Here is a 72,089-nt window from a genome sequence, read left to right on the forward strand (position 1 = left end):
AACAAATGTCTGACAACTGGGAAGTTAGGTTTGGCAAGATGACAAAAATCGCCGAGAGGTTTGAAAAATTGGAAGAACTAGAGAAGGCGAACAAAAACTTAACTGATGAAATAGAAGACCTAAAAAGACAGTTAAGAAAAGTAAAGGTGGAGAATGAGGAATTGAAGAGGAATAGTAAAGAAAACAGAGAGGCCATAACTAAAGAAGCTAAGAATTGGAAAGCAACCCAAGAAGACAATAAAGTTTCATTCACTGACATAGTCAAACAGCAATTGAAAGAACATACTGAAGACTCGGTTATTAAAGTGATGAGACAAAAGGAGAATATAGTAAGAGATTTAGCAGACAAGAAGAAATGTATAATTATATTAGGAATGGAAGAAAAACACAACCCAGATAGAACCACAAGAATCAAAGAGGAAAATGAAAAAGTAAGCCAATTACTAGAATCAGTTCAGGTAGATGAACCAGAAATTATGAAGCAAATCGAAGAGAAATTTAGACTCGGAAAGTATAGCACAGATAAGACCAGACCAATTAAGATTAAATTCAAGTCACAAACGACGGCAGAGAATATCTTATCCAAAACAGGGAAACTAGCAACAAGTGAACAATATAAAAAGGTATGAATAAAAAGGGAAATGAATAAAGAGGAAAGAGAGGAAGAAAAACAGAAAAGACTTGAAGCTAAGGGAAAAAACGAGAAAAGAACGGAGTCAGAAAAAGAGAGATTCTATTGGAGAGTAGTGAATATGAAACTAAAGAAAGTCGACATACAAGAGAAAAACAAAAGGGAAACAGAGAACACAATGGAAGTGGCAGAAAACTAAGAGTGTCTTACACAAATATAGATGGATTAATAACAGGATTGAATGAGCTGAATGATTATTTGAAGGAAAAAGAACCAGACATAATGGGAATTGTAGAAACAAAATTAAAAGGTCCACTACCACCCAACAGTGTAGGACATGATGCATATAAATATTGGATTAGAAACAGAGTGAAAAAGGAAGGGGGTGGAGTTATGTTCCTGACTAAGAAGGATATAAACGTGAAGTGTGTCACATATGGAAAGAATACAGTAGAGATGATAATGATGGAAGTAGAAGACAGAGATAAGAAGAGCAGAAAGTTTGTGATAAATTATGTGCCCCCGAAAACAGCCTCATGGGAAGAGAGTGAACATAAAAGTATGTTAGAGGACACAAAGATAGCATTAAACAAGATAATGGAAGAGGGAGGAAGAATAGTTATGATGGGCGACTTTAATTGCAAAGAAATCTGCTGGGAAGAAATGACAGTAAAGGGTGGAGACGGCTCATGGGGAAACGCTCTACTTGAGATGGTTACTGACCATACAATGACACAATGGATACAGGAGAACACTAGGTATAGAAATGAAGAAGAGCCATCGAGACTAGACCTAATAATTACATCCGAACCTAGAATAGTGGACAAAATTGAATATAAAACACCAATAAGTAAAAGTGACCACATATTGATTGAACTGGAACTTAATGAAGAAAAATATATCAAAAGAAATGAACAATATAGAAAAGGAAGAATGATGTATGAAAAAACAAACTTTGATAAAATAAGAGAATTCTTTCAACAAGAAAACTGGTAAGAAATATACAAAGAAGAAACAACAGTAGAAGAAAAATGGAATATTTTGACAAAAAATTACAAAAAAGGAGTGGAAAAGTATGTCCCAAGACAAAAACAAGAAAAAGAATATGTAAAATGCTGGTACAACAAAAGTTGTAGGGAGTTAAAAGACAAAAGAGACAAAGCCTGGACCAGATGGAAAAAAGACAGAAGACCTGAAAAATGGAAAATATATACCTGTTATAGAAATGAATATGTACAAACGTGCAGAGAGGAAAAGAGAAAATATGAAAAAGATGTCATAGAAAAGTGTAAAGATCAACCAAAACTATTCTACAGATTTGTAAACAATAAACTGAAAAACAAACAAGACTTGGAGAAATTAAGACAAGAGGGAGTTGAATACACTGAGGAAATGGAAATGGCGGAAATTATGAACAAACATTTTAAATCAGTGTTTACAAGGGAGAACATACAACCTGAAGAGAACGAATGGAAAGAGAAAGTCCCCCCTATGGAAGAAATAGAAGTAACAAAGAATGAAATATTAACACACTTGAGTAATCTTGATGTCAGAAAATCGCATGGACCAGATGAAATAGCAAACTGGATACTGAAAGAATGCAGGAATGAACTGGCAGACAAAATACATAGCATACTAAACAGTTCCTTGAAAGAAGGAAAAGTTCCAGAAGATTGGAAAAAAGCAAATATAGTACCTATATATAAAGGAGGAAATAAAGAACCTACCAACTATAGACCAGTCTCTCTAACAAGTACAATAGCAAAAATTTGTGAAAGAATGATCAAAAGTAGATGGGTAAAATATTTAGAAAAAAAAAACAAAGTGTTAAATCCAAGGCAATTTGGATTCAGACAAGGACGATCATGCGTCACCAATTTAATATGTTTCTATTCAAGGCTAATAGATATAATACAAGAAAGAGATGGATGTGCGGACTGTGCATTTCTAGACCTAAAGAAAGCTTTTGACAAAGTACCACATAAGAAGTTGCTAAAGAAATTAGAAACTGAAGGAGGAATACAGGGCAAACTACTAAATTGGATGGAAGACTTTTTGCAAGAAAGAAAAATGAGAGTAGTGATAAGAGACCAGCACTCAAAATGGGATGAAGTAATAAGCGGTGTTCCGCAGGGAACAGTTCTGGCCCCAATAATGTTTGCTATATATATTAATGATATGGATGAAGGAATTGAAAGCTATATGAGCTTCTTTGCAGATGATGCAAAACTACTGAAAAGAGTGAAAACTGAAGAAGATTGTGAATCACTACAGAGAGATCTAAATAAACTACAGGAATGGAGTAGGAAGTGGGAGATGGAGTTCAATACAAAAAAGTGTAGTATAATGGAATTTGGAAAAAGCAAAAACAGAATAACAGGAGCATATAAATTGGGAGAAGAAGGAATAAAAAAGTAGAAAATGAGAAGGACCTGGGAGTCATTGTTATGAATAATATGTCACCTGAGAAACATATAAATAAGATTTTTGGAGAAACTTATAATTTAATAACAATCAAAGTTGCATTTACATACCTGGATGAAGAAATGGTGAAGAAAATCCTAATCACCCTGATAAGACCAAGATTGGAATATGCAGCAACGATATGGTCACCAAGTACAAAAAAATGTATAAAAAAAAACTTGAAAGAATACAAAGAGCAATTACAAAATTGGCACCAACACTCTCAAAACTATCATATGAAGAGAGACTAGAAAAACTTGAACTACAGACACTAGAGCAAAGAAGAGAGAGAGGAGATTTGATAGCTATTTACAGAATCATGAAAGGCATAGAAATTACTGATAGAGAGAATCTGATAAAATGGGATGACAGAAATACAAGAGGACACGGAAAGAAAATAAAAAAAGACAGCTATAGAAGAGATTTGAAAAAGAACAGCTTTCCTCACAGAGTAATAGACAGTTGGAACAAGTTAGATGAGAAAGTGGTGTGTGCAAAAACAATACATGAATTTAAAAATAGTTTAGATAAAATGAGATATGAAGACGGGACCCCACGAGCATAGCTCCCCTTCCCGTAAAATACAACTAGGTAAATACAACTAGGTAAATACATATATATATGTTGTATAGACACGGTAAAGGAAACATGGACTGGAGGTGAAGCTTTATTCCTGACGTTTCGTCTAACGACTTTCTCAAAGGAATGAGCATACTAGAAACATACAGAGATTATAAACCCGCCTTATGGCTCAAGGGGGTGTGCGAACGTATAGCGCTGCGTCCTGATTGGCCCGCTGAGACAGCCAATCACGAAGCGCTATATTCGCTGAAGATTTGGCCCAGGTGAAGCTCCCAGCCTTATTGTTGATATTCGGACGAGTGGTGATGTACGCAGCTTCTATAGATTTTCTGATCTTCTTATCCATACCTTCGTGTAGAATCTCGGCTCGGTTCCATTGTGGGAGGTGCCCAGAATCGTCAACATGCACCACCATTGCGTTGGTGAGTCTATGGTGACGGAGGTCGGCCTTATGCTCCCTGATTCTAGTGTTAAGGCCCCTCTTAGTCTCTCCGTAGTATGCTTTATCGCATGATGTGCATGGGATCTTATATACGACGCACATCCCACAATGGAACCGAGCCGAGATTCTACACGAAGGTATGGATAAGAAGATCAGAAAATCTATAGAAGCTGCGTACATCACCACTCGTCCGAATATCAACAATAAGGCTGGGAGCTTCACCTGGGCCAAATCTTCAGCGAATATAGCGCTTCGTGATTGGCTGTCTCAGCGGGCCAATCAGGACGCAGCGCTATACGTTCGCACACCCCCTTGAGCCATAAGGCGGGTTTATAATCTCTGTATGTTTCTAGTATGCTCATTCCTTTGAGAAAGTCGTTAGACGAAACGTCAGGAATAAAGCTTCACCTCCAGTCCATGTTTCCTTTACCGTGTCTATACAACTTGTTCACATGGATTTTCATATATATATATATATATATATATATATATATATATATATATATATATATATGTGTGTGTGTGTGTATGTGTGTATGTGTGTGTGTATATATACATATATACATATATATATATATGTATATATACATATATGTATATATACACTGAGTTAAACACCACAGCATTGTCACAATTGTTTATCTTTTTCTTAATATTTTCAATCCTTCTCACTATAGTTCTGACTTTGGGAGGATGATCGAAAATCAATTGTCCAAAGTTCTCCATTTTAGTAACAGATGACGTTTCGACTTCAAAGAGTCATTATCAGAATAATTACATTTATCACAACACAATTACACAGAACACAACAATTACATTTTTCCGAACTGAACAGTGCGACGTCTTTCCATATGCATAGAAAGACTTACAGTGGAGAGTGGCTTGATGACCTAGATGATCTGACCCGACTTGATCGCCTATGGAGAGGGGGAGGGGGAGAGGGAGGGGGAGGAGTAGGGGGGTTCGGGGCGGTAGGCGATGCGAGAGGGACGGACATACTTCCACCATTGGTGGGATTATTTCTCACATGTCTCGATGAGCTATTGAACAAGGGAATGGCAGTAATCATATTGGATTGTATATTAATGCTAGGAGCCCATTCCCTGATATACATAGCCTCTAGCATCCTTAATTCTCTTACATCATTACATTGAGTAACTACTTCAGTGTTGTTAACAATGGTTGCTCTATCAAGGGAAGACTGATGTTCGTACTGAACATGATTTTTGATGGCACCCTGTTGGAGGTGGAATGTTAGGCGACGGCTGAGACTACAGGTCGTAAACCCAATGTATGCACATTTATGGAACGCGCAGTTTCGACTGCAAAACTGGAAACTGCGCGTTCCATAAATGTGCATACATTGGGTTTACGACCTCTAGTCTCAGCCGTCGCCCCTACTCCTCCCCCTCCCTCTCCCCCTCCCCCTCTCCATAGGCGATCAAGTCGGGTCAGATCATCTAGGTCATCAAGCCACTCTCCACTGTAAGTCTTTCTATGCATATGGAAAGACGTCGCACTGTTCAGTTCGGAAAAATGTAATTGTTGTGTTCTGTGTAATTGTGTTGTGATAAATGTAATTATTCTGATAATGACTCTTTGAAGTCGAAACGTCATCTGTTATTAAAATGGAGAACTTTGGACAATTGATTTTCGGTCATCCTCCCAAAGTCAGAACTATAGTGAGAAGGATTGAAAATATTAGGAAAAAGATAAACAATTGTGACAATGCTGTGGTGTTTAACTCAGTGTGTATCAAAGAGAACCTGCGCCCTAAGTATACGATATGTATATATATATATATATATATATATATATATATATATATAATATATGTATATATATGTATATATAATATATATATGCATTTATATATATATATATATATATATATATGTTTATATATTTATATATATATATAAATATATAGGAAAGGGGAAGGATGTTTTTTGGGCTTTCATGGATCTGGAAAAGGCTTATGATAGGGTAGACAGAAAGGCACTGTGGGAGGTTATGCAGATTTATGGGATAGGAGGAAAGCTTTTGGGAGCTGTCAAGAGTTTTTATGAGAGTAGTAGAGCATGTGTTAGGATTAGAAATGGAGAGAGTGAGGGGTTTGAAGTAAAGGTGGGACTTCGTCAAGGATGCGTTATGTCGCCCTGGCTGTTCAACTTATACATGGATGGGGTGGTGCGAGAGGTGAATGCTAGGGTAGTGAGTCAGGGATTGGAGATGGTTAAAGAAAATGGAGAAAAGTGGGAGGTGAGCCAGCTGTTGTTTGCGGACGACACTGCGCTTGTGGCAGGGTCAGAGGAGGGATTGAGGAAGCTGGTGGCAGAGTTTGGGAGAGTATGTGATAGAAGAAAGCTAAAGATAAATGTGGGTAAAAGTAAGGTGATGAGATGTACAAGGGGTGAAAGTGGCAGCAGACTGGAAGTGAACATTAAGGGAGAGCGACTGGAGGAAGTGGATAGTTTTAGATACTTGGGTGCAAGTGTAGCAGGAAAAGGTGGAGTGAAGGTGGAGGTAGAATGTAGATTGAGAGAAGCGAGTAAATGCCTTGGTGGTTTAAAGAGTGTAATGAGAAATAGACATTTGGGAATGGATGCGAAGAGGAGACTGTATGAAGGAGTGATTGTGCCAACAGCACTGTATGGGGCAGAAACGTGGAACATAAGAGAAGAAGAGAGAAGGAGTTTGAATGTGTTTGAGATGAGGTGTCTGAGAAGTATGGTGGGGGTTACTAGGCTAGATAGTGTGAGAAATGAGGAGGTGAGGAGGAGAACAGGGGTGAAAAAGGATTTGGGAGATAGGGTTGATGAAAGAATATTAGGATGGTTTGGACACATGGAAAGAATGGGTGAAGAAAGACTAGTAAAAGAGGTATGGAAGGCAGATGTGGAGGGAGTGAACATGAGGGGACGTCCTAGGATGAGGTGGATGGATGGGGTGAAGGGGGCTTTTGGGGAAGAGGGGAATGTCTGTTGAGGAAGGAAGGGAGAGGACGGAAGACAGAGGTGAGTGGAGAATGGTTGTATATGGATGATGTTGTGACTGCATGAGGAGGAATGGGCGGGGAAGTGGGGGGTGGGGTAGTATGTGTGAGTAAATTTTGACGCAGCCCGAAGGGATTTCTCCCCGTCCTCGCCTTATATGCAAAGGGGGACGGAGAGGGGGGGTCGCCGATTAAATGAAGCGGCCTCGCTGTGGATGTACTGTGTCTTGCGACACTGCTTCTGACCCAGGGCGGTGGGCAGGGTGCAGGGATGACCCGTCATCCAGGAGGTGCTCAGATGAGAGGAAGGGTGGGAGGGGTGTGGAGTGTATTTAGGGATGAAATGGGTGGGAGTGTTTTTATGCCTTTCCCTTTTTGGCTACCTCCCTTGGAAGGGGGAAAAAGCCTTGGTATATGTATGTATGTATATATATATATATATATATATATATATATATATATATATACATATATGCATATATACATATATATATATATATACATATATATATATAATACATATATACTCGTACACATACGAGCATATACATATATGCATATATATATATATATATATACATATATGCATATATATATATATTTATATATATATATGTATATATATATTTATTTATTTATATATAATATATAGTACATATATATATATATATATATATATATATATATATATATATATATATATTTATATTTATATATATACATACATATATACATATATATATATATATATATATATATATATATATATATATATATATATATATATATATATATATATATATATATATATATATATATATATATATATATATATATATACATAAATACATACATATATATATATATATATATATATATACACACATACATATTATATATATATATATATATATATATATATATATATATATATATATATATATATATATACATACATATATATATATATATATATATATATCTATAATATATAGGAATATATATATATATATATATAGATATATATATACGTACATATGTATTTATATGTTTGTATTTATTTTTATTAAAATACTAGTGCATTTATTTAACAATATGACAACGTAAATGCAAAATTTTAGTCTAAAAGTGATCAAAATACCGTATCCGTATTTGTGTTTTCTGACTTCGTTTAACATTTTAAAGGCAGTACCATTTGTCAACATGGCTCAGGGAAGTAGAGGGGTGGCTAGAGTGCTTTCCAAATTGAAATCTTCAGTTGAAGAAGGAAAGTATTATGAAGCACATCAGATGTACAGAACGTTATACTTCAGGTGAGAAATAGAATTCGGTTTATAATGATATCATTCAGAGTGATTTCCTGGGCCCAGCTGAAAAGGAGTAATGTTTACCAAGCATTCATATTTCCTGGTTTTCTAGGAATAAATGTGGGATTAAGAAAAACTGTCTTATGCTTAGTACACATAATATAGAAACGAGGCCCAAAGGAATATAACATGCATGAAGTGGCTAGTAATTGTTAGCAAGTTGAAGAGCTATACAGAAAAGTTACTGCTAGCAGATAACCTCCATTCTCACTATTATTGGTTAACTAATATTCTTAGGAGATAAAGAAAAATGTACACAGTCACAAACATGAACACTTTTCATGTATGGAGTCGTCTGATGTAACTGACTTGGTGAATATGCCCTAAGGTGGTTTATGCAGTGGTCAGTGGAGCACCAAGTGTCAACAAACCGATTACTCATCACTGAATTAAGGTCTTAGGTGTGGAGCCTGCAGCTGAGGCTCTTAGGTTAGACTGCCAACCATATGAGTACAATATATGTACACAGATTTCTGACCTAAATGAACCCAGCCTAATGTTACCTCTTAAAGGGTAACCTTCAAGCTACTCAATAATTTTACATCTCTATCCTCCAAAATATAATATTGGTGATCATTCTTGCTGTGTTTCCATCATGGTCTGAAGAAGTAAATATTTTCAAAGGAATTTTTTTTTCATTAACAATTCATTGGGAGGAAAATATAACAGCATTGTGTGATATTTGAGTTGATAAAACTGTAATAGTATGATCTGTCATTTATAGGATAGAGGCTATGACTAAGCTAACCTTAACTAGTCTAATCTAACTTAGCCTTAGTAAACCATACATAACCTAGAACATAAAAGAGAAAGATGATTAATCATTAATGTGAACATCCTTAATTCCCCATTCTCCCTGAAGAATTAGAACAGATGGCAATAAGTGCTGTCATTGTGGATGTAACAATTATATGATTTTTTTCATAAAATTTTATTATCAATATATGTATTTTTATTTCTTGAATAAAACTCGTTCAATTAGAAGAAATATACTTCAGATAAAAAAAGGGTGAAATTGATTGCGTTTTGAAAATGAATGGCTAGTGACATATTGATTTTATTAGCTTTGAAAAAAATGCAAATATTATTCCTTCCTAATAATTTGTTATTGAAAATGATTATTGTAGAAAATAATATTTCTTAATAGAAAAAAGACCCTATTAATACTGTAATAATTGACATAAGCTATGAAAAAGGAATTTCAGGCAGTTTTTTTTTTTTATAAATTTGTATCATGTGCCAAGTCCAGCATCAAAACAACCACAATGCTTCCTAGTTTCAGTGATATCAGAAGATATCTTTTCATAAACAAACAATTACAATGGGAAAAGAGGAGAAAGATGCGAAAGTCATGATAAAGGATAATCAGCCATCTGACAAAGATACAGGCAAGATTGTGGGGGAGATCTATGGATTGCTGAAGGGGTTAAGGTAGGGGACCTTGGGGAGGGACAGTGATAGCCCCCCCTCCCCCCCCATGGTCGAATTGGGTTGGAATGGAAAGTATGCCCCTCCCCTTTTTTTTTTTTTTTTTTTTTCTTCTTCTTTTTTTTTCTTTATCCAGTCAGTAGGCATGTAACAAAGCAGTGCATTACTCTGGGTCTGTGGTGCCAAGGGAGTAGGAGCAAGAATGAAGCTCTGCTTCATTTGTTGGCTTTATTCTGGTTAGGGCGAGTGTCGGCCTAAGCCGGGTTAGGCGGTCATGCTCCAAGAAAATTTGACTGCTTGGGCCTTGAGACAAACACTGCTGGGTACAAGTACAGAGGGGGACTAGGGTAGGTAACAAGACCTGGTTGTTTATATACACAGCCGATGTACTCAAAAGTAGCACTGGAGACAGCTTCACACAAACATGGCTTGGCAGGGCTAACATTGTGCTTTCATATGGACACAAATACCTGTAGTACAGGCACAGTAAGGACTTAACCTACACATTAGCAATATGAGGCAGAAGGCCAGCAATTCCTGCACAACATATAAATTCCTTGTCCACCCACACACTGCCACGGTGATACTATAAACAAAAATATTGTGTAGGTGCTCATGTGGGGGAGTTAGGGACACCACTGGCACTGAAAATCTCCCCAGATGGGAATGCCCCAATGACCATTAGGTTGTATTTAAAACACCCTTAACTTGTTGGACAAAATGTCCAGATTTGGTCTTTAAAATGCAAACTGATCATTTTTGAGTGGGAGATGACCAAAAGCTAAGAATTTATAATTGGCCCACTGGATTCCACTGAAGCTAGGACAGTAAAGTATAAAAAGCCCTGAAGTAGCTGGTAATTATGCACAGAACCCCCCTCTCCTGTCCTTTGAATTTGGTAAAAATAATTGCAAGTAATCTCCCTGTGCTACAAAAGTCACTGTTTCAAGCTATTCCAATTATCTACAGACCTCCCACAAGACCTATACTCTATATGTACAATACATCAGGGCCCCGACATGGATAAGTGACACCCCCCCCCCCCACCCACACACACCACCACTACCACCACCTTCCATATCTGATGGTCACTAGCATGACTCACATGTAACATTCATCCACAAAACAACGTTTATACACTCATCTTTCATACACACAACTCATGATAAATAAATCATGCATTAAAAGTACATTAGGGGGAATTTGCTTGACCTTCGTTTCACCAAAAGTGCCCCTCCCCCCCTGCCCTTGCCCTTGTTGGGCCTTGCAATACATACATATACCAAGGGCTTTTTCCCCTTTACTAAGGATGTAGTGAAAGCCAAATGGCATAATTCCATTGGATATGTGCAATACCCCTCATTAAAATATGACAAGTGCTATGGTAATTGTAGAGTTAAAACACCAGAATCCATCCCATCATATAATGTTATTTCTGAGTGAGTGGCAATCCTTGTACTGTTTTAGAAGAAGATTTAAGAGACTATATTTTGCAGTGTTTTCAAAGGTTAGTAACATAAATATTGATTTTTTATATGATATTCTTTGTTTTTCAATTTTCAGAATACTAAATTATACAAAATCAACATAGAGTACATCTTGATAATTCATTTTGCTTGGTGATGATTCTGTAATTCAACCTACCCTGTAGCCAGGACCTTCTTCCAAACTTAACCAGAAGACCCTAACCAAAGGCTGCAGCACCAGGGTCCCTACCTAGTCTTCTTCCCAAACTCCCATCAGGGGCTTTATGTCCTCAAGTCCTCTACCTGCTCTAACTAGAAGACACTAGCTAGGGCTCTCGCAGAGTCCAGCCAGAGGATCCTATTTGGGACCCCTGCATAGTCAACCTAGTAGAGCCTAGATGAATTAGGGGTATTCCCCTTGACTCCTTTCCCCCCATTGCTTAGTCTAACCATTGGACTCCAGGTCTATGCTCCTAAGCCCCCACTTTCCCAAGCCTGTCAGCCAGGCCCTAGTCAGGACCATGAATACTCTCACTAAAGCCAAAGCAGTAGCTTATCAGCTGTCATATCCTGCATATGCATGCGTAATCTTTGCCATGCACATACTGGTCTGAGAAGTGAACTGGTCTATGTGGTAAACTGGCCTGGGTGGGAGATCAGAGTGCTTTCATTATTTTTGTGTTAACTGCCATCATTATTATCACTAGAGCTTAGTGAATTACATTTATGATAACCATTTTGCTTTGAATTATTATTTGTATTTTATTTTATTTTTTGTATTATTATTATTTATTATTACTATCATTATGTATAGATGATGCTGTGATGCATGAGGGGGAATGGGTGGGGGATGGGGGTGAGGAAGTATGTATGAGAAAAAGAAAATTGACACAGCCCAAAGGGATTTCTCCCCGTCTTCTCCTTTTCTGCATGGGGGGGACGAAGAGGGGGGGTCGCCGAATTTATGAAGTGGCCTTGCTGTGGATGTGCTGTGTCTTGCGACACTGCTTCTGACCCAGGGCAGTGGACAGGATGCAGGGATGACCTGTCATCCAGGAGGTGCCAAGATAAGAGGGAGGGTGGAGGGGAGTGGAATATATAGGAAATGGAATGGGTGGGAGTGGTTTCTATGCCTTTTTCTTTTTGGCTACCCCCCATGTAGGGGGAAAAAGCCTTTGGTATATGTATGTACTATCATTATTATTATTTTCCTCTAATACTGGAGTAATGTGTGATGAAGTGATAATTTGGTATCATCAGGATAACTTAGAGTTGAGGGAATCACAAGCTACCTCCAAAATGGATTTATAATCATGTCAAATTATATTTGTATAATCAAATTACATGTTCCTCATAATTTTTTTTTTTTTTTTTTTTTTCAATTCAGATTGACATGTGGTGGATGTTGGCATTGTATGCCAGCACAAGAGCCCTTTATCATTTCATGTGTTATGTTTCTCTTTGGTGTATATGTCAGTAAATAAGACCATTATATTTAGCTAATTGTAATGCATAGGACAGCAACTACACTTGTATTTTCCCCCATCTTCATGTTGCATTATGTTTGTTTTGTGGAAACGGACTATGGTAAATATTTTTATGAGTATGCTGTATTGATTAGATGCGTGTATTTCATTAGTTTGTAGTGCTTTAATTTTGTTCTATCATGGAGAATTATTGGTTATTATATAGTAGCTCCTCAGTGGTAAACACTCTTAGGGTAGTGCAAATATGCGCTAATAGTGCCCATTATAGATAACTTTGTTGTTACTTTCCAACAGATATTGTAGCCAAGAAAAATATATTGAAGTCCTGGACCTCCTGTATGATGGGGCATCATTGCTACTAGCACATGACCAAGTAAGTTGAAAATTTAAGTAAAGAGTGTATGGAAATGAACATTAGCAAAGGATGAGAAGTCAGGATGGAGGGTAGTGACTAGTGGAGTCCCACAAGGGTCAGATGTAGTATCTGTAATGACCTTGACACAGTAAGAGATCTAATTTCTGGATCACAGGAGACAAAGTGGTGCAGAATTTTTTTTTTTTTTCTGGTCACATGATGAAATTAAAATGTATGGAAATGTAAGAAAAATATTTGCTTAGGACCTCATAGGAATCTTGGAGGTCCTGTTCACAAGCATGATTTGTTGTCAACAAAATAACAAAATAGATTTAATTTGCTTCAAAAAATTATAGAGAAGACCCATCTTGTTTCTCCACATTTAATTTGGAAAATGATTGTGTGTCCCAAAGAGTGTGATTTTTCTGAGGTCTTACTTGTCTCTATCTCTTTTTTCTCTTGCATTTCTTGGGACTACAACATATAAAATATAGAGTGATCCAGGAACACTAGTTGTCACCTCTATAAGAAGACTTAAAAATGGCATGTTTGTGAATATAGGGAGCAACAGATGGTTGCATTGTATGTGGTATGGCAGAACATGAAACTGTAGCTAGGCACTCAGCGCAGGAGGTTAAATTTATATCAACCCAAGTTTTTTCATATTTTTTGTAGAATAAGGTGTTCATTGTCATACGTGTGGTGATTCCATCTGGGACAGTTTGTTTCTGTGGTCATGTATATTCAAGGAAAGACTGTGTGTGTGAAATATATGACTTAATTGTTGCTGAGGATATGGGGATGAAATGGCTGGGAGTGGATTTATGCCTTTGACTTCGGCTACCTCCCTTGTAAAGAAAAAAAAACAACAACATTGGTGTGTATATGAAAATTGTCTTTATAATAAAGAATGATGTAATAAGTAATATTTTTTTTATTTCAGCAAAATTGTGGTGCTGATCTTGCCCTTCTTATGCTTGAGGTTTTGGAAAAGAGTAAAGCAGACCGCACGGAACACCATATTGGACGGATAGCAAAGTAATGTTTATACATGCACCAATATTTTTTTATAGTACTTATCAGTTGTGAATGTTACTACAAGTATAAGTTATGTGGATGAAAATATTACCACTTTTTTTTTCCACAGGCTATTTAGCTTGCTAAATGGGAATATACCAGAGCGTCATCAGTACCTTGTTCGTTCAGTTAAATGGTCCTCAACAGATGAAAATAAACAAGGACATCCACTTTTGCACCAGCTGCTTGCACAGTCATTATGGAAAGGTGAGCCAATTGACTTGTTATATCAGCCAGTTATACTGGTTTTATTTTTATTTTTCTCTAACCTAATCCTGTAATCTGGAATGAAACCATTTATTCCATTTTCAGTTTATTCAATTGTGTAGGCTTGGATGAAAAAGTGAGGTGATGATAGGTTTGATATTTCAGCAATGGATTTAGATATCACATTGGAAATGTACAACAGAGGTAATGAAGGGGTGAGGAGGAGAGGTTGAGTAGAAAGGGAGCTGACAGATATGTCTGATGAAAGATTAATTATTGGGATGGTTTGGACATGTGGAAAAAATGAGTGAAGAAAGATTAGCAAAAAAATGTGTAGAAAGCAGAGGTGGATGGAGTTAACTTAAGGGGACAATGATGAGGATAAGATGGATGGATGGGGTGAAAGGGGGACTTTGAGCAGGAAGGGAATGTCTGTTGAACAAGGAAGGGAGAAGGTAGGGGATAGGGGTGAGTAGAAGATGGTTGTGTGTGGGTGATATTTTGATGCAGCCTGAAGAGACTTCTCCCCTTCTGTTTTATGCATGAGGGGACGGGGAGGGGGGTCATTGTATAAGTGAAGCTGCTCTGCTGAGGATGTGCTATGTCTTGCTACATTGCTTCTAACCCAAGCAGTGGACAAAAGACAGGAATGACCCATCATCTTCTACTAATCTTTCTCCACTCATTCTTTCTCTTATGTGTGCAACAGAAATGTGGAGGGATGTTTAGAATCTTTATTGTGACATTAAGCATACAGGAGTGAACCAAAATATGTGGGCTATATGCTCCCAGTAAGACAGATGGCTATAGACTGACTTGGGGGCAACATTGTACTCCCTGTGTAGAAGGAAGAGGATGCCACCTCTTATTACACATGTATCAATGAGGGCCTTGTGCCTGTAACTAAGAGTCCTTGTGCTGGAAAGTGTCTGGGGGTCGGGCACTCCACAACACTGCGATGCAAACCTACGGTGCCCTGCTCGTGTCAAATGCCAGGGCCCTTAGAACACTATACCACACTTTCCATATGTCCAAACCATCCCAATACTTTCATCAACCCTATCACCCAATTCCCTTTCCTTACATATACCAAAGGCTTTTGTCCCCCTTATTAGGGAGTTAGCCAAAAAACAAAGGCATAAAAACCACTCCCACCCATTCCAACCCTATCCCACTCCACTCCCCTCCACCCTCTTCTGTCCCTCTTATTTTGGCACCTCCTGGATGACGGGTCATCCCTGCATCTTGCCTACTGCCCTGGGTCAGAAGCAGTGTCGCAAGACACAGCAGATCCACAGCAAGGCCATTTCATTAAATCAGTGACCCCCCCTCTCTGTCCCCTCATGCAGAAAAGGAGAAGACGAGGAGAAATCCCTTCTGGCTGCATCAAATTTACTCACACATACTCCCTCACCCCCCATCCCCCATCCATTCCACCTCATACATCACAGTATCATCCATATACAACCATTCTCCATTCACCCCTGCCTTCTGTCCTCTCCCCCCATCCTTCCTCAACAGACATTCCCCTCTTCCCCAAAGCCCCTTTTACCCCATCCATCCATCTCATTCTAGGTTGCCCCCTCATGTTTACTCCCTCCACAGAAAAAACGTAATATTGCATGTTGGGAAAAATGATTGTGGTACTCCCCAAGGTAGGCGTAGCTCCTCTTGGGGATCGGTGCCACCTGCGTAGAGCCGGTGGCCAGGGGTAGTTGCTGCCGTTTGGCCCCCAACTCTTGGGGTTGGGGGGTGGTCCCACGACGTAGACGCTGCAGCTCCAGGACCAAAGACCTTTATCACGCACAGATACTCTCTTCTCTTCCTCCACAACCACCAAATACCAGCCTCCGGAAACATATTCATAATCATATCACTCACCGCTCCATTAACACACTGAAAGACAACACACTGCTGCATGCCAGACCCCCTGATATCCACCCTTCTGAATCCTCTCCCACGAAAGGACAGAGTCCACTTGGCCAGACTGCGGTGCGGTCACCACCCAGCACTTCTAAGCTACCAGAAGAGGCTGGATGACCGCGTTGTGAACAGCTGCCCAGGATGTAACACTTCACCCCATACCATACAACACATAATGGAAGACTGCATTATACACAATCATGCACGCAAACAACACAACATACACTCTATAAAGGATTTGTGGGAAAACCCAGTTTCGGCTATGGCATTCCTTGGGGAGACGGGACTGCTCGGACAGACAGTCTAGGGAACGACAACAACAACAACAACAACTCCCTCCACATCTGCCTTCCACACCTCTTTTATTATTCTTTTATCACTCATTTTTTCCATGTGTCCAAACCATCCCAATACTCTTTTATCCACCCTATCTCTCAACTCCCTTTCCACCCCTGTTCTCCTCCTCACCTCCTCATTTCTCACTCTATCCAGCCTAGTAACCACTATCATACTTCTTAGACACTTCATCTCAAACACATTCAAACTCCTTCTCTCTTCCTCTCTTATATTCCATGTTTCTGCCCCATACAGTGCTGTTGGTACAATCACCCCTTCATACAATCTCCTCTTAGCATCCATTCCCAAATGTCTATTTTTCATTACATTTTTTAATCCACCTAGGCATTTACTCGCTTCTCTCAATCTACAGTCTACCTCCACCTCCACTCCTCCCTTTCCTGCCACATTTGCACCCAAGTATCTAAAACTATCCACATCCTCCAGTATCTCTCCCTTAACCCCTTCCATACGGTGCCGCACACGTAGGCGTCATGGGGAGCGAGTGTATTCACGAGGCTGCCATATCGGCGTCTTGATTATATTTATTGTAGTCGCCCCTCCATAATGACATTCTTTCTAATTCTTTTGTAATCGCATTTTCTATGGTTATCAAAATTCACGGGTGAAGAGAGAACGATCGATATAAGCGGTGACTATATTTTATGATGCGAGTATTATTATGACACGTCGTACGGCTGGCATTGGCTGCTGCCACCGAGATCTAAGTCCATGACGCCTACGTGTGCGGCACCGTATGGAAGGGGTTAACACTCACTTCCAGTCTGCTGCCACTTTCACCCCTTGTATATCTCATCACCTTATTTTTACCCATATTTATCTTCAACTTTCTTCTTTCACACACTTTCCCAAACTCTGTCACTAACTTCCTCAATCCCTCCTCTGATCCTGCTATAAGCGCAGTGTTGTCTGCAAACAACAGCTGGCTTATTTCCCACTTTTCTCTATTTCCTTTAACCATCTCCAAGTCCTGACCCACTACCCTTGCATTTACCTCTCGCTTCACCCCATCCATGTAGGTCGCATCCGACCTATATATGGACCAAAAGGTCTCCTGTCTGCATGCTCCGCCTTTATAATCCTTTGTAAATTGAACAGCCAGGGTGACATAACACATCCCTGACGAAGTCCCACCTTTACCTCAAACCACTCTTTCCATTTCTAATCCTGACACATGTTCTATTACTCTTGTAAAAACTCCTATCCCGTATATCTGCAATATCTCCCACAGTGCCTTCCTGTCTACCCTGTCATAAGCCTTTTCCAAATACATAAAAGCCCAAAAAACATCCTTACCTTTTCCTATAGCTTTCTCACATATCTGTCCTACCACAAAAATCTGATCTACACAACCTCTACCTGTCTTAAACCCACACTGTTCCTCACCGATTACTCCCTCTGTTCCTCTCCTAATCCTCTCAATCAAAACCCTCCCATAAGCCTTCCCAACTATATTTAATAAGCTAATCCCAGAAGATTTGAGACGATTCCCGAGATTAAGGTAAATGCGACGAAGGAGCTGAAGGACATTACAAAAGAAGCATACCAGGACTGTTTCAACAAGTGGAAAGACTGTTGGGATAAGTGCATGCGTTGGGGAGGAGAGTACTTTGAAGGGGACCCAGATCTGTAACTTCTAAATAAAGTATGTTTTGCTTTATGATGTCAGTCCGCATATTTTTTTAACAGACCTCGTATTATTACACACAAATACTTTCTTCTCTTCCTCCAAAACCACCAAATTCCAGCCTCCGGAAACATATTCATAATCACATCACTCACTGCTCCATTAACACACTAAAAGACAACACATTGCTGCATGCCAGACCCCCTGATATTCATCCCTCTGAATCCTCTCTCCCACGAAGGATAGAGTCCACCTGGCCAGACTGTGATACGACCACCACCCAGCTCTTCTAAGCTATCAAAAGAGACTGAATGACTGCATTGTGGACAATATGCCCAGGATGTAACACTTCACCCCATACTATTCAACACATCATGGAAGACTGCATTATACACAATCACCCACACAAACAACACAACGTACACTCCGTAAAGGATTTGTGGGGAAACCCCATTTTGGCCGTGGCATTCCTTAGGCAGATGGAACTGCTCGGACAGACAGTCTAGGGAACAAGAACAACAACTTCCTTTCCACCCCTGTTCTCCTCCTCACCTTGTTTCTCACTCTATTCAGCCTAGTAACCCCTATCATACTTCTCAGACACCTCATCTCAAACACATTCAAACTCCTCTCTTCCTCTATTATGTTCCATGTTTCTGCCCCATACAGTGCTGTCGGTACAATTACTCCCAAATGTCAATTTCTCATTACACTTTTTAATCCCCCCAAGGCATTTACTTGCTTCTGTCAATCTACATTCTACCTCCACTCCTCCCTTTCCCTTCACACACCCAAGTATCTAAAACTATTCCCTTCCAGTCTCTCTCTCCCTTCGTACTCACTTCCAGTCTACTGCCACTTTTTATCCTTGTACATCTCATCACCTTACTTTTACCCACATTTATCTATAACTTCCTTCTTTTGCACACCTTCCCAAACTCTGTCACTAACTTCCTCAATCCCTCCTCTGATCCTGCTACAAGTGCAGTGTCGTCAGCAAACAATGACTGGCTTATCTCCCACTTTTCTCCATTTTCTTTATATATATATATATAATATATATATTTTTTTTTTCACTTTTTTACCAGAGAAAAACTATTCATCAGCTCGTTACCATTTTCTTCGGTCTGAAGATGGGTGTGGATGTGGTCACATGCTTGTAGAGCTTCACCTTCTTAGAGGATATTCATCAGAAGTGGATCTCTTTCTTGCGCAAGCTGTTTTGCAGTAAGATGAATTTTATTTGTAGTCTGATTTTATTGACTTGTTTTTGTCAAATGTTCTTTAAAAAGAATTTGCTTTATGTTGTCTTTTGAACTGGTCTTTGTAGATGTTCATAAAAATTAGTTGAGGTGTATATTGAATTTACGTAGATAACTACTTCCTCTACAAGGGGAAGGAGACCCTTGGTATTTAGATAGATAGGCATAGATAATATGAAAAGTATGTTTCTTTTTATTCAAGGTACCTGTGTTTGCAAAAGAAAGTTGCAGCTTCAGATGTCTTTGAAACGTATACAAAGAAGCACCCAAATATCACAAAGCAGAGTGGTCCACCTTTCTTACTTCCTCTGCTTAATTTCCTTTGGTTATTATTAACTGCTATAGAAAGGTGACTAGTTTTTTTTTATTCAAGTTTGTTGTATAAGAACTATGCTTTTATCTGTTCTATATATATATATATATATATATATATATATATATAAATTTACAAGAAAAAATATACTTAATTAATTTTGCATTGCCCAATATTTTGAATTATTTATTTATATATATATATTTTTTTTACAGTGGAAAGGGAACCTTCTTCACTATTCTGTGTGAACATTACCAACCAAGTTTGAAACGAGACCCAGCATATAGAGAATATTTGGATAGAATAGGTCAACTTTTCTTTGATCTGCCACCACCAAGACCACAGCAACAACCAGGAGGTTTCTTTGGTCAGTCTTGATGTTTTGAATTTCTTGTATACTAGTAAAAAAGTTGCAGATGATATTTATATGACAGTTAAAGTTATTTGATACCAGTATACTACTTAAAACCCCTAAAGAGAATTAGAGGCTGCACAAATACAAGACCTACAGACCATCTATACTATGAAACAAAAGTCCTCAAAGTGAAGGATCACCTTGTCATGAGAGGTACACAAACACTTGCCACAGCCTCCACAAGCACAGTACACCCACTACACTACATAGCAGAACACCCACACACACACACACCAAGAAACATCAAAACAACACCCAAATACCGATATCACACACAAATACTCTCTTCTCTTCCTCTATAAACCACCAAACATCACATTCCAGAAACATATCCATAATCATATCACTCACTGCTCCATCAACAAACTGAAAGACAACACATTGCTGCATGCCAGAACCCCAGATATCCATCACTCTGAATCCCCCACCCCCCATAAGGACAGAGTCCACCTGGCCAGACTGTGATACAGCCACCATTCAGGCCTTCTAAGCTACTTGAAGAGGCTGGATTACCACATTGCAGCTAACTGTCCAGGATGCAACATTTCACCTCATACTATACAAGACAGCATTGTACACAATCATGCATGCCAACAACACAATATACACTCTATAAAGGATTTGTGGGGAAATCCCATTTCAACCATGGCATTCCTTAGTGAAATGAGACTGCTCAACCAGACAGTCTAGTGAACAACAACAACAATTTAACACCATACATTTTAAGCCTCATTTTTCTTCTTTGTGGAAGATGGCTTTTTCCTTTAAGGCTTTCAGTTAATCACTTCTCTACAATGATATATAGTACATGTTTTCCCTAAGCTGATGTCATGGTTCACTTCAGCTTAGGAAGGTTTCTGTAGTGAAAGGTTAGGAATGCTTGTTCCCTAAGTTGTGTTAGAATTCTGTTGCACTAGCCTGAGTATAATACTTTCAATACAACTTTATAGTGAAGATGTTGAGTAAACACCTGTGTAGTGTGTAGTAATACCTCAAGTTGAATGAGATAGATAGGATGAGAGGAACCTGCCCACTTTGTTCATTCCTTTGATTGACATAAGATGATATGTGGGATTGCTTCCTCTTCTTGTAGGAATTTAGGGCTACAGAGAGCAGTGGGAGGTGTGCTGTTGTTGTTTGTTGACGACACTGCTTTTGTGGCAGGGTCAGAGGGGGGATCAGGGGAGAGATAGAGTTTGGGAAAGTATGCAGTAGGAGAAAATTGAAGGTAAATGTGGGTAAAAGTAAGATGATGAGATGTACAAGTGAAGTGGGTGGCAGAAATTTGGAATTAAGTCTCAAAGAAGAGAGACTGGAGGAAGTGGTTAGCTTTAGTACTTGGTGTTGGATGTGGCAGGAAAGGGATGAGCAGATGTGTAGGTAAATTGTAGATTGAGAGAAGCAAGTGCCTTGAGGGATTAACAGATGTAATGAGAAATAGGCATTTGGGGATGGGTGCAAAGAGGAGATCATATGGAGTGATTGTGCTGACATCACTGTATAGGGAAGAGATATAGAATTTAAAATAGGCAGAGAGGAAAAGTTAAAATGTGTTTGAGATGAAATGTCTGAAAAGTGTGGTAGGGGATACAAGGTTGGATAGAGTGAGAAACGAGGAGGTGAGGAGGAAAGTAGTAGTGGAAAAGGATATGGCAGGTAGGATTGATGAAAGTGTTGGGATAGTTTGGACACATGGAAAGAATGAGTGAAGAAAGATTGGTAAAAGAGTTGTGGAAGACAGAGATGGATAGAATGAACATGAGGGGAAACCAAGGATGAGATGGATGAATGGGGTGAAATGGGCATTGAGCAAGAGGAGGATGTCTGTTGAGTAAGGAAGGGAGAAGGCTGGAGATAAGGGTGAGTGGAGAACAGCTGTGCATAGATGATATTGAGATGCAAGGAAGGTAGTGGGTGGTGGATGTGGGGGTTAGTGAGTGGTTATGTGTGAATGATATTTTGATCCAGCCCAAAGGCATTTCTCCCCATCTGCTGTTTTTCTGCATGAGGGGTTGGAGAGGAGGGTTTACGATTAAGTGAAGTGGCCTTGCTGTGGATATGCTGTGTCATGCTGCATTGCTTCTGACCTAAGGCAGTGGACAGGATACAGGGATGACCCATCATCCATGAGGAGCTGAGAAGGAGGCAGTGGGCAGGATACAGGGATGACCCATCATCCATGAGGAGCTGAGGAGGAGGAAAGGGTGGTAGAATGAGTATATAACTTTTGACTTTGGCTACCTCCCCCATAAGGGGGAAAAAGCTCTTGATATATAGATAGATAGCTTTCTCTTTGTAATCAATTGGCCTTATACAAACCTGGGTCTGGCCTTCATCTGAATGCAGCCTGTTAGATAGTTTTGAATCGATTAAGCCTGCAAATGAAAATGACAGCATTCTATATTTAGATATGTAATGCAATTTAGGAACAAATCTGGCTGTGGTATGTTGCTATTTCTTTACAAAATAGTAATTTTTTTCTATTATATTGTATTCTTCTTACAGGTAACCTTCTGCAAGGCCTATTTGGTGGTTTGGATGATGACTCTGATGAAGAGGATATCACTACAGCTGAATCCTCTCGCAAAAACATGGTTACTGAGGAGCTGGACTAACACTTTCTACCCATAGGAGTCTAGGGCAGGTTTAGACATTTTATAGTACTTGTGATGTGGCACCATGATTTGGAAGTTGAGATTAGTATGTTATTAGTTGAACCATTGGTAACACCGTGAAGTCAAGGGCATATTTCTGGATTATGATAATTCTGTCATGAGTATGGCTGCCCTTCTTGTACACTATTGCATCACTATCATCCTTTAATGACTGTTAGTACCACAGTGGTAGAGGATTAAGAATTTTTACTTGAAAACAAATCTTTATTTAATATTATTGTTTCATATTTGCTGCAAAATGCATTGATCAATATCTTTTTCATTATCATAATATTAAAAATTACAATACCCTTGAAATTTAATGTACTGAAGGTACTTAATTCAGATAGATTAAATGTAAGTTTGATAGATGCATAAGCAGAGATATGAATAGTCTATATTTATCAGAAACTATGTAGTTCTAAAAAGATTACTTGCTCTCCCTCACAGTATCATAAATAATTTAAAATCTTTTCCTTTTTAACTTTCTATCAGACTCCTGTTGGAATTATACATCATTTTATTTATTTATTTATTTTATTTTTGTGTGGAAATGCCCTTGGTTTGCAGGTGCTTTTGGTATTGGTATGCGTCTTTGACAGAAGATTTATTGCACAGCTGACAATTTTTGTGGAAAAGGTGCCTTTTAAATAAATATCCACATGTACAGCCATTTCCACTTGGTATTCTTTCTTAACCTAACAGTAAACACCAGAATGGGAGCCCAGCACTTGTATGCAATATCTTTACATAGCAGGTTAATGGTTAGTAATCAGCCAGCCATTAAGAACTTTGTACTCTAAATTCTGACTTGGCATAGGATCACATTTACATTATTTTTACAAATTTTATAATATATACATTAACCCCCTCTGCACTGACTGGTACATGTATTATTCTCTCGGATGGCAGACTGTCTTATTCAGCTGCATAACAGCGCCCCTTCAGTAGCAAAGACAAGCTATTTCAATCAAATCCCTTTCTCCCTTTACACAGAGGAATACATGTTTTATTTTGATGACAATTTAATTGTGTAATATCCCTTTGGTAATGTAGTGAACCCTTGATAATTTGGCATCCAATAATTTAGGTTTCATTATAATTTGGCACTTTTGGCCAAGTGCAAAAATAGAGGTCATCTTGAAATATTGAGGTGGTGCCAAAATAATTTTGGGATACCTTGGAAATTTGATAATAGTTTAATACTGGGACTCGTGCCAAAATGTTTTGGTAGGCATAACATCATTAATTCATTTCTGTATTTCCTGGTTTATAATGTGCAATTTTTACTTAAAAAAAAGTCATCTTAAAGTTTACCCAGGACATTGTGATAAAACCGTAATTTTGGGAGAAATGGACCAACACTACACAGATCTTGGCATCTCAGAATATTTTGACTGTGCTTATAGAATAGTAGTTTTATCTATATAATATTTTTGTGCTTTTCAATCTTATGACTTTACACTATTTTCATTTCGAAATTTTGTTTTGTCAACGCCATTTGCTTGATCACTCCGTAATGCATCAGCTACTTCATAGTTGTCATAGGCTTTTATTTATAATCATATAGATTATCCCTTAAGTTGTGGCCATTTCTGTAATTTTTCTTCTATATCCTTTCCTTTCTGTATTGTAATGTCAAAGGTAAAATGAAAATGAATAATGAGGGCAAATTGAAAATATGTAAGCAATCAATTCCCAGTGTAGAAAGCAATACACCGTTTGCAGTGTTTAGGTTTTGATTCCTAGAAGTACAACTTTTTAATAGATGGCACAGCAATGGTGGATCAAAGCATCTGTATTTACGGTACATTTGCAGTTTTCTTAGGCAATTGAGATTGTGAAACTACAGTAACCAAGATATTGGCACAAATATGATAGTCACCAAACTAACAAAATAGCAAGTTATGCGAGACTATCACCTTATTTTCTTGTAAGCTTTGTCCTTAGTTCATTATAACTCTTGGCCAATATTTGTTCTTGAATGATATGGGCATGTGGTATCTGCCAAAGTGTGTTATATACCAGAAAATATGGTATCTGTGCTGAAATTTTATTTTTGTGAGCATGGGCACTGTTCTCATTAATTTGGGAAAACATATCAGTTTCACATTATCCTGGAACAAGAACTTTTGGCACTTGATAATTCACTTTATTTATTATTTTGAAAACCCCTGCTCCTGGGGGTACTAAATTATCAAGGGTTGACTATAAAGAGGTTAATAAGTTATTGGATGATGTCTTCAAAGTGTGTGTTAATGTCTTAAAGATGTACAGGGAAAACTGAAGGACAATTGACAATTCTTGTACAATACACTAGATTCTGTAAAGAAGAAATTATACATTATAAGAAAACAAAACAGTTGACCCTCCTTGTTTGCAAGGGTCTTGGGACAAGACCCCTACTAATTACAAACTTTTGCAAACTGTTGGTTACCCTCCCCCATAGCCATAATCAAGCAGATAATATTGTATATACAAACAAAATTGTGTACATTACATTATGTTTTATTATATATATCCTTTCAATAAGCAAGAAGAAATGGTAAACGGTCTTCAATTAAATGAAAATACATACATGCACCAAAGGCTTTTTCACCCTTACATGGGAGGTAGTCAAAAAACAAAGTTATAAAATCTACTCCCACCCATTCCATCCCCATATACTTCACTCCTATCCACCCCACCTCCCTCCCTCTTAATTCTATTGATTTGAAGGTGGGTGTCAGAAAAGCAGTTGTCTGATATTCATCTATCACCATAAGCAGGTACCCATTGTTGGTCCTTCCTCAAGCTATCAGGGCATATATTCTGTCAAGAAGTAGGTAGAAATTGTCTTGCTGCATTGCTTTTGAACCAGGGCAGTGAACAGGATACAGGGATAACCTGTCATCCATGAGGAGCTAAGATGAGAGGGATGAAATGGGTGGGAGTGAGTATATGCCTTTTGACTTTGGCTACCTCCCTGGTAAGGGAGAAAAAGGCCTTGGTATATGTATGGATGGAGATAGAAACAACATTGATGACTGCACACAATAAATGGAAGAGGAAGAAAAAAAAAGTTTGAAGTTGAGATGCACTTAAAATGCCAAAGCAATATGCAGTGGTCTACTGAACTGAACTATAATCTGTAAACTGATGGATATCACATAAGTAGTTCAAGAGATGATGCAAGCCTCTTGAACACCCGAATTTTTAATTGTGCTACAAATGCTTGCATGGATGTAGTCATGAAATTTAAAAAGTGATGGCAACACTCCTCAACTGGCTATTAATCACATGGCTATGCAACATTGTCTTTCACTCTGAACAATGAGGAAATCTGGCCCACTTTGCACATTCTAGGTTTCCTTGGCCTTTCAGATGGGCAACAAGTATATAATGGCAGTCACAAGGAAATTTTATGCACAGTATTTACCAAGTAAATCAAACTAAAAGAATGAGACCAAGTTTAAAACCTTCCCTAGGCACAAGCACACCCACATGCAATTTCATTGGTGAAGTAGGGGGTGAGATGGATACACTTTGAAAGGAAATTATAAGACAAAAATTAAATGAAAAATGGAAGAAGAAAAACATAATTTTTCTGGAGAATTTTCATTCAGTGCGAGGAAATGGTTTTGAACAGGGAACATTACAAGAAAACTTAAGTAGCCTATGCCAATGTAGGTTGTTTACTCTTGGCCAGGTTGGAGATGCATAATTACTTAATGGTAAATAAGATGTAAAATACTAAACATGCCACTGGAAAAGAGAAGATAAAATTGGTGATGGGGAATGATATAATGGTGGAAGGAGCAAATTCGAATGACGGCAAAGCTGAAGCAATCCTCTGAAACTTAGAATAATTGGTTAAATAGATTCTATGATGGCATATGTACCAAGACAAGAACTTAGGCTATCAAGAAATGTTTTTGAACACAACTCTAAGAAAAACTATTGAACAGAGTAACAACATAGTTTTTATGGGAGATTTTAATTGAAGTGAGGCCAACTGGGAGGAGTGAGAAGCAAGTGGCAATGTAGATTCATGGGAACAAACCCTGAGATGAATAGCTGTGGAGAATATAATGACCCAGAGGTAATGTACTGACTGATCAACTGATCATACTCCAAAGGTAAGTGAGCTAATACACTTTACAAGATGAAATTATTTATTGAAATTTAAGTAAAACATAACTTGCTTATTCAAATACACTTTCAGATATACTTACTTTATCCTTGGTACGGTACACAATTCACACCTTAATATGAAACCATTTCACATGATAGCTGTATGAATATGAAATGACTTAACAAGAGTGAATTTGAGTCATAAACAGTCTCAGGTATAGAAAACCAACACAGCCAATCATTATCATGCATAAACACACAATCTTAATGTTTACATTAGGTTAATTTTGCAATTAGTTTCATTACACAGCAAAATGTACTACTTATGGCTCAACACAACCCAAAAACTGGCTACATATTTATGCCAGATAATGTTAAAAAAACTAAGTGAACTGACATACATACCAACAGACCTTTGCCCTTTATAAGAAGGGTTGGCCAAGTCAAAGCACACACCAACCCCATACCCATCCAAACCCATTTGTTGCCCCTCCCATAATGAGCTGATGAACCTTAATAATTGTACAAAGGGGTGATAATAGTTTTTGCCTCTCACTCCATCAAGTGGAAAGTTACAGCCCTACAGTGGCTGACAACGCTTCTCAGACCTTCCCATAGATCTCTCTGGAAAGAAACTTTCGACTATTGTCTATGTTTCAAAGAAAAAGTTTCCACGTCCTCTGCTTATAACAGTATGACAGAAACAGTTACTGGTTGTTGACCCTGCTTGTGTGAAAATGACAAGGAAATACAGCACAATCAAAGTTATAGAGATCTTGGACCCAGTCCACAAACCGTGTCAGTTTCATTGGGCTGCAACTCCAGATGGAGATGAGGGTGATGATAGGTTTTGAAGACCAGACAGGGTGACGATTCTATTTGATGTCTATCTTACAGGACCATCGCTTGCAGGTACCTGTCATTGGTCCTACACAATGGGGTACAATGAATATCTTAATATCTATATTTTTCTCTTTATTCCATGATTAAACCAGTTTTACAATATGGTCTATCACTACTACATTGCTAACAGCACAATGATACTACATTGGGATGTAGCATAAGGATTGCAGCCTAAGGAATTTATAAACCATAAATCTTAAGAGTTCTGTCCATTGATGTAGAAGCTATGTATGATGCACTTGTGCCAAATCTAACTCCTGTTGCCATGGCAGTATGGTCATTAAAGATTCGAAGATCAGTCCATTGCTTGCAAAGATAAACTCTGATAAAAGAACAATAATGATTGTTAATATAGTGAGTAGAGATTCAAACTTTGATTATATGATATATTCAAGATGCCTGCAATATTACATATTCTTCCACATGAAGTATGTTTAGTAGTATATAGTCAAGTTTGACACATACACACAAAAAGCCTTACCTGACATCAGTTCCAGCTACAGCAAGATAAGTCCCAGATTGGTCAAAACTAAGGTCAATTACTTCATAACCCTCATCCAAGCTGATTGTCTTGAAGTTCTTCAGTTTTCTAAGATCCCACAAGCGAACAGTTGAGTCTTCTGCAGCTGTGGCTAGATAATAGCCATTTTCACTAAAGGCGATGGAACTGATGGCCCCACTGTGACCTAAAATATTTCAATTGTTAATGCAATTCAACAGTCAAAGTCAGTCTTGATTTTCAATCTCTTGAAAAAAATTAGCATATAGAGTAAAGGAAGCAAGTAAGTGTCTAAACATCCTTATGAGCACTTAGAATAAACATCAAACACCTTTACATTCATTTTACCTTCCAGTGGCATCCAACTATTATTTTTTTTACAAGTACTAACCACCAGCCAAAATTGGGGAGCTGGTCTTATAAAAGCACCATTATAGAAAGACAGGCAAGAACATAACAACTCAAAATCACATACCAGTAAAGGGCAAGGTTCATGATACTACCCTCTTAAAGGTATACAAGTCCTAAGTAGGTAGGAGGATACCTGATAGAAGCACATAAAGCTTCTCCATGAAAATATATATTACAACTTATTCTTGGAAACGAGACTTGTCCATAAATGTGATAATGTTCGAAAGAACCTGATGCCAATTGTTAAAAAATCTCCAAAACCTAAAACATATAACTATCCAAATTTATGGACATTTCATACCTGGGAAGTTTGCAACATTAGATCGTTCCTTTAAGTCCCAAATCTTTATGGTTGCATCCTGAGTTCCTGTTCCAAGAATCAGACCATCAGGGTGGAATTGTGCTGCTGTTAAGGGAGATGATGCTGACTGGTCAGTCACCTGTAAAGATGGGACACAGCATGTTTACTGCACAGCACTATTAAATGAGAAATCCTCCTAAAAGTTTTGACAGTATTCATGGGCAAGCCATCTACATTGTCATTCTGCAATTCAATGATGAAATGCAAATTAACATATTAGAGAGTTAACAAATTAAGGTGCTTCTATGTATTACATCTTTCTCACATCCTACAAACCCATTTATCCCAAATAACCACTAAGTACAATCACCAGAATAAAGAATGTAACTCCATTAACAAGTACAAACATACACACACCAAGGGCTTTTTCCCCCTTACATGGGAGGTATCCAAAATCAAAGGCATAAATCCACTCCCACCCATTTCATCCCCACATACTCCACTGCCATTCACCACCCCTCCCTCTTTTCTTGGCTTCTCCTGGATGACAGGTCATCCCTGCATCTTGTCCACTGCCCTGGGTCAGAAGCAATGCAGCAAGACACAGCACATCCACAGCAAGGCCTCTTCATTTAATCAGCAACCCCACTCTCCATCCCCTCATGCAGAAAAAGAGAAGACAAGGAGAAATCCCTTTGGGCTGTGTCAAAATATTATTCACACATACTCCCTCACCCACTCCCTTCCATTGATCACAGTATCATCCATACATAACCATTCCCTACTAACCCCTATCTTCTGTCTTCTCCTTTCCTTCCTCAACAGACATTCCCCTCTTTTCCAATGTCCCTTTTACCCCCATCCATCCATCTCATCCTTGTACGTCAACCTCATGTTCACTCCCTCCACCTCTGCCGTCCACACCTCTTTTACTAATCTTTCTTCACTCATTCTTTCCATGTGTCCAAACCACCCCAATACTCTTTCATCAACCCTATCTCCCAACTCCCTTTCCACTCCCGCTCTCCTCCTCACATCTTTGTTTCTCACTTTATACAGCCTAGTAACCCCTATCAAAGACAAAATGATGTGTGGCTCTGGTCCGTAGGGGTGCCCCATATAGACCCTGAAGTATCAGCTGCATGCTACTGAACAGATTTTAACCTCACAATAACATGCAGCCAATACCCCCAGATGGGAACCATCAACATTACCTCTCCAATACAAGTTTCAACCTCACAACTCCAGAACACAGGAATACAGATACCAATCCCCTTCTCCAGCAAGGATGTGAAAAAAAAAAAAAAAAAAGAGAGAGAGAGAGAGAGAGAGAGAGAGAATGATATTTTGACAAGCCCAAACGGATTTTTCCCCATCTTCTCTTTTTCAGCATGAGGGGGCAGAGACGGTGTTGCCGATTAGGTGAAGCATGAGGGCATACTTGGTAGAATTAGTTCTAGCTAATGCAACAAATTTTTATTTGGCTGTGGGTTGGACATTAAACAAAAACTATAACTAGCATCCCTCTTTCATCTGAATGGATGGGCCTTATACAGTGGGACTATACATGCAGTTCTCCAATCTCCCATGATGGCTTCCCTCCCTTGGACACTCAACTGAACATACAACATCTAACTACCTACCTATCTATATATCAATGGCTTTTTCCCACTTACAAAGGAGGTAGCTATGTCAAAAGGCAAGTACCTATTCCTACCCATTCTATTCCCATTCACCACCCTTTCTTCCCTCTTATCTTATTTCCTCATGGTCATCCCTGTATCCTGTCCACTGCCCTGGGTCAGAAGCAATGCAGCAAAACAAGGACATACAACTTACCTTACATAACACACGGCCAGTCCTTATATCTGAGAATGCCCAGTGATGATCCAAAGAAGATGACAGTAAGTAATCTCCTGTGGCATGAAGGGAAAGTCCAGTTACAGCTGCATCATGGGCACGAATAAGTTGCAGTGTCTGCGAGGTACCTACATTCCATACACGGATCTGTGGTGAATAGATATATTTTTTTTAGTATTAGTTAATCAATTTGTTGCCCCAGTTTTCTCTTGCAGGAGACCCACAGCCTCCAGTTCAGCCCATAAGTCACTCAGTGAAGAGATTCTGTTATGCTGTCTGAAGTGTGCGATGGACAATACACTAGGTGCTTTGTCTCTTCCATGTGGTGATACCATATTGGGTAACTAATGTCTATTACCAGGGTGATTCTTTGTTGGTGTGGGATGATAACCTGATTATAGGCATACCAGTGATACTCTTGTCTGGTTGTTCTGGGTTACTCTGCATTGTTATATGTATATAAATTCACTCACATGCACATGGAGTAAAGAAAGTGGTATTTGAGATTTAACATGAGGGATGAGAGTGATGAAAAACAACAAACAAAATATATCTAAATATTCTGTCTTATAAACTATATTCACATTCATTTACTGTACCTGAGTATCAGGAGATGCAGTTATAATAGTATCCTCTGTGGGATGATAAGCAACACAAGAAACCTTCTTGCTATGACCCTTGAGGATTGCAACAACCTGAAATAACAAATGCAATGCTCTCTTCATTCTAATCCATTTTTGAAGTATAATCTTAAATGACATTTGATTAGTTTCATGCCGTTTCAACTATAACATAAGGAAATGATGAATACCTGTTCTGTGTCCTTATTAAAGACAGTAGCATTTTTGTCATTCCCTCCGGTTACAATCTTGCTTGTGTCCTTCTGGTGAACATCTAGAGCCAAAATACCAGGAACAGATGCACTGTGTAAACCCTGTCACAAAAATGAAAATTCATGATTACAATAACCACTTAGTAAATTTCACTGCAATTCAACCTTCTGAATCAACCCTAGCAGCTGAATCAAAATGTCTGGTACTAAAGATGACTCTTTTCAACAAATTAATGAAGAGAAATGAATTGAATGAGGAATGGTGTCTTCCACCTGTTTACAATAATCTGACACCAGTGATGGTGATGGTGCATTGGAGGAAGTCCAGATCACTGAGTATTTGGGGTCACATATAGCAAGGAATTGAAGAGTGCTGGTGGAGGTGAACTATTAAGGGAAGCAAGTAAACACATGGGGGAATGTAAAATCAGATATCTAGGGAAGAATGAAAAGATTATACTGTATGAGGGAGTGATTGTATCTAGGGCACTGTATGCGGCAGACTTGGAATCTAAAGGAAGCAGAAAGGAAGAGTTTAAGCGTGTTTGAGATAAAGTGTTTAAGAAGTATGGCAGATGTTACAAAGACAGACAGTGAGAAGTGTGGAGGTGAAGCAAAGATCAGAGGTGGAGAGAGCTGCTAAATTGAGTAGATCAAAGAATGCAGAGATGGTTTGAGCATATGGAAAGAATGAGAGAAAAACACTTGCATAAAATGTGGAAGACAAAAGTGGATGAGTCAACTTGAGACTGGTACCTGTTGCTGGTTTCGTATAAATGAGTAAATATATGAATAAATAAACAAATGAATACATACAGGGTGAGAAGCCAAAGTATTGAAGCCACGAATCTGGTCTGCCGGGGTTAGCCCTTCTGGTACTGTTCGTCCTCGTCTCTTGCGCTCCTGAGTTAAGACTGTGGCTGTGTCCTGCAGCCTAGCCACAACCTCCTCAGAAAGATTTCCTCCTTCTGCAGGTATATCTGCAGCTGTTCCTCCAGCTTCCGCAGTTGCAGCCTATAATTCAAAATCACATATTAGGGTCAAAGAATGCATACATACATACCAAAGGCTTTTTCCCCCTACATGGGGGGTAGCCAAAAAGAATGCAATAAAAAATTAAAGAATCCAAGATCTAAAATTCATATACAGTGTTCTAATATTCATATATTACCAAAGCAGGTCCAGCAGGGGCAGCAGGAGCAGCAACTCTGGCTTGAGGCTTCAGTGTTGCCAAGGCCTCTCTTGCAGCAGTTACTTCCTTATTCAGTCTAGCGATAACACGAGTTGCAGCGTCATGTTGGTACAATGCATGGCTGTTGACAAAAATATTATTCATTCAAGTTATCAACTACAATTGCTTTCAATAATATGGAGAGAGAGAGAGAAAAAAAACAAAAAACAAAAAAACATGAGGCACTCTATTATTAGTTTGGTTCCTATGTAAACACATGTAAATGACAAGGTTTTAAAATTGAAACAAAATTATGATTGAGTGTTCTGTCACACACACACTGCTATGGAGATGCTGTGTCTTGCAGCACTACCTCTGACTTACGCAATGTAGCAAGGAATGGAGGACTGTTCATACAAGAGGGGGCGACCAAACCAAAGCACATGTAACATATGAGTGTGTTACTCAGGCTAGGTGATTTAGGGAGAGTTATGTGCAGTTTCATTTGTATACTTTTTTCTAATGCAGGTACGTGTGTCAGAAGCAGATGTGGTGAGGTCCCCAAGTGGGGGACTGACCGCGAAGGCCTAGTGACGTGTAACAAGTTGAGTACAGGGAAGAACTAACTGACTGAATGGCCTGCCTGCTTGGGACAGGCAGTATATATACAAGGGACTGACCCAATGCCATGACCAGACGTGACCTAACTGTGGTGACCCTTTCTAGCCTGTCAATACCAGTGTCAGGTCCTATACACTCTAACTCTAGATGCATACAATTTGCACCAATGCTAGAATGCTTGCGGGGTACATGTACACCACATTACTCTTCTTCCACTGCAAAGCGTGGGGAGGCATCAGTATCCCCAAAGGCATTGTAGGCGGAGGGGCATGCGTAACAAAGGATTACAAAGGCGGAGCATGCCGACAGGAGACCTTTTTGTCCATATGTAGGTTGGACGGAAAAAAACAAAAAAAAACAAAAAAAAAAACATAATAATGATAAACAAATAAATGAATAAAAACAATAATAATGTAAATAATAAATAAAATAAATAAATGCTTAGATATAGTTAGATATTAAACAGGTAAATAGTAAATAATAATAAATTGACATAAATGAGAATCAAACAAATGATAATAAACAAACGGACAAATGATAACAAAACAAATAAAAAAATAATATAAAATAAATGATAGTCATTAAAGCATCTTGCCTAGGTGTGTATCTAAATGATTCTTAAAGCTTCGAACTGAACTACATTGCACAACCTCTGCAGGAAGTTTATTTCATTCATTAACTACACTTCCAAATTAAATCTTTTTCCAGACAGTTTGAGACCACTGTTTCTTGTCGGATTCTCATTCAGTGTAAAAATTTTGTCACTTTTGATGTTGTTAATTCCCTTTAGAATCGTAACAGGGGACAGAGGAAGGGGTGGAGTGGCACTGAGAGGTGACACTGGTACAGGCAGCGATGATGACGTTGGAAGTGGTGACAATGGAAGTGGGGCAGCCATGAGCGATGTCAATGGAGGCGAGAACCCCTCGGTGGCGGCACAGAGGGCAATGTTGGAAGCGGTGACATCTGCGATGGCAACACTGGGAGTGGGGCAGCCATGAGCGATGTCAATGGAGGTGAGAACCCACTAGAGGCAGCGCAGATGGCAATGTTGGATGTTGCGACATTTGCGGTGGCGATGTCGGAAGCAGGGTGGCCGTGAGCAACATCAATGGAGGTGAGAACCCCCTGGAAGTGGTGACATACCAAGCATAGTGATGTCGATCTGTGTTGATTGTGATGTCGATCTTCAATGATTGTGATGTTGAGTGGGGATGCGGTCGTGAGTGAGTACCGCAACAACAGTGGGGTTGACAAATGTCCAAGTAGTGCTGGAGTTATGAAGAACCTACATCCAGAACTGCGTCTGTCAAAGCTTGTCGATGATCTAGGGTTGGCTGGGTACATTCACGTCAAAACTTCCAGGGTTGCCAATGTAACATATGAGTGTGTTACTAGGGCTAGGTGATGTGGGTAGAGAGTGATGCATGGTTTCATTTGTATACTATTCTAGTGCAGGTACATGTGTGGTCCCCAAGTGGGGGGACTGACCGTGAAGGCCTGGTGACGTGTAACAAGTTGAGTACAGGGAAGAACTAACTAACTGACTGACTGGCCTGACCGCTTGGGGCAGGCAGTATATATACAAGGGACTGACTCAATGCCATGACCAGACATGACTTAGTTGCGGACCCTTTCTGGCCTGTCAACACTAGCGTCAGGTCCTATACACTTATACATTCCAACTCCAGATGCATACAATTTGCATCAATGCTAGAATGCTTGTGGGGTACATGTACACCACACATGCACCCCCCTTCACTCATTTAAAACTCATTTAACCCTCCTTCCATCTCAGCACCATGGATGAAGAATAATTCCTATTCCCCACCACAATGTGTGTAAATATATATATACACACACACGCTTATGTACATACATGAATTTAAGAACAAATGACATGTTGCGAGATACAAAGACGGGTCACCACAAGCATAGCTCCTCTTCTCGTATAATACAAATAGGTAATACACTAGACACTGCGAGATACAAAGACGGGACACCATGAGCATAGCTCCCCTTCCTGTAAGATACAACTTGGTAAATACACATGCACATGCCAAAGACCCTTTTTCCATTACGAGGAGGTGACCAAACCAAAGCACTCACCCATTTCATTCATTTAAAACTCATCTAACACTTCTTCTATTTTAGCACCATAGATGAAGAATTGTTCCTATTCTCCACCATGCTGTTTGATTCAAAGGCAATGCAGCAAGGCACAGCACTCAAATAGCAGGACCCAACAGCCAAGGGCTGGTTTATACCCACATCTTTATCAACTCAAAATAATCTAAAAAGTGGATGATACCACCACCTCAGACTTTATCATCCTTTCATCTATTCACTCCTATCTTTTGCTCTCTCTTCCCTTCTCAAAAGACATTGCATATGTATCCAAAGCCCCCTTTCATTTTGATCATCCACCTCATTCTTTCTTTCTCTCATATGCACTCCATCCACTTCTGTTTTCTATCTTGTTTCTCCTATTCTTTCCATACACCCAAACTTCATCAGTATTCTTTTATCTACCCTGTCCAACAGCTCTTTCCACCTCCATTTTCTACCTCATCTCCATATTTCTCACTCTATCCATTCTTGTGACATCCATCATATTTCTCATACATATCCATTCCTCTCTGCTTCCCATATATTCCAAGCTATAGGCACAATCACTCCTGCATATAAACATCTTTACATTTACCCCCTAATACATATTTCTAAAAATAAATAAATAAATAAATAAAATAAAAACAAAATATGGTCTTTCCACTAAGGACATCAATTTGTTTCTTTTACTATTTAATTCACCTCTACAGCCACTCACTACCATGCATGGCAGCAAATCCTTATGACCTTTCACTTTCTCTAGCCTCTCTCCCTTAATATTCACATTCAACTTACCATCATCATTCTTTTCACATCGCATAATTTTATTTTTGACCACATTTATTTGCAATTTTCTACTCTCACACATATTTCCAAACTTAGGCACCAACTGTTCCACTCTTGAAGCTTATAAATTGCAAGGGAATACAAGTCATGACTAGATAGGAAAATACCTGAGTTCCTGTCGGGCTGTTTGCAGTTGTTGACGTAATGTGAAGGAGTGCAGCATAACCGCATCCCACTCATCCTGCAGAGCTTTAAGAATTGCTGGAATACTTGTTGCACTTGGGGGTTTTGGCTTTGTTATTGGTGGAGCTGCGAGAAAAATAAATGAAGAAACAATTAAATCAATAAGTAAATAAATAAATAGTCAAATGTAAATCAATATTATCATTAAAAACAATCCAATCCTAGGATGAAATTATATTTGATATGTCTCAAAGAATTAGTTCTCACTTTTAAGCTCAATCAGCTGATCAAGGGAGAGCTCCTTGTTTGTAACCGGATCAGTTCCATTTTCACTAATGTACTTTTCAATTAATCTCCTTTCAAAAACTGCCCCAGATATGGGCGAGACAACAGGCTGGTCAGGCACTTCGTTCGAAACTGAAAAAGTAAAGATTTTTTTAATATACATACATACACCAATGGCTTTTTCCCCCTTACATGGAAGGTAGCCAAAAAACAAAGACATAATATTCACTCCCACCCATTCCATCACCTACATACTCCACTCCCATTCACCCCACCTCCCTCCCTCTTATCTTGGCTCCTCCTGGATATTCGAGATTAGTATGAATCTGGTTCTTTGGTTCATGGCTGTGTGAAGTGAACTTGGATCAAAGAAACATCCAACAGCTGATGGCCAACTTCTTCCACTGGACTAGAGCCCTGAAATCTATCCACTTCTTTACACCTGCACTTGTCCTTCAACCTACACATGAAGGACCTCACAGTGAAAATAAATATTCTGTGCTAGCTAATTATAACAAACTTCCAACTGCTAAAAGCCCTACATATGAACTCAAAAGTTCCAGAAAAATTATATACTGGACTGTTAAATGTTTGTTCAAACATCTTTTCCCTTACAAGGAACAGGCATTGTTTAGTCATGTCTTCAAAATGATTCAGAGGAAAAATGTCTTCATTATGTAACGACAAAAGATATGGCGGAGACACACTCCCATTAACAGAAAAGTTTGCAAACTAGAGTATACCAAGGAGAATCAATAATAAAATTGCTAGATAGCAAACTTTTCCCTATATCAAACTTGGCCTTGACTCAATTAGTTAATTACATTGTGGATACACTATCAGAAGCAAACAGAGGGTTTTGGTCAGCAGAAACACTAATGACAGCATAAGAACAGTTCATAACAACCACACTCAACTATGCTTCTACTGCACTTTTTCTTACAATCAAGAAAACAAATTTTCTCTACAAACTACACCACCAACCCTGCCTGTAAACAATTTCAATATTCCAACCCCAGCTGAAGAAGTAATAAGAAACCTTGTTTATGAAGTTGGGGGGATGTGTTTATGTGTGTGTGTTTACCTAGTTGTATTTTGCGGGAGAAGAGCTATGCTCAAAGTGACCCACAATTGTATGTTTCCACATCCAATTCTTTCTTGAAATCATGTATAGTTTTAGCCCTCACTGTTTTCTCTTTCAATTTATTCCATGTATCTATAACTCTGTGTAGAAAGCTGTTCTTTTTCAAATCTCTTCTGTAACCGTCCTTCTTAAGTTTCTTCTCGTGTCCTCTTGTATTTCTTCTGTCTCATTTAAGTAGATAATCCCTACCAAGGATTTTCATACCTTTCATAATTCTGTAGATGGTTATCAAATCACCTTTCTATTTTTTGTTCCAGAGTTAGTAAGTTTAGTTTGTCCAATCTTTGTTTATATGTCAACTTGTTCAATGTTGGTGCCATCTTTGTCAATGCTCTTTGAATTCTTTCTAGTTTCTTTATGTTTTATATTGTACTAGGTGTCCATAGTGATGCTACCTATTCTAATTTTGGTCTTATCAGAGTAACTAGTATTTTCTTTACCATTTCCTCGTCCATGTAGTCAAAGGCCACTTTCATTGATCTTATTAAATTGTAGGTTTCTCCAACTATTTTGTTTTTATGTTTGTCTGGTGTCATGTCGTTTCAGATAATTACTCCTAGGTCTCTTTCTGAGTTTACTTTTGTAACTTTGTACCAATTTTGTATTGATCGGATATGTATATAAATATTTATGTGTATGTGTGTATATATATATATATGCTGGTACATTGTGACGGAACTAGACCCATGACTTCTTTTTCCACCTTCATCAACATATATATATATATATATATATAGAGAGAGAGAGAGAGTTTAGCAGTCTGGGCTTTCAGGAATATGATGAGCAATGCTTCTGATGGTAAACAGGGCACACATTAGTACCACCCTCCATTTCAATGATTATATACATTCTGTGCCATTGAAACTTATCAGGGGGTTAGATTAGGTTTTATTCATTTACCAAAAGCTTTTTCACCTGTACGAGGCAGGTAGCCAGCCAAGGCATACACCCATCCCACTCCCATCTGTCACCCACTTGTTTCCCTTTTATCACAGTTACTCCTGGATAAAAGGAAGATAGCTATGCATACCCTAACCTAACCTGATGCAGGCAAGTCAGGTCAGATTAGGTTAGGGTATATCTAATAATATATATATATATATGTATGTATATATATATATATATATTCTTTTTCAAGAAAGTATCACATATGGTAGAGGAAGGAGAGGGGTACTAGAATATGGAATAATGTGTTAGTTTCTCTGCTAGAATCCACTAGTGGTTGAATGTGGCATAATGTGTACCATTATTTACTATTTACCTGTTTGTTTATTATTTAACTATAGCTATGCATTTATTTATGTATTTTTTTTTTATTATTTACATTATTATAGTTTTTATTCATTTATCATTATTATGATTTTTTTTACACTCGACCTAGATATGGACCAAAAGGTTTCCTGTTGGCATGCTCTGCCATTGTAATCCTTTGTAATTAAAATAATGATACTCTTATCACATAATGTTGCATTGCATCGCAACATCTGAAATTACCGTATTATTTATGTAGGAAAAAATCTAAGAGCAATGACACAAATGTTATTATTCAAAATTTAACATCATTACCATTTCTTAATTTTATTTTTTATCAAAACCAACTTTTTAGACACAAATAGATCCCTTAATAACAAAAGAAAACAATGGTGAAACTGATTAGTTTAAAAAACTCCATAACTACCATTCTTTTCCTTAAATTGTATGGGTAAGTCTGAATTAAGTCTGAAGATCTACAAAGAAAGGAGAGCAGAAATTAAAGAAGAGATATGCTATGATGATAGATGAGTCAGTTATATAGTACAGGGCAAGAGGCACCTGCCTGCCACTACAGAAAAGAATGAAATAGGAAGAAGAGTACAAATGCAAATTGGGTAATGAACACAATTTGCTACACTTAATGGTTCACTACCTGAGATGGAAAAAAAAAAATTATACTAAAACTGAAGTTGTAGGAAAATTTCTATTTGAAAAACTGAGCACAGAAGATGAAAAGGAAAAAATGCATAAACTATGAAAAAAAAAAAAAAAGAGAAAAGATGATGGAAGAGAACAGAGAAAACTGAGTATGGACAATGTACATACATACATACATCAGAGGTTTTTCCCCTTTCCCAGAAAGCCAAAATCAAAAAGCATAATTCCACTCCCATTCACCACCCGTCCCCCCCTCCCTCTCATTTTGGCTCCTCATGGATAACGGATCATCCCTGCATCTTGGCCATAACCCTGAGTCAGAAGCAATGCAGCAAGACACATCATATCCACAGCATGGCCACTTCATGTAACTGGCAACCTCCCCTCTCTGTCTCCTCATGCAGAAATACTGAAGACTCAAATTTACCAACAGAAACTACCATAGTGACAACAGTAGTGTTATCCATCATACTGGTATAATCTAACCAGGATCATATTGAGGTGTTTTGCCTTGGGCTCAGAAATTTACCTTGAGGAGAGGCTTAGGCACCTTAACTTACAAACTCTGGAAAAATGCAGAGTGTGGGGTCATCATCATATCTTGTCGCACCAGAACCGTGTCCATATAAGGGCAGTTTCATTTGCTTCCCTAAGGTCTTGGTCGGAGCAATGGGGACTCAATGGACATTCCCGGAGGACGTGGACCATCATCTGTACTTCGCCACAGGGACATTGGGGGCTATTGGAGTATCCCCACTTGTGTTGATTTTCTCTCGTTTTGTTCACCTTGGCTCTTCCTCTGTTTAAGGTAACCCAGTCCTTCCTCGTTAGGTTTGCTCCTGGGGGCAAGGTCTCGTTTGGGCATGGTATGGCCTCGTTATAGCCCAGATTGTCATATTCCTGCCAACATTCTAGTCTATGGGCCACAGCTTGGGTTGGATCTAGTCCCTCCACCGTCATGAAGCTTTGGTGGGACTTCAGTCTCTGTCCAACCTGAAGGTGACCGTATAGTGTGGGGTGATCTAATAGAAGTGTTCAAGTGGATTTAAGGGTAATGCAAACAAGGTCATCATATTAAGACAACAGGGCGGGGTTTGCAGTAATGGATTTAAATTGGGCAAATTTAGATTTAAGAAGGAAATAGACAAGAACTGGTTTACTAATAGGGTGGTCAACAAATGGAATAGACTTAGTAACCATGTAGTGAGCACTGAAACCATCAATTGTTTTAAGAAACGGTTAAACAATTTTATGGATGGGAATGCCATGCCAAGTGGTAATGGACATGAACTGCTTAGTGTAGGCCTTATGGTCTCTTGCAGTCTCCTTCATTTTTATGTTCTTTGTAGAAGCATTTCTATATGCTATTTCCTATTCACTTCCCTGTCTTTAAAATCCTTTTTTTCTCTTTTTACAATGTCTATCTTCTTCAATAAATACAAAAAAAATTATAGACAGGGAAATAAATATTGCATTATATAGAGATGCTGCTACAAAGGCAAAATGCTTCAACCTGATCCTGGTTTATCTATACCAGAATGGTAGACAACAATACTGCTATGGTAATTTCTGGAGGTAAATTTGACAGCACCACATACAGTACATGCTTTTCTGCCAATGCCATTACTCAGCAACCACAATACTCAGACATGATTTGATTTGATTTGATGGTGTTTGGTAGATAGCCTTACTCCACCAGGCCAACATGTAGTGTCCGCCTCCAAGCTTCTGCAGCCTTCACGAGAAAATTTAGTCCATTTGGGCAACCTGGGACATCTTATAATTTAACCAGGAACATATCCAATTGATGTCTGAAAGAGTCCACTGACCAATCTGTTTTATCTCGTATATCTCCAGGTGTGCAGTTAAACAGTCTAACAGATTTCCACCTGAAACTATTATACTGTATAGTTCCAGCTTTTCCAAGCGGCACAGGATCTACAACACAGCACCAACCTCAATGTTCAGGATGTTTATTAGATTTGAGAGATTAGTAACTTTATTGAGAGATTAGTAACTTTATTCTCCAATATTTTCCACAAATATATCATGGTATATCTATCCCGCCTTTTTTCTAATGAGTAGAGATTCATGTACCATAATATATTTGTGGAAAATATATTATGGTATATGAACCTCTACTCATTAGATGATTAGAAAGGTTAGTCAGACCAAATTTAAATGATCAAATACAAATTTTTGAAAACCAGAACCGATAAATGGCAAAACTTACCTTAGACTTAAGCCTAACTGTACTTAATTTAACCCTAACATAAAACTAGGCCTTTTATTTATAAAAACACCACCATAAAGTGAATTTAGTTGTAAACCATCACCATGCTTTGCCTGCTGGACAGTGAAATTGGTATACTCTTATGATCTTTCTCATGTAATTTATAAGGATATTTAAGTATAATACTGCAGAAATACCTGAATAATTCAACTTCACTATTAATCAAACAGATAATGTTTCTGAGGTTCTTTTATTGGGTATATGACATAAAATGCCGGTAACAGCATATCTGTCGTATACCAATGTGGTTTCCCGGCAGGCTATCCTCTAATCTTGGAGCACACATAACCACAGATATTTCCATAACCGCATGTTCATTTCTTACCACAACTTCATTATAAGACGTATGGAGTGTTCTGTAGTACAAAGATATATGTATTCCGAAGAGAAATACGCAAATGGGACGTTTTAACTTTTGAATGATAGAAGTTTCGGTCACGTTCGCAAGATAACATTTTAACTGGTTACCAATGCTCATTGTGGCTTAATACTGACACAAATAATAACATCATAAAATACAATTGTACTTTTACATTGCATACATTCCTTCGCAGAGCCACATGAATCCCTAAAAGTAGTAAATATCCCATATTTTATTCACTTACTTGCACACACGAGCGACATGTTTGTTTATACTGTTGTTTATATCTTCAAACATTAGTGTTCGGTTTACCAATCATAAATTTTACAAGAATATCCAAATAAATACAGGAAACAAAAACATAGAAAATGCATATATATCTAGGTATGTCCATCAATGGAATGATTTTTTTTTTTATGATTGATTAGTTAGTCGAGTACTTACTATCATTCAATTACGATAGTAATTCTACAGAGGATATCAGTGTTACAACTTTATCAAATCAGTATATATATTTTTGTGCACTATATGCTTTATACCTTAGTTACAAATGTCGACTTTTGTAAATGAATCTCAAAACGTTTGGTCACAACGTGACGAAAAACATCATTACATAATACCCTATAAGAGCGAATCTTATAAAATTGCAACGTGTATACGCTAAAGGACTTCGTCGCCCTCTTATAAATCTTATAATCATTCATAATGGAAAAGCATTTCGGCAGGACAGTTCATGGTCCTAAATGAATGAAGCCGGAAAATATGGGGCATTGCATCGTAAGCCTAACAAGATTGTTGATACACTACATATATAGGACACGGTGAAAATTGTTAAGAGTCAGTTGACACCAACTACTAAGAACTTGTTTAGTTGATTGTTTCATTAACGTTTTCCACCAAAGTTGAATATGATGCACGACACAATGTGAAAATGCTTATAAGCAACTTCTAGATTCCCAGGACCTATTGGAGGAGCCAATTCTAAATGTATCCTTGTATCCATCGGAGCCTAAGGAGCCCAGGTGGACCTTGTCTTGTTTGCCGTACATAAACAATTTGGTCAGTAGACAAAAATACACGGCTATAAAATTTATTCATTTTGTGTACTGCAAGGGATATAGTTGCTAGTGGCACATGTTTTAAGAAGAAACGAATTCACGTGGAACAGCAGCATACATCAAAAGTATAAGTGATTTGCTGGACAAAAAAGCATACATGTATTCAATAATTATTCCACATTACTGAACATTGTTCATATCCCCTTGTTCCGAAGCTTATCTTGTAGATTAAACATTCTGCCATAGTTACCTAAGATTTATAATCTTCGAAATTGGGCGTTCCATTTTACCTTAGTACTCGTACTTGTGCAGTTACCAGAGTAGAAGTTTATCAACTGATACGATCGGCCCAATTTTCAACCACTTCCGGTGATCAGGCACAAAGCTTTCAACTCTTCAGGGGGAAATGGTGCAGCACATCAATATCCCAAGATGGGGACGGTCTAGGGCAGGGGTCCCCAAATTGTGGGTCATGAGCTTTTATATGGGGGTCGTGGAGGGTGCACTGTATGTACATTCAGCCACATAGACCCGCGTATTGACTTGCTTGTATTATAAAAAGCAAATACATCCTTCTCATTAAAATATATTGTCAGATCAGTCCTTGTCAATAAACATTGATAAACAATATATATATATTTATCACTGCTGGAATTGATAAAGTTTAAAGTAATGTATCTGCGATATTAAAAATTTGTACGTTTTCTGAAGGCGTATAAAGATGGTAGGTTTGGTAATATTGACAGGGGTCACGATTTGGAAAAGTTTGAATAACACTGGTCTAGACTAGAGAGTACTGGCGGTGTGCTGGGAAAGTTAATTCTGACAATAGCAGACTAGTTTTGTTGTTCTCTTGTTATTTTCATATTCACTGTGGCATTACTTGCATTCAAGTTCACGTAGTTTGCCATGCAGTCATGCACGGTGTCATCTCGTTTATATATGGAAGGAGCGTTACTGGTACTAGCATTGGTCGTCGTGGGACGCCATTAAAACAACTTTCCACTCTGTTTCCTCCCTCTGATTACGTTTTCATTTTATTTTATTCCAAGAAATGTATCAGTTCGAAGTTTTAAGATTCGTTTAGATAAACACCTAAGCAAGATGCTGTAATGACTGCCATTTATTTTATATTGTTTATATGTTTGATATTATTTGTCTTTATTATTATTTGCTTGATTAGTTATCTGTCATTTTATTATTATGTACTATTTACCTGTATGTTTATTATTAATTATACATATGCATTTATTTATTCTATTTATTATTGTCTAAATTATAATTTTTATTTATTTATATTTATTAATTTATTATTATTTTATTTATTTATATTTATTAATTTATTATTATTATATATTTTCTCACATCCGGCCTAGTTATGGACCAAAGGTCGGCATGCCCCGCCTTTGTAACCTATTCCAACTTAATCTATTACGTCAAGTTTCCAGTTTAACCGTTTACGAGGTTCTCCACAAAAGGCTGTCCAGCTCTAGGTATGTACCATCAAATACATACAGCCAAGAACGTGTGAGAGGAATAGTCTTTGAGTTTCAAATCTACATTACTTTTCCAATATTTATATTAGCTTATTTTACTCGGATATTCTATTTTTCTCTCTCTAATTTGTAAGTACTTTGCTCTTGCTGTCTGTCATATATGTATGCAGGGTGTTCGGGATAAATTTGACATTTTTCTATCTGTCATTTCAGAACCATTTGAAGGGTTTAATAGCGGTAAAGTTCAACGAATAGCTGGTTCTGTGTACTATTGGTGGGTGTGAGAGCTAGAGAGTATAGACGACTGGAAATCACCGGCATATTGGAAGAGACCTGTATCATGATTATTCACGCCGGATTACAAAATTCGGAAATCTTAGCTCCTTGAATACCGTGGGGGCCGTGAGATGTGAGCTGGAGAATTGTGATGGAGATGTGGAAGCAGTGGCTAGCAGAAAGGATCATGGCAGGCATTCTGAATCTGTCCGCACAACGAAATTCGTCGAGAATCTGTAGGAAAAAAAAAAGTGCGGCAAGATCCAGGCAGGGCAATGCGGATCTTGGCAAGAGAGATGGGCGCCGGAGTGGCGACTATGGAGAAAGCGCTGAACGAAGATCTTCGCTACTCCTCATACAAGAGGCACAAGGGCCAACTACTCACCAACAAGGCCTAAGAGAACCACCTTACGAAAGCCAAGAAACTCCTCAACAAGGTCAAACACCCTGTCGAGCCAGGGATGCTCTGGTTCTTCTCAGACGAGAAGAACGTCTGTCAGCACCAGTTGCACAACGCACAGAACAGCAGGTGGCTAGCCTAGCTATGTCATGTCGCCCCACATCTTTGAAGGGGGAGTCAGGCTCACTGTTATCAAGTGTTGGGTGGAGAGGGTGGCTGTGGGAAGATCATACGTGTGGCAGCAGGACTCAGCTCCGTGCCTCGCCTCCGAGACAACCCAGAAGTGTATGTCTGAGAACTTCTATGACTTCACCAGTCTCAACATCTAGCCCCCCCCCCCAACTCGCCTGATTGCAATCCCATGGGCTATTATGTGTGGGGCGCAGTTGAAAAAGACACCAATCGTACTGTCTGCAACATCAAAGACGAGCTGATTGCCAGGATCAAACTGATGTTCAGGCGTCTCTCGAAGGACATCGTGAAGGCCGCGTGCCACAGGTTCAGGTCCCGCCTGGAGGCTGTGGTGGGGGCTCAGGGCGGCTTTAATGAGTGAGCTGTATTTGAAAAAAAAAAATACCTTCTAAGAGATGCACTTTGAATTTTGAGTACACACCAATTTTGGGCCAAGATATGACTTTTTCTTTCATTTCCGAAAAAGTGTCAAATTTGTCCCGAACGCCCTGTATATCCAGGTGAATTAGATATTTCTTAACGCATTAATAAAATAAACTATCCCACATTCGGAAAAAAGAAATGTCTGTAGTTTTCTTCAGACTCTGTCGGGAGGATATCAGTGGAGACGCGTAGTAGCCCGACCTATTGTAGCATTGTTCGTTGTCAGGTTGTACGTCTGTCAAGGATGGTATCAGGTCTGGGTGGATGACTTTAATAAAGTATTAATAAACGCAGTTTTCATGTTACCATCTCACCCGCAGCCTACTCCACAGCAGCTGATGTCTATATGCTCCCAGAAATTACTGGATGCCATCGCAAGTACGTGCCCTAAGGTCATTTATCTTCGTCTACCGGAAGGGGCGATGACATGATATGCTCAGGTACACTCGCACCCGTATACTCCATCCCCCTAACGTCCAGCCGCACACTGAAGGTCTGACTGTAACGTCCAGTGTTCTAAACAACACACTCTTTGTCTTTGTTGCATTATGTATCTCTTCAAACAAAAAGGAATGTTTTCGTTCCCATCTCGGTTGTGAGATGGTCGCGGTAACGGTTTTTTCCCATGGGATAATTTGAATGTCCTCATAAAATCACGAATTTTGTGTGGATCAGCATTCTGGCTCACACTTAGCCATGCAAACTGCTCCTTGTCGGTACGCATTAGATGTATAGCTTGTGGTTGAGTTAGATTAGTCTAGGTCAGGGGTGGGGAACCTTTTTAAGCGCGTGTGCCAAAGTCGGTCAATCTTTGATGCAAAAATGTTCTCACGTGTCAACCGAAATAGCTAGGAACTTCCTACTACACTACTTACTATCTTTTAAGCGTTGAGGAAACCTTGTCAAACAGAAAGAAAATTACACTGGAGGAGTAAAACTAAAGAATATTGTGTGATTTGTAAGTCATGTTAAATTGAATGAATATAGAATATAGTGGGGGATAAATTTTACTTTTAGGTCGTTTTTGCCTGTATGTGCAGTTCTAGCTGTCATGTAAAGTCGCAAAATTCAGACTATTTCTAAAAAAAAAAAAAAGTAGACAAATGGTCTTAATTTCACATAGTTTTGCCAGAAAATTACGTTTATGGTAAATAGATCGTATAGTAGGCTTCATCAGCTATATATTTCTAAGTGGTCACAAAACGAGGTAATCACTAAGCCTTATGTGGTGCAACGTTTGTATTTTATTTAGATTTAAATTTGAGCCCTCGTGAAACTGAACGTGGGTATTGCTTACCCATGTGTTAGTTACGAAACACCAAAGAATATAAAGAATGTCGGTAAAGGAATTAATCAACGTGCAGCCACCTAACGACTGATGCAACTAGACTGTACACAAAAGTAGTGTTGCTATGAACTTTTACCAAAACTACCGTACGCAGGTATTCAAAGTTGTTAATATTATATAATACCAGCAAAAAAAGTTAGTGGTGTATTCATTCAATCATTTTCTAATGTAAGCCCTAGTTTCGTGTGTCAGAAAAAAATCGTTGACGTGCCTATGGTTGCTCTACCCTGGTTTAGATTGTTACTACGATCCGCATGGTCATTTGGCCGGTCCGTTGCTCTGCGTGAGTTGGCTTGTAACAAACTTTTGGACTGTAGCCAATTTCAACCTTTCCGATCATGTAACAGTACCAACACTCATGGCATTTTTCCCTCTTCTCCTTCTTCTTCTTTTTCTTCTTTTCCTTAAGTGAGGACCACATACTACGCACTCTATTGTGAGGCAGATAGCTAGATTTTTTTTAGCGTTTTCATAAACCTTTTCAGAATATGTACTTATATTTTGCTGGAAAAAATAAATCTGAAAAAGAATTGTCGTACATTTAACAAAATTGACCAATGAGACTTACAACCTAGGATATGAAGATAAATGAAACTCCGTGTAGGAAACCTGTTGTTTGGCAACATCTTGACACCACAGACCACACCCAAGTATAGCCACTATTTACACCGATGTGTAGTGACTCCCCGGATCACTTGAAGGTTAGAGTCTGGGCAGGTACGAGTCCTGAAAAAAAAAAAGAAAGAAAAAAAAAACGCATAGTGAAGGTAATTGTGTTTGTGTGTGTCTCGTCGTCGGGGCGACGACAATGCACGAGTCGCGTTCGTGACATTTTTCCGTTGGGCAGAAATGCCGTCAACTTCGATGGAATGGACAATGAATTGAAGCGAATTATTTCATTATCTCCCCTTCTTTCTTACTCTCTTTTTCTCAGTCTCAAACGTCTTAAATTAGTAGTATAGGGTAGAATGGAAACATCGAGGTCCAAGCCCACGAAGTAACGACTCACTAAAAGTGTTTGATTATGCATGAAAATGGCAACTGCCGAAAAAAAAGAAGAGGCGCGTGATAGGACAGAGTACGAGTAGTACAAGGTGTTCGATAGAAATTCTCAAGAACAGATAAGGCTTGGTCTCCATATGGTGTTTTCTCTACCACGATTGATAGTGTATTGGTGGACAGCGCTACTTATAACATTGGGAAATTACGTAATTCTTGTTAGTATTATTAAAAGATGTTTGTTGGTCGAGTGGGTTAGAGCGTCGCTACTTGCGGTGGAGGTCGAGGTTACGGCAGTTCGTACTCTGTTGCCAGCGTGTTGGACCAAGGATATGGCCCACTAAATTCCACGCCACCAAAATCCTCCTGGTAGAGGGAGTTCGCGATGTTAAATCGAATGCTCATTATTTTTTAAGGCACCTGTTTACTTATATGCTCTTAGCAATGATTATACATGGAAATGAAGTTCAGTATGCGCCGTACCACGAGGAAAACAATGCTGATTGTTTTTAACTTTTATTTTCCTTTCTGCTACCCTCAAAGAATTAAAACGCTGGTTAACGGTATTTGAATCCACGGTTTTCCAGTGGTGTTTTGAGGTTTTAAAGATACAAAATACATAAGAAGTGCGCTCCAAACACAGTTATACACATCAAACATGTGACCTGCCTAAATACATAAAAAACGTGACGTGTCCACGTGACCTGACCTAACCTAACCTATTTGTGTCATTCTTAGAAGATGTACGAAGTGTGTATCGCTAGAATAAATGTATGGAAATATATGATAACATGTTTATTTTTACATCTATTCCTTTAATATGAATGTAATTAGATATCCAACTATCTAAGTCATTCCTAGGATGTGTACAAAATGTGTTTATCGCTAAAATAGATGTATGGAAATTGTAGACCTCACGCTATAGTGCTAACGGGAGGTAGATCTCACGCTAAAGTGTGGCGGACCTGACGCTATAGTAGCACCGAAAAAAGTAAGAAAAGAACGAGAGAGATAGAAAGAGGTATACACCATCCGCCCACATACCCCGCAATATTCATCACTGATGGATGCATTGCGAGAGGGAGGGCGCGTATTTACCGGACAAGCTCAGTAGGCCTTGGAGCGCCCGTGACCTGGCCGGATTTAGTGAATTGGTTAGCACTGGCTTAAACAGTCACTGCCGGCCTATTTGCCTTCCCATTGTGTTGCTTGCTCGCTTGCCTGCTTGTTTGCTTTCCTGGCTGCCTCTTGTACCTCCCCAGTTCACTGCTTGCCAACCAGCCTGGCTACTCTGAAGTATAGACAGTTCCAGGGCAAAATGTTCGTTTTCTATTTTTTTGGTTCATGGTTTGGGCTTTCTCAACGTTCTGCGGTCATCTCTATACCCGATTATTTATTATCATTGTTATATCTATAGCAGTGGGATACACAACTCAATTTAGCGAGGATTTGTGTAGTTCCTTTCCTAACACAAAACTCTTGTTATAGTGCAGACACTAGTGTCACCTGTAATATTCCTCAAATCCGAAAAAATAAAAGGAATTAGCGATAGAAAATAGAAATTAGGAAACATATGCACGGGACCTTGCGTTCACCCTGACTTGAGTCGGTCGAGGTGGATGATGAGGGTGGTTGAGTGTAAACAATAAATCGATAATTGTAATCTTGATCATTTTAGGAATAACATAGAATTAATACAGGAATAATACAATAACCAGGGTAAAATTGATCAATATATGAATTTTACTGAGGGTAATATTTAAATATTAAAACGATCATCATGATCATACGTGTCCCTACATTTTGAAAGCACACATGCACACTTTCAACCTCGCGGAACTTCAATGATTTTGTCCTAGCCTGTGTTTCCACATCCAAGGAAATTTCTTTGTGGGAATTTTAGCGCCCCATAGGAAGTTTCAAGGAAACTCGTTTCTCCAGGAAATTCTGAGGAAATAGACAGATTCGAAGGAAATCCCAAAGAAATTGGTATAACATTATCTGAAGAGTAGTAATAAATTCAGTATGAAATTATTAAACACCATACAGAAAGAGATAAACGAGAAATATGACTACATTCATAGACAGCAGTCGTTGGCCAAATCGGAATAACCGCCACTGGGCTATGTAATAACTGAACCTTCTATTTCGTTGGATCCTGGTCGCTTCTTGAACCATGCCCCGCCATGCTTTTCGGTCTTGCGCAGCTGCTAACCAATCTTCACTTGGAGTTCGATCTCGATAGGTTGCCTTAATATAGAATCTAGGCTACATTGATTTTATGTTACTGATTAGCAGACATTTGCATGTTTTTGCCACACGCACCCAGGGTCCAGTGATTGCCTTTTTAAGAGGGTTCGACAGACACATGTTTAAAGTGATGTATGAACGGGGTATTTGGTTGTCGAACACGTTGGTTAAACCCCAAATACCCCGTTCACACATCACTTTAAACACGTGTCTGTCGAACCGCGTTCGACGAACCGTTAGACGGTGTAAATCCCCTCTAAGGTAACTCTTATAATTAGATTAATATAGTGACATTTTGGACAATAATAGTAATAACAGTAATACTGGTAGTGACAGTAGTGATGAACATAACAATGATAGTAATAATAATAAAAACAGACCAGGCCAAAAAAAGGGAAAAACTTATCGGCAAAAGTTTTCAGGTGGATGGCTAAGTGTTTCTGAGTACCCTGGGTTATTAAAAATATATAAGTGGCCAGGATAAACCATTTTGCAAGGTGGAAATGACGTGTGCAGAATATACGGTTACACGCCTTGGAAAGAGTAAAATTCATATAAATGCATCAAGTAATGATGCAGAGCCAAGATGTATCAGTATTCGGGAAATTACTGGGTCATCATCCCGGGACGTTGCAAAAATGGAAATAAAAATTTGTAGATTCATCACCGAAAGCAATTGAAAACAATCCAGTGATATGAAATACTTTTTACAATCACACAATTATGATACATGAGGACATTTCCAAGGAAATTCAATGCCATTTCTAAGGAAATCTAAGGAAATTTGGCAATTCGAGCACGGAAATTCATTATTGAGATGTAGAAATTCTGGTTGTAGCCCAAGGTCAAGCTTCAGCTAAGACATACATACAGCGCCTTTAGGCCTCGAGGGATTATTCATGTGGAATGTCTGACGAAGAGAGGAACAGTTATAGTGGAATAGCCAGTGAAATTGTTTAATACGTGCCTGTAAACTGAAGGAGTGTATGGATAGTTCCACAGAACAAAGGAAAAGGGGACATATCACAAATATGAATGTTTTAGAGGGATCGGTCTGTTAGGTGTAGCTGGTAAGGTATATGGATGTTAATTAATTAAATTATGAAAGAAGCAGAGATTGAATGGGGAAGATCAGGGCTTAGAAGACGACAAATGTAGGTGATTTTTTTTAGCAAAAGGTAATTATGTCTTGGACTTTTATGGATTTGGAAAAGTCATATATAGTAGGGTGGTGTTGCGAATGAATGGATTAGGCAACGGTTCTCTTTTTTTCAGTGCCCGTATCCCTTGATATCTCAGAAAAAAAAAATAATCGTACCCCCATCCAATACAAATGCAATGCAAACTTATGAAAAGGATTAGTGATACAAACCTACCTTTGCTTTTTCATTGAAAATATACATTACCATGCACTGGCTATCAAGTCTCGTAACCCCAAGGAGGTTTTGTAGTCGCTTGGGGGTACAGGTACACCAGGTAGAACCACTGGGTTAGGGGGAAATCTGTTGAGGGCGGTCAAATGATTTTAAATGAAAAGTAGAACTTTTGTGAAGAAAGGGAATTGAGATGGCATTGTTTGAGAAGAAGGTACGTATGTTGCAGGGTTGTGTAATGTCACGACGGTTGTTCAATGTGTACATGGATGGAGCAATGTGTGAGGGAAACAATGATAGGAGCTAGTGAGAGTGGAAGGAGGTGGGAGCAATATCGAGATACATAGTGGTCTCTCAATCTTGGGTGGAAATTTGTTGTCTACAGATGATACTGTAATTGTAGTGGAGTCGAAGGAGAATCTGAATTAGGTGATGGTATATAGTTTGGGAGGGTATGTGAGAGAAGGATGTTGAAAGTAAATTTTGGGCAAAAGGTAATGAAATATACGAGGTTAGCACGGATTTGGTGAGGATTAAAGGCGAGGGACAAGTGTTCAACTTAATAATTAGGTTCGCATGTGAGAGTAATTGCCCTTGGGGAATGTAAAGTTTCATGTGAAATTTAAGCACCTGACAACATGGCAGAAAGGTAGAGCCTAAACTGGTTTGAGATGAATGGTGGGGGTTACGAGGATTGATAGAGTGAGAAATGTGGAGGCAAAACAGAGAGCAGAGGTGGAGAGCTGTCATGTAGGGTTGATTAAATAATACTGGGATGGTTTGGGTACATGGAAAGGATGATTTTATTACTAGGAAAGCAAATGTGGGGGGGCAGAGATGAATAAACTAGATAGGAAAAGTCGAGGGAAAAGAAAGGTTAGTGGAGAGTATTTGTGAATGAGAAATTGATACTTCTTGAAGGCATTTCTGTTTGTCTGGTTATCACAAAGGGATTTTATTAGGCTGGGAGGAAGACCCCATTGAAGTCTGTACTCGCCCCATGCTTAGTTTGATTGCCAACAAGTGGATTTTATCCAGACGAGGTTGCCGATCTTGATTAAGCCTTTGGCGTCTATATTCAAGTCTTATATCCATTCTCTTACCTGGCAGACATTTTATTCAACTCAAGAAAACTTCACTAAATCACAAAGGATAAAGAAACAAGTGTACATATTTGTACAATAACTTGGGCTTACCGGCAGCACAAACGTGGCGTTCCCGTGTGTTAGCATCAACAGCGACAGAGGGTGTCAACATGTTACACGGAAAGGGGCTGTGGGGTTTTACCCTACTTGGGGCACTGGCTATAACGGCCTGTGCTGGAGAGGAATTACGGGAGACAGATATTGCTAAGGCTCGTGTTGAGGTAAGTCGTAATATAATATATTACAGTGAGTATTTTTTGAGTCCGTTCCAAGGAGTGTGTTGTAGTGTCAGTCGTGGAAGCAACCCTGAATGCAACATTTTTATTTGTAATGATCTGGAATAATTCCACATAGTTTGATTATGTAATATAGATTTTGGTTAGATACCTCAGGTTTCAATTTTGAACGAAATGAACAAATATATTTTTTGTATTGGGGAACCCCGTTCAATTTACATTGTTTGCAAATCTGAGCTATCGCGGCGGCTTGCAATTGGTCAATTCAAGTTGAAGACCGGAGTGCGGAGTACGATAGTTCTCCATTCAAGTCATTGTGTGTTATGTAGATAGCGTCTTTCACCAAGTTCGTCCATACCCCCAGCCAACCCGATATAAGTTAAGGAAACCCATCCTAACCCATAGCTATGGGCTTTGCCACCGAACCCAGCACCTCGTCTAACTGAAGTACCTAAGGCTAAGCTGGGGGCTATGCTCCCCTCTCCCCACTGACTTTTCATATGGAACTCTTTAATGCCTAAAATGCTGGTAAACTACAGTCAATAAAAACAATACATTTAGGACTGTAGGGATGTGAATCAACTTGTCTAGTCAATACCAAAGACTAGGCAAGGGCTGCAAACTTGCCCCCTCCCAACCATATGTTGAATGTTCACTTAGAGTTTAGTATTATTATTAGTTTCATCAACTAATGACATGGCAAGTTAAAATAAGATATTTTACCAGTTTCCTTTAAACTTGTCAGCTGTATCACATCTTTGTAAAGCAGTCTTGAATTTTTACCTAAATGTTCATTCTTTATTAACAGAGCTGTGGTGGATGACGGCTGAACAAGCTCCCAGAGGTGAAGAAATTCATCAATGCGGACATCCCCCTTTTGTATCCTTTATTTGTATGCTTTAACAAAGAAGTAATATTTAATCTTGACTAGGATTGTTATTTAATTAAATTAGTTATGTACTTCATTGATTGGGGAATCTTAGGCAAGCAGTAGAGAATATGGAATTTAACCATTTGGGAGAGAAATATGGTGTACACTTTGGCAGCTGGCCACATTATTAGTGTTTTATATGTGTATCCATCTTTTATCATGCATTTTCTTTAGTAGATATCCTTTTGGTAGGTGAAGTTACTAGGCTTGTACTTCTTGTACATCATAGCTGCCTTGTATGACAAGCATGGAATATGTAGGTGTTCTTATTGACAACTTCACTTAAGAATAAAGAAGAGATAACTTGAGTGTTTCAGGAACTAATGAAAGCCAGATATGAAACCTAGCTGCAGGTTACTTTGAACGGACAATTTATAGTTTCACCCAACCAATGAATTTGACCTTTGAATTCTGCTTGGGGTGGTTGTTTCTTGCAGATTTGAATTTGGTGACCATGGATTTGGTCCTCTTACTATACTGTTTGGGATCAGGGTTGTCAAAACTGGGTCTCCTAGCCAGTAATGATACTGATGACTTGCTTATTTGCTTAAAGTTGTCTTTTCACAAACAATGATGACTTCATTCCATGTCAGTGACTACGTAGGGAGTGCTATTGTAGTTTAGAATTTTGTTAGGACCAATTCTAGACAGCCTAATTCAGATAGGAGAAAATTACATTCCTTATAGGGTTAGATGTTTTCTTAAGTGATGTGACTTGATGGGGATTATTAGTGTGCTTGAGCATTTAGTTCATACTAATGCCAGGTGATCTTATTTGGGTCTTCTGCCGCTACTTGGTGAAGAGTTAATGAACTATAGATTACTTAATCCCAAATTCAGATATTTTCACATTGAGTTTGTTAATGGCATTGTTTATAGATTTTATTTTTGATTTTTCTCCAGTGATGATTCTTGAGAAAAATATATTGTTACAATACTGTTTTTTTGAGTAGAAATTGTGGTTAATGTCCTTAACACACTGTAGTCATAATGTTAAGTTTAAACAAATACCAGGTGCTCCACCAGAGCTTGTTCTTCTGAACCGGTTTGATCAGGTAAGTTATGTGATAACAATAGTGTTAGTAAAGTTTTAAATATCATTGCAATGTATCAGTTTTTTAACTAAAATTATGATTTTACACTGTACATCTAATTATATAATGAATAAATGGTAATATTTCTATTATATTTACCTAGTTGTAGTGAGAAGGGATGGCTTTGTGTTCATGGGGTCCCTTCTCTTTGCCTCCACTCATCAGACTGCCTTAAATATGTTTATGTTGTTGGTCTGGATTATAGTTTTGCCCAACTTGTACTGTGGGCTTAATCACTCCTATACAATAATGATAATTTATACCTTCCATCACATCATCTTTAGTCTGATATTTGTTTGGTATATATTGTTATTCTTTAAAGGTTGTTGAGCGTGTTGCGTTGGACAAACTGAATCGTGAGGAGTGCAATGAACTACTCTTGAAGAAGGGGTTTTACAAGAAGTCTTCAGAAGATGAAGAGGTGCCAGAGGAGTATAAAGAAGGACCATATGTCTCAAAAGAGGAGTTGTAGAATGTAAAGTGCAATTTATTTTAATTTTTATTTAATTGAATTTTTATTTATTTTATTCATTGGTGGTAGTTATGGGAAAAAAATATTCAATATGGAGGGGTTGCAGTTATGTAAACATGACCAGGCATCTTAGTGAAGTGTCACGTGGAAAGGGTTTAACCATACGTGATGTGGATGATTGTAAATGCTTTGGTATGTATACATAATGAAACTCCATTATATTTTTTCTTGTTATTAAAGATTAATATTCAATATGCTTTTTTATTTTCTTTACTCTCCCAAATGAAGCTTATTTATAGTACTATGCAATTGGAAGGAATGATGCTTAAGTGTATTATTATTTTTTAATTTACTCTCTCTCTCTCTCTCTCTCTCCCTCCCTCTCCAAGACTTTCTTGTTATTCCTTTTATTCCTTTTAACATAAGTATTTCCATTAGCTCCTAAGGGGGTTCTAGACTGCCTTATCACCTGTCTGTGTAGGAATCTATTACCATTCAGTTGTGCTGTTCAATTTCATGCTTGAATTTGTCTCCCAATGTGTTCCCTGGTCTTCAGTTTGGTTTGTCTCCATGGTATTCCCAGCCACCAAACTTTTTTTGCACAGAGGCAATTTATATTTTGAGGTCCTTGGTAATACCTAATACAGGTAAACGTCGACTTACGATGGCCGCGACTTACGATTGTTCGACTTTACGATGACGACGACGACGACGATATGATAATTTAACCCCTTCCATACGGTGCCGCACACGTAGGCGTCATGAGGAGCAAGTGGATTCGCGACGCTGCCATATCGGCGTCTTGATTATATTTATTGTAGTTGCCCCTGTGTTTTTACATTCTCTCAAATGATTCATTATCTGTGGTTTTCAAAATTCGCGGGTGAAAGAGAGAACGATCGATATAAGCGGTGACTATATTTTATGATGCGAGTATTATTACGTTACGTCGTACGGCTGGCATTGGCTGCTGCCCGCGAGATTTAAGTTCCGTACTGAAAATACATATTATAGTGTTTGAATATGGTAAAAAGGATAAAAATAATTAAATAAACTACTGTACATGTTTAATAGGCTATATTCAGTATCTCTGGTGGTTAATATACAGGTAGGCTAGGTACAGTGACCACGGAACAGAGTGGGGATCGACTTACGATGAGATCGTCTTACGATGGCTCTATCGAAACCTAATGCCATCGTAAGTCGACGTTTACCTGTACTTGTAAATTATTTAACAATACCACAGTATACCAATGATCTGTTGTCATATTCTGCAGGTTATCAAAGTTCATTCTCAAAAAAAGGTCTTGGAGGCCTAGATTTTGGCATATATTGTATAGCCACAACTAGTGGTAAGTTCCAAGGAATTTTTCCATAAAAATTTCCTTGCAGTTATTGAGAATACAATTGAACTCGTTCCTTTTATGATTTGTCATGAATGATATAATAACAACTTGTCTAATTTTAATAACTGGAAACTTGCAGTGGTCTTTGGTCACTCCTGTAGCTCTAGGAAGAAACTGGGCTGTTTCAGTGTTGCATTAATGTGAAACTGTTTCTATACCACTGGCCAAAAGTAGTATTAAGGTGGGAAGCAATTCCTAGTTGTCAGCTATGCATGTGAAAGGAATACAGGCTAAAGTTGATAGAAATCTTGGGGCCCAGTCTGAGGACAAGGTATTAGCCCCTTGAGGCCATACCTCCAGAAGAAGGTGAAGGGGTTTACAGGTTTTAAAAATGGGCAGCAGGGAGAGGAATCGGTTCATCTTGCAGAACTACTACAAGTGGGTATCAATTGTTTGTCTCACAGTTCTAGAATTCCAGGACTAGTGATTCAGGAACCATAAACCAGCAACCCTCAGGTTCCTGGACCTTACAATATTCTGAGACATTTAGTATTTTCATACAGTTTTCACAATTTCATTTGGTTGCATCATTGATGGATCCATTATTCACCCAGTACTGCCAGGATATTTTGGGGTGCAGGACCTACCAACAAATATTCTAGATTTTGATAATTTCCAATAAGAGATTACTGCAGTAACTGGAAAGGGAAGTAATGGAGACAGCATGGGGTTGGATAGGACAATTGAGTGCACTGGTTATATTGTAGGAATCCTGCAGCCCCCCAGGAATTGGCCACTGCCACAGGTAAGCCTGTATATTAATTGGTGAAGAGATTTTAAGGAATTTTCTGGAGCGAGTGTAGGATGGTATAGTACCGTGTGTGGTGGCTACATCCAGGGCATTTGGTAATGTCAGTGCTGGGTGGTGACTTGAACTTAGCCATGCCAGTGCAACTCTTGCTCATCATGGGAATGACTAGATTTCTGGGAGTATGGTTAAGTAGAATATGGCAAGAGTTTATTTTTATTTTTTTTAAGGTTGTCATTTTCTTAATTGTTGGATGCCATGCTGTGGAAGCATAGTTAAATGTGATTCATACAAATTATTTAGATAGGGATAAGTTTTTGTGTTACATTTGGTTATGTGTGAGTGATGTTTTGACAGAATCCAAAGGGGTGATGATGATTATTATATATATATATATATTTGTATGGCAATGGATGAGATACAGGGATGACCAGTCATCCATGAAGAACTAAGATGAAAGGGGGGATGGGAATGGAGCGGTTGGGAGTAGGTATATGCCTTTTGACTGTGCTACCTTCCTGGTAAAGGGGGAAAAAGCCCTTGATATATAGATAGAAGTTTGTTGTCCAAATTCTGTCCCTACAAGTGGTTCTAGTATGTTTTTATTTGCCTTCATTATATGTGCCAAATATATGGCAAGGTATTTTTGGATTTTGTCCAGTGGAAAAGGTTAACCATTTTATTTGACTAGGTGGCTTAAAGTAGATATAGTAGCTCTTTCTTAGGTGAAGAGACTGAGCAGTGGTGATATCAGTAGCAAGGGTTACTTGTATTTGCTAAGCCACAGCAATTGGGTCTACCACAGGTTGTAATGGGGTGTAGTTTACCAGCAGTATCCTTTTGGGCCCTCTCACACCACTGTCATATGATATATTATTTATTTTTCTTATTATTATTGGCTCATGGATGACAGGTGATCACTGCATCTTGCCTATCGCCCTGGGTCAGAAACAATGCAGCAAGACACAGCGCATCCACAGCAAGGCTGTTGCATTTAATTAGTGATGCCCCCTCATGCAGGAACATTGAAGATAGGGGAGAAATACCTTCAGGCTGCATCAAAATATCATTCACACATAACCACTCCCTAACCTCCCATCTCCCACCCACTCCCTTCCATCCATCACAGTATCATCCATACACAACCATTCTCCATTCACCCATATCTTCTGCCTTCTCCTTTCTTTCCTCAACAGACATCCCTCTCTGCTCAATGCCCCTTTCACCCCATCCATCCATCTCATCCTCAGTTGCCCCTTCATGTTCATTCCATCCACTTCTGCCTTCCACACTTTTACTAATCTTTCTTCAGTCATTCTTTCCATTTGTCCAAACCATCTTAATACTCTTTCATAAGCATTTCAATACTCATCCAGGAGGAGCCAAGATGGGAGGGAGGGAGAGGTGGTGGATGGGAGTGGAATTATGCCTTTTGACTTTGGCTACTTCCCTGGGAAGGGGGGAAATCCTTTGGTATATGTATGTATATATGTATTATTGTTTATTTATTTGATTTTTTTTGTATTATTTTTTGTATTTATTTATTTATTTGATTTATTATTATTTATTTATTTATTTATATTTATTTTTATTGATTGAGTCTCTTTGAGATCCTGGTATCCCATTCTTAGTAGGGAGATGAGATGGAGAATTGCAGGACATCAGAGCATGATTCATGACAGGTACTGGATATCTGGGGGAGTTGAACTTCATTCCCTGTGCACTTTAAGATGATAGCTGTAGGTATATCTATTCAACTATAGTCCGCCATTTTAGGGGTCAATTCAGTTAATGAGCATATAATGCTGGTGAGGTTGAAGCACTACTTGGGGTTCATCTATTGTTGTAGTATGTGCTCCATCTGAGACAAATGAACTTGAAGATGTTGTATACCAAGTTATATACTTCAATTGACCAGTACCTAGTATGGAACCATCAGACACCAGCTGCCAGAAACATGTTCATAATCACATCACTCACTGTTCCATCACCAAACTGAAAGACAGCATACTGCTACATGCCAGACCCCTCGATATCCATCCCTCAGAATCCTCTTCCCCTTGAGAAGACAGAATCTACCTGACCAGATTATGATACAGTGACCATCCTGCCCTTCTAAGTTACCAGAAGAGGCTGGATGACAGCATCATACAGGGTCTAACAGATAAATCCGTACAACTTCTTATCACATGTTTTAAGATTAATATCTCGGGTTATAATGAACAGAGAGTTATGAAATTTTCAGTATATTTAGAAAAGGCAATAAGAACAATGATTTCATTCAATGTAACCACCTTCAGCTGTTATGACGCTTTCAACGCGTTTACGAAACTTGGATACAGCGTTGATGATCTCAGACTTTGATAATGAACCCACAGCCTTCTTGATGTCTGTCTTCAGGGTTGTTATACTTCTGTGTGGCTTGTCACATGCCTTGGCCTCAATTCGCGCCCAAAAATAATAATCTAAAGGGTTTAGGTCTGGCGAATTTGAGGGCCACAACTCTTTGTTCCAGAACTGCACATTTGACCCTTCGAGAAGGTTGGTGGTCCTCTTCGCTGTGTGGGCTGGAGCCGAGTCTTGTTGGAAGACAAACTGGTTGCCACTAGCCTTATCTTTCATCCAGGGTATTATTTTCTCTTCTAGAACTTTGCAATAGACAACGGCATTGACTTTCTCCTTGTTGAAGAAGTGAGTGAAGACGTCCCCCTCAGTTGACACCACACAGAGCACCATGACACTTGCTGGTTTCTTCGTCGTTGTCTTGTGTTGAACCTCTGAGGATGAGGAGGCTATCCAGCGATCATTCCGCTTATTGAAAGTCGCATCAACCGTGAAAATCTTCTCGTCGGAAAAAAACTTGATGACTGAGCCATTCGACTTCATCCAGTTCAACAGCTTTTGGCACCTGGTCAAGCGGATTTCTTTAATTTTTCGTGTCAAAAGATGTCTTTTTTCCTTGTGAGAATGAGGTTAATCCCAATTTCTTTAATGCTCTGTGAATTGTCATTGTGCTGACACCTCTCTTCTTTGCCAATGTCGATAATGGTAAGGCTGGATTTGCATTGACACTTCTCTTGAGACCAGCTAAAAAGCGAGGTGTTAGAATTCTGCCCCTTCTGGGCTTGTGAGCAGCTCGTTGGTCTTCGCCGGTCTCATCAAAACGTTTACAAACATCGTAAACAGTTTGTCTGGAGTATTTTAGCATCCTTATTATGGCGCTAGGAGTGTGACCCGCGCGACGAAGTTCGCATATGGCTGAACGTTTGGCTTGTTCCATTGCTTAATGTTTATTGCACCGGTGCTAGTATACAACTGGCTAAATTATTAGACAAATGGAAGTATCTGGAAACAATCAGAATTGCCATATGTTACTTTTTAAGTGCTTAAAACCTCTTCAAAGTTTGTACGGATTTATCTGTTAGACCCTGAAGATAACTGTCCAGGATGTAACACTTCACCCCATACTATACAATATATTATGGAAGACTGCATTGTACACAATCATGCCTCAGGGAGACAGGACTGCTCAGCCAGATAGTCTAGGAAACAACAACAACTGTTCTCTCCTGAATTTTTGCCAAGTCCAGAAGGTTGAAAATTGCTGGTTCCTGGTTCCAGAGATGAAAACCTCACTGATGGACTTGGTATAGCAGTGCTGGAGGTGTGGCAGAAGTCAATCACATACTTGTTGGAACTTGTTAGGTCCTACATAGCAACAGGGTTGATTGGAGTGCTAAACACTGGGATTGATCATAGACTTGTGACTGCAACACCCAGAGAGCAAGTAAAGTCATGAAGAACCCCAAGATGTAGTTCACTAGGAGTATGCAGTGGTAGTCCTCAATTAATATGAAATACTTTGAACCCTTGAAGTCCTAGAACTGTAGAATACTTTTAAACAAGACTAAAAGCTGCTGAGGAGTGTATTGGAGAACATCCATGGTTGAGAAGTGGTGTGGTGTTCATGAAACGCTGTAGAATATGATAGGCTGGGGAACTGGATCAATGCAAGATTCTTGGAATTGTAGGCTACAGCTTTTGAGAGAAGAGTTAAGGAGAAGTGTCAGGAGAAACTTGGAGGATATCAAGGACTCTTTTAATGCAAATGACTTCAGATGTGCTTACCGAGACCTAAAGAATACTTTAAATCTATGATCCAGTTATGTTGATGGGTAACTAATGTCAGATATGGGTGTGTGTGTGGCTTGCTTAGTTGAGTACTCGTTCATATATAGTTGACCCTCTGATTGGCCAACTTCCCCTGACTGATGTTTGTACGACAATTGCTGAATGCCATTGAGAAATTTCTGAAAGGTGGGGGTGAAGCCATGATCTGAAGGTTGCATGTGGTGCTGTAGGAAAAATAAATTGCCAGTAGTATGAGCATAGAAGGTACATAAGTTCAAATTAAAGTACAGAAGGAGGTGTTGTACCAAGCCATGGAAGTAAAATAATAAGAGGAGGCTCCTTGCACATGGTATAGTTCTATAGTGGGAGCTGCTGCTGCTGCAGTCATGTTGTCTAGAGCAGATGGACAGCCTCAATCTTTAATCTTTCTTCATGTGGAAATAAAAATTTGTTCAATAACTCTTCCAATGTTTATTTATACTATACAACAATCACTGGCTGAACTTGAATATGTGTAAATATTTTCATACTCATTCATATACAGTGGCCACGAAAAGTTTGGGCACAAAATTATAGGCGCCCCAACTTTCCCCTAAACTCAAAACATGCGAAAAATACAACTTTCCTCCCAAACTTTTCGCTATTTTTCAATGCTAGTGTTTGTACCCGTATTTAGCTGAGACAATACACACTATTTGGCAACTCTGTTTAGGCGCACTCGATGTCACATGGAGTCAGTTTCTAAACATCTCTCACGGAGAGTAGTCTTTTTTTTTGCGGTGGTCTCTGTTTTTGTGCCTTGATATCTCCGTAATGGGAAGTGGTAAAGAGCTGGAAAGAGACACAGTTGTTACAATCATAACCCTCAATAAGGAGGGTTATAAGTTTAAAGATATTGCTACTCGTGTGGGAATTGGAGTGCGTCAAGTGCAAAAGTGGACCAAGAAATTTCGAGACGAAGGAAGTGACATCATTCGTACTCCAAAGCATCGCTCTGGTCGGCCAAGGAAGATATCAAATCGTACTTCTACGGTTCTAACTGCCTCCTAATAACCGTAGGAGGCAGTTAGAACCAAGGCTATTTTCGAATCCAGAGTGGCCAGGACGGTTCCTATGGAGTGAATAGGCGAGTATATCTTCATCCTTCGATTTCTCCATCAGTTGGAAAGGCAGCTATTTCTGTCTTCTAAAACTGAAATCAGTCCTTTAGCACACAAATCCACAATTCCTCGTTGCCACTGTAGCAGTGTGTCGGTGAGGAAAGTTGAAAAACGGGGTCTTGCCTTTTGAGTTTATTAGCAAGCGGATGTAAACAAACAAGCGACGTCTAGAACGTCTTCGTATCAATGACTTGACATAAACAAAAGATGTCTACATAAGATTCAATTAGATACACACGACTAAAAGGTGCTGTATAGGATCTAAACCTATTACAAAGTATAAAACATATGAGAATCACATATATAAGGAATCTACAGCACCAGTATACAATTCTTTAACATCATCTACATGTATATAAAACTAATAATAAGACAATCTCAATTTACCACAGTGTTCTAGTTTCCTTGCTGAACATTCATTTCTCTTGCATCCATTGCCCTTCATCCCATCCATCCACCTCATTTTCCATTTATCTTTAAGATACACTCCATCCACTTCTACTTTCCACACTCTTATTGCTAGTGTTTCCCCACTTATTCTCAAATACATCTAGGCTCTTCCATTCTGCCTCCTTCAAATTCCAGTCTCCATTCCATACAGTGCCCGGGGGACAATCACTATCTTGTTCAATATTCTCTTTGCATTCACCCCTAGATCATATTTCTCATAAAAAAAATCTATATTTTTCTTCTATGAAGAGTCAAGTCATGACTAGCAAATTTTGGCCATTACAACTGACACAACCAAAAAAAAGTCTGTAACTAGAAGGCAATCACCATAAAAAATTTTTTCTATGAAATTGATCTCATTACATTCTAATTGTTGTTTTCTCACCATCATCCATGGGGGTCTGATATAACAATTATATTATCTATTAACAATAATAATAATAATGATAGCATTTTTATTAATGGGAACCATGAATTTTCATTACCATTTCACTGTAATTTTCATAAGTTTCATTATTATACTAAAAGCTTGAAGATTCTTCTAAGATCATTGAAATCTGCTTGATATGGTCAGTGGTATATAGAATATACTGTCAATAACCAACCATTATATAAGACCTCTTGATAACCAACACAACAGAGTTTTGTGTCATAAAATCTACGTCGGTGGATGGGCAAAAATGTGGTTCAGTTACTATCTAAACCAGTGGGTGGGGGAGTGAAGTCATTTGCTCAAAAATCATTGTTTATTAAGAATATGTACCAATTCCAAGAACAAGTATCTCCCATCACATACATGCAAAGTATATTTCTATCAGTTACCCCAACCCATTTGTTTCTAACCTAAACAATGCTAAGATATAAAAAGAAAAATATATATTTTCATAAAAATACAAGTAAAGTATAAATGGTTGTGTGGGTCTGCTGGAAGCAAAAAGGTTGAATTTTACAAGATAGTATGGAAACCACTGATTTAAACAGTATTTTAGGTCATCAGAATCAAGATACTTTTTCACATAACTATTTGTATGAAGAAAATAAATCTAATTAAAGTAAAACTTTTTAGTTCAAAAGAATAGGAAGGGTATATACATTTTTTCCAGTGTATGTAAACTTTTTCATTTGGAAATTGTCAACACTATTACTTTCTAATTCTTCTTATTATTTTGTTAATCACAACTCCTTGGATATATTTTCAGTTCTCAATTTTATTTGATTTCTTTAGACACCAAGTTTACATTGATTGCAACTTGATTCCATAATTGTATTGAATTTTCAATTTCTTGTTGATTTGATTCCTGTGAGCTTGATAAGGCGAAGTAATCATCTTCAGATGACTTCAAAAGGCATGAGTGAAGGACAGCATCATGGAGCCAAATTATGTTTTGTCTGTCTTGAGCTCTTTAAAATAGGTTTGAGCACAGAGATGTCTGCTTGGTGGGAGTGAAGTTCTACTGGTGTCCTTTCTGAGACTTTAGTGCCTCATCTTCAGCAAAGCTGAAAGTTAGACAAATAACTGTAATAAGATTGCTTTGTACATTAAATCCTTGGAAGAATTAAAGTTTTGGGTTGTACAGACTTAAAATAGTTGTGCATGGCTATAAATGAGGGTATCATGTCTATGTCAGCCTGTCAGAAATTATAGTGAAATGCATAATCACACACTAAATCAAGGTAGCATGGACATGCACATCACCTGTGGGATGTCTTACCTTGTTAAATGTTCTAGTACATCCATATGCAGCACAGTGAATGGTATTGTGTACAAAATTCTCACACAAGCAAACAAGTGGCCTAATTAAAATGACAGGATGCAATCATGCTGGTTAAGTCTATGGCCAAGGCAGGGAAAGGAAATTACTTGATGCTCAGAATTGACTGCCAACAGTGGTGGATCCAAAATAAAAGTTTTAGGGGATTAACCTGATTTTGTAAGTATTGATGACACTAGGTGACTAGGGGGAGGGGGCTAACCTGAATTTTGTAAATATAGATGGCTTTTAAACGTACTCTGTAGCACGAGTACAATGAATATGAATTGAAGTATATATTCCCACTGGATCTAGTTTCTTTCAAAATAATGGGCAAAATTAATACGTAATCTTAGATTTTTAAAAATCTATCCTTAGTAATGTGTCGAATATCCTTCCAATTATTCTCATTGAAGTGTTTTATTAAATGCTGGGGAAAAATGTGTATTACCACTTTCTGCCATATACTGATGTACATGAGGCAGGTTTCTTGGCCTATGCAATGAGGTAATGAAAGGACAATTTGGGGGGTTTCAGCCCCTTGGATCCGCCACTGACTGCCAATATGTTCCTCCTTTTAAGGCTTAAAATTTAAGCTATTTAACCCACCTGTCTTTACAGTTCTCTCGCACAACTTAAACATAGTGGTCAATGACACCAGTCAGTGGTATAACTTTGCTTCCTCTTTTATAAATTAGTATGACATTGGCCCTTTTCCTGTTCTGTGATACTCTGACGTACACTGTTTTCTCAAGATGTATCTTGTTTGTCATATGCAACGTGTTTATGATATTGACAGGGTCGGGTCGATTGCCGTCACACTCCTACTGAAGAACGAGTTTAATCTCTTCAGTCTATGAGCTCCCCCCTCTGCCTCAGGTGAATAAAATTGTTTGATGAACTCCATAACTAAATGTGTAAAAATCATCACAGCAAAGGGATTGACATCCAAATTCACAAGAAAATTATAACAATTGGAAAGTCATTCTGAGAAAACAACCTAGCCTCGAGAGACTTGAGCCAGACCTAGGTCATACAAAATTAATCTACATTTCCCCGCGAGTTGTTACATGGTTACACGGCAGATTTGCATTTGATTTGACCGACTGTCATTTTGACTTGCCTTTACATTTCAATTGAAGAAAACATATCTAATTCTAGCTGGCATGCATAAGACTGCCTCACATTGGCGGAATGACGTAATGCCTCTGTCCAGCATGGGGTCATTGCAGTTAGGGTGTGCCGATTCTATATATATATATATTTTTTTTTGACGATGCCGATTTCAGTGCAGATTCCTATTTACCATTAGTTGCAGATGCCGATACTGATGCTGATTCCACTTTATATAATTACGATATATTAGTTTTGAATATAGAGTAACTAAACTATGATTTTTACTTGCTTTATAATCTATGTAGATTTATAGACGCCAGTTGTTGAGCTGTTGGATGCTAATGATTGAATGAACTATGAAGTGCTTATTGACCACTTTATGATTACACTTATCAATGTATGATTGTATTATTTTCCCTCGGTTGAAAAACGCTAATAAAATACATGTGATACTATTTATAAAGATACCAGATGTTTTTAATTTAGCGATTTTTAAGCCTCCAAAGTCTACTTACAAAAGTTGTATTTTTGAATAACAGAGAAGAACTATTAAACAAAAAATCATAAAAATGTATTTACTTGTCAAAATACATTAAAAAATTCTTTATTAACGATTCGTTTGGATATAAATGGCCGATTTTTCTCACAAGCGGGTAAAATCAACCGAGCCCACGGATGCCCGGATGAATTACTTCCATATTACTTTCGTTTTATTTCCGTTGTAGAAACTTTGCTGTTAAAAAATACAAGAAATACAAAAATAGAATTAAAATTAATTTAGTATGCTCCAACTTGTGCTGTTATTTGAAAATTTTCTCTGGTCGTACGTCCTCGTGTCTGGAGATGTTATCACCTCTGCATAATATTTTCGAAAAGTGTGTTATGCCACTAGACGGCAGTGTAGGTTTACCACTACCACAGCATATTCCTAGCCAACTCGTTCCCTACGGTTGTGATGCTATGTGAAAATATAATAAAGTAATGATTATTTGGTAGTATTTCATATAGCACATAATATGCTGCATGGCCCTATACAACCGCCAGAACAATGAATAATAGGTGAATTACTAAATCGGGAATACCATTCTCAAAAAAAAAAAAAAAAAAAAAAATCACCATAAAGGTGCCGATTCCGATTAACCTGCACACACCTAGTTGCAGTAGCTAATACAAGGCAATTTTCTCCGACTATGCATTTTGAAATGTTGCAAAATGCTTCTTGTTACCCGGTTTTTATGGGATTAACCCATTCAACTCATGTTAGCCGGTTGTGGTGTAGATACGAAAAACCGGATATGGTAGGCCTCGCGCCGGCCCGTACATCCGAATATCATCTGATGCGGTTTGACCGCGCGAGGACTGACGTCATATTTTTCTGGTGTTTGATCAAACATTTTGGTGTTTTATGGTTTTTTGTTTTATTTGACCAAATGGCAAGAATCTTGTCATCTGAGTTTAAAGGGTTAAGATGATCACAGGGCGCTGTAGCATGAATTATGGCGTGTGTGTGTGTGTGTGACACCGACACGATCTAATGTAACTCATAACTGAGCTAATCCTCCGAGCATCAAGGATGGATACTCTGGTATTTAGATTCATTAGTCGAGATAATTATGGAGATTAAGCCAGAAGGTACGTCTTTTATGTCAGTCTTAACCTCGGTGGAAGGATTTTTTTTTTCATTAGTCCAAGATCATGAGCTAGGTTGTGAGATGGCATAATAAGATTATTCCGCGCAAGATGAAAATACAAGATCAAGACACGTGCTGTTTACAGGACGTTTGAGCAGAGGATTGTTGAGCGGTTTTCTATGCATGTCTTTGAAGATTGTTCAGGTCCAAGGTTACTGCGTCCTCCTGACAAAAAATTGATGTGCTTATTTTTCATATCTCGTTTCATTTAATCTAATAAATTATTATTGAATTATCTGTTTATTTATTCTTTTATGTTTGACTTGACGTCAACACTCGGAGGAAAGGCTCTTTGGTATGCGTATATCTTTTGATTTAATAAATTTCTCGTCACTATTTTTCTGTAAGCAAAATTTTGAGCAAACAGGCAATATTATTTGTGAGTATTTGATTTATTCATTTGTTAATTTTTTAGTATTTTTTTTTGGCGATAACTATCCCTTGTATTGTTGAAGACGAAATCACGCCGGTGTCGATTCCTAGAAGTTGTGACAGATTGAAGAGGAAACTAGAAAATAGTGATATTATTAATAGTGATCAGCATCATTTTAACATTAGTATTATGATTCGTGACGCTGGTACCTAGGGACATCCCGTCCCTGAAATGTTGACTGCATAAAATGTTGACAATCATCACTCCTATATAGACCACTTGTTGGACTGATATTCTGGACGTAGTGCATTTAATTTTTTTGACAGAAAGTAGATATCTATACGTATATTTTCCAGTTATTTAGGAAGACTATTATTGTGTGTTTTACAGCAAATGTATATATAGCTTGAATGACTAGTTTTACTGATTGAAAACATGCAACAAGAAACAACGATCATCGTGTCTTCCCATAAACCAACTCGGTAAGGAACAGTTTGTTGTTAGTGCTGTATGGTTCTTTGTCACCAATTAGCAAGGAATAAGGGTGAGGAGTTGTAGTGTGAAAAAGGTTTTGGAAGAAATGGTCGTTGGTATTTTGGGACCAGTCCGGCGACTGAGTGGCAGGTTCGAATATGGTTTTGGCGGGATTTGTAAATGGAACGGCGGGAAGATAATTATCAAACAACGTCCATCTAGCAGGATCACCAGTGGTAAACCTGTCGTAGTATAGTGACGCGCCGCTGATCAAAACCAGACTGACCGTCACACAACTTGACTTGAAAATTCGGGAATAGGATGCCCACGGGATTTTATAGTGATCCCGTTTGGTGGGTGATTCTGTGTATGAGTGTGTGTGGTTTGCTATACTCACTCATACAACCACAAGGTATGCAAACATATGTGTTATATGTATGCACATCCCGGTGAATGCACCCTTTCCTAACATTAGCAGTGCATGTAATCAATAATAATAATGAACATAAGAAATAAATTCAAGGGGGGGCTGACACTCCACCAGCCGACGCAATTCATATTCGCTAAGGTGGTTGCATAGGCGGCGCCAAGACCCTCAGATGTTGTCGGGGTCCCTCTCTTCAGAAAAGCAGTTGCGGGGCAATGCTGGAGGTAGTACTCTAGGGTGGCTGCAGTGATGGCATCTTCTTTCTTCGGGTGTTGGATTTCTTTTCATTTGCCAGAAACAACGGTCCTCCAGCCGCAGACGGAAGAGCAGTTTCCACTTTTCTAGGTGTGGAGCGAGGAAGTACAAGGTGGCTCGTAGTCGGTGACTGCCCTGTACCACCTCGCCCTTTCTGATACCTCTGCCTCCAGTCTAGCGAACACAATTCCATTAAACTGAGCATATGCCGTTATTTAGTGGAAAGATCAATAATGTAGTAGCCCAGTTTAGTGGATACATGTTCGCTAAATCAGGCGTTTTCCCGATATTACGCTAGCGAAAATACTCGATATTACGGAAAATTCCGTTGAACAGGGCGTCAACGCCTGATTTAGCGGAAAAATCTATTTAGCAAACTCTCTTGGCTTAATTTTATATATATATATATATATATATATATATATTTTTTTTTTTTTTTTCTTTCCCGCGGGCTTTACCAGCGCCGACAGTTGAGAGTTCGTTTGAGTAAAAACGACTTGGGTTACATTTTATTTATTTATTTATTCATTTATATATTTATTTATCTATTTTCAAATCTCGAAATATCAAATTATCTCTCCATCATATATAGCAAAGCTGAATGGTGAATTAAAAGATTATAAACCTATACGAATGTTAGACATCCTGTTAAAATGTTTTTAGAGAAGTCTAGATTTAAGTGAGTGAAGTCATATTCTAGTTATTCAAACAGGGGTTGGATATGTGAGGAAACCTAGTCCAATGTGATACCCTCTATAATCGGACTTCTACTGTATTAATGAAAATTTTCACTCCTGAATGAAGCTTAAACTCGGACCCACAACGCGGGAAGCTCACGAACATAACCATTACACCAGCAAACGTAATTCACCATAGTCTTGGATCACGTGCAAGGTAACCAGGCGTCCCGTATTATACGGGATCGTCCCGTATCTAAAGCATCTGTCCCGCGTCCCTTATCGACCCTCCCCGGGACGCGTTTTGTCCCGTATTTTCAAGATTTTAAACACTTCGCATGAAATTTTGAGAAAATGTTACATTTGACAGGTAATGTTTCAACATGTGTAATACATTGTTGCTTGAAACAAAATATGCAATGGGCACACCCCTTTAAAGCAAGTGGGAAAAAATGTACAAGTCAACGAAGCAGGTCCCTGGAGATGCGAATTTGTTTAGTGCGCTTCACATAGCCGGTACACATTTTTCATATATATCTCCAATTTAGGTGTCCCGTATTCCAGTTTTCAAGATCTGGTCACTCTGGACTCGTGATCGACAGTTATTACAATCCCGTATGAGACATCTATAGCTCATACGGATGTGTATTCACCTTGGTGTTTTGGATCACGTGTTGGACTCGTGATCGACAGCTATTTCCCTCCCGGAAGAGAGCTCAGAGCTCATATGACCGATCTATGGGTAATGCTATGACCTTTCACACACACACACACACACACACACACACACACACACACACACACACACACACACACACACACACACACACACACACACACACACACACAACTCCCCGCCCACAAGAGTCAGAGTAACGACCCGAAGCGCAGCGATACCGAAAT

At 38.6% G+C, this 72,089-nt stretch overlaps 4 protein-coding genes across 6 annotated transcripts in view; 2 read left to right on the forward strand and 2 right to left on the reverse strand.

Moving 5' to 3' along the window:
• The first annotated feature begins 8,267 nt into the window (after positions 1-8,267).
• LOC143025551 (Golgi to ER traffic protein 4 homolog) lies at positions 8,268-23,728 on the forward strand. Its single transcript, XM_076185417.1, has 8 exons — positions 8,268-8,426; positions 13,156-13,234; positions 14,160-14,254; positions 14,364-14,500; positions 19,496-19,634; positions 19,872-20,018; positions 20,198-20,349; positions 22,903-23,728. The coding sequence occupies exons 1-8, from the start codon at positions 8,317-8,319 to the stop codon at positions 23,010-23,012; spliced, it is 969 nt and encodes a 322-aa protein (XP_076041532.1). The 5' UTR covers positions 8,268-8,316; the 3' UTR covers positions 23,013-23,728.
• On the reverse strand, positions 22,902-43,213 carry Prp19 (pre-mRNA processing factor 19). Of its 2 annotated transcripts, none has more exons than XM_076185415.1 (11): positions 43,079-43,213; positions 37,108-37,257; positions 36,825-36,966; positions 33,142-33,283; positions 32,787-32,984; positions 31,950-32,072; positions 31,738-31,833; positions 31,118-31,285; positions 29,279-29,417; positions 28,549-28,753; positions 22,902-28,389 (listed from the first exon to the last, which is right to left on the reverse strand). In XM_076185415.1, exons 1-11 carry the CDS (start codon positions 43,095-43,097, stop codon positions 28,248-28,250), a joined length of 1,524 nt encoding a protein of 507 aa, XP_076041530.1. In that variant the 5' UTR covers positions 43,098-43,213; the 3' UTR covers positions 22,902-28,247. The 2 variants fall into 2 exon arrangements, with proteins under 2 accessions (XP_076041530.1, XP_076041531.1); XM_076185416.1 differs by lacking the exon at positions 43,079-43,213 and adding an exon at positions 42,799-42,818.
• A 10,626-nt stretch (positions 43,214-53,839) lies between these two features.
• LOC143025552 (selenoprotein M-like) lies at positions 53,840-56,779 on the forward strand. The gene is made up of 4 exons (XM_076185418.1): positions 53,840-54,015; positions 54,839-54,909; positions 55,947-56,016; positions 56,378-56,779. The coding sequence occupies exons 1-4, from the start codon at positions 53,905-53,907 to the stop codon at positions 56,525-56,527; spliced, it is 402 nt and encodes a 133-aa protein (XP_076041533.1). The 5' UTR covers positions 53,840-53,904; the 3' UTR covers positions 56,528-56,779.
• A 9,001-nt stretch (positions 56,780-65,780) lies between these two features.
• The window catches only part of LOC143025553 (adipokinetic hormone/corazonin-related peptide receptor variant I-like), a 31,220-nt gene continuing 24,911 nt past the window's right edge, over positions 65,781-72,089 (reverse strand). The window contains exon 8 of one of the 2 annotated variants that reach the window (XM_076185419.1): positions 65,781-65,919. In XM_076185419.1, coding sequence (XP_076041534.1) covers positions 65,911-65,919 — 9 coding nt within the window. In that variant the 3' untranslated portion in view covers positions 65,781-65,910. The remainder of the gene's footprint in view (positions 65,920-72,089) is intronic. The other variant, XM_076185420.1, reaches the window with a different exon arrangement.

Source organism: Oratosquilla oratoria, chromosome 5, assembly GCF_046742065.1.
Source record: "Oratosquilla oratoria isolate Oo_2021 chromosome 5, ASM4674206v1, whole genome shotgun sequence".
NCBI classification, from domain to species: domain Eukaryota; kingdom Metazoa; phylum Arthropoda; class Malacostraca; order Stomatopoda; family Squillidae; genus Oratosquilla; species Oratosquilla oratoria.

Coding starts and splice junctions, on each gene's coding strand:
- LOC143025551 (XM_076185417.1), top strand. CDS start 8,317: ATGGCTCAGGGAAGTAGAGGGGTGGCTAGAGTGCTTTCCAAATTGAAA. Junction 14,255..14,363: donor CATATTGGACGGATAGCAAA/GTAATGTTTATA, acceptor TTTTTTCCACAG/GCTATTTAGCTTGCTAAATG. Junction 20,350..22,902: donor ACAACCAGGAGGTTTCTTTG/GTCAGTCTTGAT, acceptor TTCTTCTTACAG/GTAACCTTCTGCAAGGCCTA.
- Prp19 (XM_076185415.1), bottom strand. Junction 33,284..36,824: donor ACAGCCCGACAGGAACTCAG/GTATTTTCCTAT, acceptor TTTTGTCAACAG/CCATGCATTGTACCAACATG. Junction 29,418..31,117: donor CTGGCCGTGTGTTATGTAAG/GTAAGTTGTATG, acceptor CCATCTTTACAG/GTGACTGACCAGTCAGCATC.